Below are 72089 nucleotides of genomic sequence, written 5' to 3'. Positions count from 1 at the left end.
ACTGGTGAATGAGGCTGGCTGAAAAGCACTGGATTAACGGAGAACTCCAAAATATTAAGCCAGTAAGTCAATTTGGGCTCTGAATTCCCAGAGTTTTTGATTCATAACAAATGCAGAAAGACATTAAAGCCACCAGAGATGACATTAAACCAGAAAGGATGGCTGAGGGGAGCTTATCCTTGTGGTCAAGAGACTACATGGTCCTGCTTTTTCAGAAAAAGGATCAAACCTTTGCTGCTTCAGGTGACATCTTTGAAAGCGCCTGCCAAGTCAGTGACCTACAACATTAGCTTCTGACAATTCTTCCATTGCTTGTGACCTCAGGAGAACACTCCAGCCTAGTGTGACTCCTTTGAAGTGAACAGGGACCCCAGCTTAGTTTTTCTGGAACACAGAGCATTATTTTGGATGAAAACAACTTTTGTAAACAAAAACCAGAAGGTGCCAACTCTCACCTTGGAGTCTGGTAGCAAATGAACCTGAAAGACTTCTTCAGGGTTGAGCTTAGTGATTGGCCAAGAAAACAGTCTAAGGTTGGGAAGGTTATGTTTGAAATCATCTGGGCTTTGGGTCCGTGAGCACAAAAGGAAAACAGCCATGGGGTCATTTACTTGAAAAAGGAAAAACAACAAGGACTAAAATATAAACTGACATCACAAAAAGAAAATGAAACATAGCTATTTTGACTTCAGTAAATGAAAGATATAAATTCTCTCTACAAATCACAAATGCTTCCTCCTTTTTACTCAATTGATTTACTGTATTTGCTAATTAAATTAGAGCTTCGTCCAGGAGTGTGGCATCAGCTAGGATGCAGAGGGAAAGGCACGTTCTCTGTATTTCTTCTGGGGAAGGCACATGTTGCACACTTCAGCTTCACTGATCACAACAGTACGTGGCTGATACTTCACATTTCATATGTTGCTGATCTTTGAAAACATTGGATCAGTAACAGAAAACGAAGTCGAATATAGATTTGTCAATGTATGTGAGAGTGAACTTAAGACTTCAGAGTTTTACTGCCTGGGTTCATATTCCAGATCCTGTTAGGTGACTTGAGGGAAGTTACTTCACTTCACTGTGTCTCACTTTTCTCTTCTGTGACATGGGGAAATAAGAGCACCTGAATCAAAATATTTTGGTAGGAGTTTCAAAGAGGTGATGATTATCAAATATATAATATTTATCAATATAATCACTAATATAATTATTATTACTATTATCATCATTATTACTGTACCAAGTATTATTGAATCTAAAACACCCAGATATTTTTTCTGTATTTTCCGCTGGCCTTGAGAACATCTGGGGATGGAGCCAGATGCCTAGGGCCAGCCTTTTGTTACTAACAGCGAGACAGCTGGCTGGAGCACAGAAACCTCCAGAAAGCAGTTCCCTCAGGGGCAATCCTCTCCCCTCTCCCATACCCCTTGCCACATGTGCAGCATTCTTCTAATCTCCAAAGGCTGGTGCCGGGCCCAGCTCCTGGGCTTTATTTTGATAAATGTTTCGGGCTACAGAGTGCCAAGAAACTTGATTCCTTTGCTTTTCAAATACCAAACCTCTACCTGGAAAAGGAATGCTTAGATCAGAGCACAGAGATGAAAAGTTTTAAGTTAAATATGCAGTTCTCCCCTTAACCTATTGTCTGCTCCGTTTCTCAGCTCTGAAAAGTTGGAAGAAAAATATCTTCAGATAAAGAGTGCCGTAAATCACTAGTGAAAAGTTAAACATGATTTAGCAAATGTTCATTTTATCTTGGAAAGCAGGGTTATAATGGAACAGCCTTTATGTTTAAAGCCAACAATGTTCTTGACGGAATTATATGTATTTTAATAAAATCATTCTGCAAAGTACCATAGCTCAAATTCTTTACTGTATTTCTAAACTTTTTATACCTAGTGCTCAAAATAAGTTACATCTGGTTATTGTAAGAGAGACGAACACTATATCGTTCTTTTTCACTGGAAGGGAGAACTAATATTTCTTGAGTACCTGCTAAGTGCCATATGTTTTACTTATGTTGTACTATTTAACATAGCAAAACAGCATCATTTTACAGACCAGGAACCTGACACTCACAAAGCTCAAAAAACTTTCTGAAGTTCATAGCACTAACAAGTAGAGGAGGTAGGATTCAAACGCACGATTTCAAAGCCAAGCTCACACTTAGTACATGAGAAATCATGTGCTATCACCGTTTAATGATCAATTCTTGCTCATTTATTTGCTTACATGTTTACTGTCTATGTTCCCCTGCAATAATATAGGCTCCATGGGAACGAGGTCTTGTCCATCTTGGTCATCTCTGTATCTTCCAGTGCCTATGACAATTCCCGTTACGAGAAGAAGCTTAATAAATATTTTTGATTAAAAGATGAATGAATGAATGAATAACATATTTCCGACATGCCCAGGATGAGTCATTTGGAAGTCAAGTCAATTCTTACGTTCCTTCTTGAAATAAACAATGATGATAATAGTTCCAATATCTTGTGGCATTTTCTCATTGTGACACATGGTAGAAAAGAAATCTTTCTTTCTGTTTTGAAAATACCAGTAATTATCTTGTTAAGTCTGGGGAGTTCTGTCATTCCCTATCAGTCTGTCATGGCACCAAATCCATGTTGTTGAATCCTGAAGAATTTTCTAACTTTGTAAGGTTTATCAGAAAATTCTCCTAAAAAGATGGTTTCCAAAATTCTTTTGGAGAAGGGTGAGACTAGAAGCAGTGATTGCTGGGGTGACGTGGTGTCATGTATTGCTTTAGACTTGATGTCATGTTCCTCTCACAGGTTTCTTCCTTATTAGCTCAGTTGGTTAGAACTTGATATAATGAGGTCTAGGTCATGGGTTCAAACCCCTGGTGGAACAATTAGCTTAAGTTTGTTCCCAGGACACAGGACTAACTCTGAGCCCCTTCTAGTCCCCTTTGCTTTGGTTTTGTGCTGCAGAAAGGCCAGGAGAAATAGTCACACAAAGCAAAACAGATGTTTACTGAAAGAACAGCAGGAGAGTCATCCCTCCATAAAATCTCCAGATCTCACATTTATACTCCTTCAAAGAGTTATCTTACTGACTCAGACTTCATTAACGATTGATTTTATACATTTCCTAATTAGAGCTATAAACAGTGGAACAAATCATCTATAAACAAGCTTATAAATAACCAATTGGTTTACATAAAATTAATTTTTTTTTAAATTTATATTTTGCTGTGTTGGGTCTTCGTTGCTGCGCACGAGCTTTCTCTAGTTGCGGTGAGCGGGGGCTACTCTTTGCTGAGGTACACAGGCTTCTCATTGTGGTGGCTTCTCTTGTTGCAGAGCACGGGCTCTAGGCGCGCGGGCTTCAGTAGCTGTGGCACACACGCTCGGCAGTTGTGGCTCACGGGCTCTAGAGAGCAGGCTCAGTAGTTGTGGCACATGGGTTTAGTTGCTCCTCAGCGTGTGGGATCTTCCTGGATCAGGGATCGAACCCGTGTCCCCTGCATTGGCTGGTGGATTCTTAACCACTGCACCACCAGGGAAGTCCCAGTTTACATAAAATTAAATGTGAAAAAAACTTAAAATTTCCAATGACCAGAAATACCCCTTAGGAATAAAACTTCTACTGTAATACACTGGCTAAGAGTGCCTTAATGAGAAAATAGCTACTCAGGTTATTCTATGGGTGGATACACATTAACATAAATTGTATTCATAAACTCTCAGAAAAGTATTAGTGACGTTATAAGCAATAACAAGAAGGCACCTCATTAACTGAGAACATTTAGGTCCTGGAGGAGATCGATTCCAGGAGACACACAGCCAAGCAGTCTAATTTCAATAAAGACTTATTCAATTTAAGTCAAGAGATGAATAAGAAATTGGACCAGGGTCAGGTCCACAGAAAGATGACTCCTTCTGCTGAGAAAATGTGAGGTCTTTAAAATAACTCCAGATCACATTAGTTTGATGAACCAAATGCCGAGTATAAATATAATTATATTTCAATATAATTTGTTTTTCTTACTTGAACTTCTAGAGAATGAATGGTTCCACAATTCATCAAGTTAAAAAAGGGGGCGGGTCCAGCTAAATTCCCCTTAGCAGCATCTGAATATATCTATCCCAGGTAAGCAAGTGCTTGCAATCTCATCTCACCCAACAAGAGCATGTCTACTCCTAGATTTCATACTAGTCAGTAGCCCTGAAAACTCAGCTCTCTGTTGAGTTCAATAAAAGTAGTGAACTTGTAATTTGCCTGGCTACATTTTTATTTAAAGGGTGAGAGTGATATTCCATCTAGCTCTCTACATTCCTGAGTGGAAACTGAAAGTCCGGATGCCTCATTTTTTGAGGTTGCATCTTGGGGCAATGTCTCAAGTTGACAAAGATATCAGAAAAGTGCTAGGGGTCTCCAGGGGCATGGATGCAAAGGGCTATGTTGCATATTACCCATCTTATTTGGGCCTATCAGTGAACAGGTTTCTTGATAGCAGGGGTCTGGTTATTCAATGGGGTCAGGGACTGAACATGGGAAAATTACGGGATTAGCTCAGAACAGGGACCAGGGACGTTGAAGCTATTGTTAAGAGAGAAGCTGGGGTGATGGACTGTGTGATCCTGACTAAGCAGAGAAGTATATGAAGCCAAAGATGGTTCGCAGACTAACAGAAAAATGGAATGATCATAAACCTAGAGGTTCAGTAAAGCCAAAGAACAGATTCCATGGGACTAACTAATGAGAGAGCCGGAGATGCAATAAGGAAAGGATGTGATAAAGGAAGGAATCAGCCAGTTGAAGATCAACTCTGGACTTGAACAATTCAAGGTGCTGGTAATCCACTTTAAGATGTATCAATGGAAAGCTCCCCAACACTTGAAACAGTCAAGAAGACATGGTCATCTGGAACAGACTAAAAGGAAGTCTCTCAGGATGTTGTAGAGGGCAATCCCATGTTAAGAGGGTTAACTCCCTTTGGAAAAAGAAGCTTTTTATTTTAGACTTCAGATAACCACAATTTCCTGGAGGAGGCAAGTTATCGTATCCTTTTAGTTCCCTTCTAACTTCATGATTCTATAAACCCAGCCCAACTTGCAGCTTTTAGGTAGGGTGGGTAACTGCAAGCTGAAAACTACCTTCTCTATTAACTTTAGGCTGTCTTATGTGGAAAAAATTTTCAGTGCCTAGCCTGGCTTTGCTGCCCTTCTAGTTAAAAGAAATGCAAAAGTTTATTATAAAGTCATATCAAAATTCCAGGTTTTCTCATAAATGGCTTTACAGCTGTGGCCATCTAAAGCATGACCAGAAAAGCTTGTCTTGGTTTTAAGATAGTTGTTTTGAAAGTAGAATTGATTGGTAGTTGATTATCCATGGTTCTGAAGTCAAGATCCACATGGATAAAGAAAATTCATGTATAACCCAAAAATTCCATGCTGACGGAAACAACAAGGGAATAAAGCCACGAGATAAAATTCCCATCTCTGTCCACGTTCAATCTGTGATGGATGTGTTAATGAGCAGTGAAATGGGCAGAAGAGTCACAAGTGGGTGAATGCCTGGGTACACAAGGATGCTAGCAAATCTATAAGCTTGGATAATAGAATGAATAGAATGGCATGGTGAGAAACCCAGATTCAATGTGATTGATTAGCCACAGTTTTGCTGTTGAGAAAATTATCTTTCTTTTTAACACAACTTAGATCACAACTTAGAAAGAATGGCTTTCATCACTCAACTCAGCTATGATATTTTCTTCTGGCATCAAATCAGTCTCCTGGGGTTATAATTGTTTTGTCCCAAGGATTACTCAACTATACACACACAAAGTCTGTACAAACACAGGCAAAAAAAGTACACTTGTCACATAAATAATAAAGCCAAACATGCTAATTCTTTGCTGCCTCTGCAGTGACCCATCAAGGAACTTTTGCCAAACAGACTGGAGTCAAGTCAGTGTTACAGTTTTAAAGTGAAAAGAAACTCTAGGCATAAAAGTGTGCAGTTCCCTAGCCAACGAGGCTGATAGATAAATGTGTCTGTAAGTTTACTCCTTTTTATAGAACTCAGTGGTCTCCGAACTTTTTGAAATACCCCTATCAATTAAAAAAAAAACTGGAGGATTCATCCCCAGTAAGTGTTGGTTATATAAATATAAATTTGTGTACATATGTGATATCAGCCTACTCTAAAAATATGTTCTGGATGCAATAATGTTTAAACGCATTTAAAATGATGTGACAAACATAAATATTTATGAATGTCTTGCAAGTTTTCATACTTCCAAACTATCATTGACTAATATCCTAATATCCTAATAATATACACTTAGAGTATGATATGTTGTTAACCATAGTACAGGTAAATCCATATTGTAAAATAGTTACATTGATACTTGTGAATTTTTACTAACTTCTTGTCAGATCTTCTTAATGTGACTGACAAAAAGCTCCTAGTAGAAGGAGAAGTGTCAACTCTGCCATGCTCTTACTATTGTCTTCATCTTGCATTATTAGTTTTATCTTGCATTATTAGTTTAATCTTGCATTTGAGTTTTCCGTGCAAGATATTTTATCAGCCATTTGTTCCATAATTGTAAAGGTTAATTTAGTAAATATATAAGTGAAAATACATACATAACATAAAAATATGATCCAAAATCCACTTAAGAGGATACTTGAATTACAACGCATTGCAGTACAGTGGTAGTAATCAATCACATGAGGACACCAGTTCCAATTCTCCATGATGTGGAACTCCTACTCTTCCTACAAGATAGCTTCTACCAACTGTCAAATGGACATGCGGTAGGTGAATATCACCGTTAAATCATACATTAAAATCAGCTATACAAGCAACAAAAGAAAAAAATAGATAAACTGGGATTCATCAATATTTTAAAACTCTTGTACATTAAAGGTCACTATCAACAGAGTGAAAAGGCAGCTCACAAAACAGGAGAAAATATTTGAAAATCATGTATCTGATAAGGAATTAATATCTAGAATATATAAAAACTCCTATAACTCAACAACAAAAACAATTTGAAAATGGGCAAAGGACTTGAATGGATGTTTCTCCAAAGAAGACATAAAAATGGCCAATAAGCACATGAAAAAAATGTTCAACATCATTAATCACTAGGAGAATGCAAATCAAACTTACAATGAGATATTATTTCACACCCATTATGCTAGCTATTATTTTTTAAAAATAAAATAGTAATGTATTAGTGAGGATGTGGAGATATTAGAACATTCATGCATTGTTGGTGGTTATGTAAAATGGTTCAGTCACTGCGGAATAGTTTGATGGTTCCTCAAAAAGTGAAACATAAAATTACCATATGATCCAGCAATTCTACTTCTAGGTATATACCCAAAAGGATTGAAAACAGGGACTAAAACAGATACTTAAATGCCAGTGTTCATAGCAACATTATTCAAAATAGTCAAAAGGTAGAAACAACCCAAATGGATAAATAAATACACAAATGTGGTATACCCATGCAATGGAATATTATTCAGCCCTAAAAAGAAATGAAATTCTGATACATGCTACAACGTGGATGAGCTATGAAAACCCTATGCTAAATGAAATAAGCCAAACACAAAACGATAAATATCATATGTTTCCATTTACATGAGGTAGCTAGAAGAGGAAAATTCATAGAGACAGAAAGTAGAATAGAGGTGACCATGGGCTGAGGGGAGGGGGAAAGGGGGTTATCATTTAATGGGTACAGGTGATATGATCACCTCCCAGATGCTGTAAGGTTTATGTATGTCTTGGGATTGTCATACACATGATACCTCTAGGGCCACCACATATTGTTTTATGAGTGCACTGCACAGTGGTGCCCTAAAAAGTGTTGCCTGGTAAGCAGGTGTGTGAGTCTGAAATCGAATTTGTGCTGTGCTCCCTAAGCCATGTGCTTTGGAGGAAGGTTACATCATGCTAGAGGAAGGGGTGCACTGTTTAAATCATTTTGAAACAGTGTACAAAATTGTCACGTGTGTAATAACCAATAGTTCTTGCTATTATTACCTAAGTTCAAAACCCCAAGGCTGGAACAAATAATTTCAGGATTTCATACTAATATTCAAGTGCACCTTTCTTGGCCTATCTAGAAAAAGTTAAGTTTGCCAGTTGACGTACCATCTTGTTAGCCAAGACACTAAAAATCTGTTATATTTTGAGTGAAAAATGGTAACAAAGAATTGTTGAATGGGGCGGGGTGGGGGGGGGGGGCGGTCTTAAGGCTCCAAGATCAAACTCACACTCATTAAGTAGTTAATTCACTAAAATGTGCTGCAAATTACTTTTTGCCAAGTAAATGAAGACCAGGGGCTAAGAGGTGAAGTGAGGTCTCCAATGTCACACAGGTGATTAACGGGGAAACTAGCAAGAGAATCCACATTCCCAAGCAGCTGAGGCCCCTGCCACAGACAGTGAGTGTGATGTTCCCCAGGCTGGGGAAACAAGCATGAGAAATCCAGTCCAGGCATGGCTGGGACTGTTGGGCTCCACAGTGCAGGATGTTAGTACCCTCAGTGTAGATTAAGATGTTTATGACATCCTCATATGAAGCAGAGCAAAAAAATGAGTAAAGTAAGAAAAATGTAATGACATCACCCACCATTTTCATGCCTGTGTTCGGCTTTTCTTGAAACTTTCCACACTATCTGTATTCTGGACCTGCTAAAGGCAAGGCATACATTGTCTTATGTACATATATAATACAATGTATGCATTGTATATAGATATTTATATATTTAGTTTCCTCTCCATTTACCTAATCATACTTGTTCTAAAAAACTAATTTTATTTAGTGAATGTTCTGGAATTTCAAACGTTCCTGAAAATAAGGAAAACAAAGCCCACTTCCCTTAATAAGCTGTCTCTGGCCCTTTTTTGAAATATAACATGTAGATGTAGAAAATGAATCTGGGGAGAAGAAACAAAACTAAGCAAAAAAAAAAAAAAAATATATATATATATATATATACACACATATACATCATATATATACACACATATATATATCATATATATATATATATGATTTCCACTTGACTGATAATTCTCATTCCCTCTCCCTACTCTCTATGCATCCTCATGTGTTTATGTCATTTCTGATTTCAGGTTCCCTGAGTGAACTCCTGTAGGCTATAAGCTAAATGACTAACAAACACTGGCCAAGTTAAACCAAGATGTTACAGGTACAAGAAGGGCCTGATTTCTCTGAAGAGACGTGAAGTGAAAAATCTTCACCACTAGATTAGATTATTTCATGGCAACTGAAACCAGCCTACCCCTAATGGATCAAAAGCCATGCCTTCCCCTGCTGCCGTACACATGGATCCAGTTTGTGTGCTCTCTCCAGGAATGGTGCAGAGCTGGGAAGGTCTTCCAGAGGTCACCTTTTCCTAAGGCCTCCAGGCAGTTTTCCTCTAAAGCATTACAGATATTTTTATTCCCCAATTCTTTAAAATGCTCTGAACAACTGACAGTTAGATCTCTGATGTCTACAGGAAAAAAATGTTAGTGTCAACGAGTCTTAATTGTATTCTTAGGCAAATCTCTGTTTAAGGCAAGGATGCCCTTTAAAGTCAAATTCAGTTTTGCTTTTCTTTATTCTTGCATTTTGATAATACTTTAGGAAGCTGGTATTAACGGGAGGTCAGATCACAGGCTAAAAGAAGAATTATGTCCATTTTGAACAGAGACTTTTAGACAACGAAATGATCATTTAGTGTCTATATTAGATTCCTTCCTGAATTTAGCCCTTAGGCAATCGGTTTATTAAAGGGTTCTAAAAGCATTTGGCCTTTATGTGAATGGGAGTAAGCTCTACAGAGTTTCTAACTATAATGAAATCAGAAGGGTCATAAACCCTTGCACTGTAGACGTTAATCAAGGGCCAGTTTATCCCACAGCAGAGTAAAGTGCTGGGATAGCAGGTGTGTTTGGGGGAGGTATACGACTGCCTGGGAAGCAGCTGGACTTGGAAGCCTTTGGACTGAGAACAGAGAGATAGCAAATCTCTTGCACAGGGGCAGTTCATCCATTCCTTTGACCCCTGCGTGCCTTAACTAGACTCCTTTGTTTCTAGTAAATTCTCCCTCTACACGTAGAAAAACATGGTTTTCCTATCTTTCAAAAGAAATAAATTTGCTTCCCACTCTCTCCCCTCCCCCACACCTGGACTGGACATTATTTGTCTTGAGGCAGAAGAGGCTTCAACACAACACGTGATCATATTTAATGGTCTCCGAAATTACTTCTGTGAAATATCCACCTACTTGCCTCAGCTTGATTTACTGCATTGCCTGGAAATAACAAATGTAATTACTTTGGAATCAACATAATATGAGGCCAGATTGCCTTAACATTCCTTTTGCTTGAGAGGAACTTAATATGAATGAGAACCAGCTGTCTGTCTGTCATCATGCGCATTTGGTCAGCTTTCATAACTGATGACAGATATGGCTCTTTTGGAAAATACTTTAAAGCCACATAATTGTAATGGCCATTTTTTTCTCTGACAGCTTTAATATCTATAATGAATCATATAACGCACGTGTATCTTACCTGAAACCAAGAGATAACTTGGTGTTCTCCAGACAGTTATCTCCCCTAGAAGAGTTTCCCCCAGCCTAACGTTTTAGATTTCTTTAATAAAAGGGGTAGTATGTTCTTATTCAAGAAGAGAAAACAAATGAAGCTTGTGACTTCATAACAAAAGAAATTCCCTAGTGTAACCTGAAGCTTTGAATGGCAAGAAGGGTCTTCGGAGTATGTATGTGTGTGTTTATGTGTGTATAAAATTTGACTTAATTAGCCTTTATTTCACATCTACTAATTGCCAGACTCTCTGTCAGACAATAAAATTTTTAAAATGAACTAGCATTTTGGGGGTCTCTTACACTACCTATATTCACTTTCTTACTTTACCTTTACAACAACCCAACCTTGTGAATTAGGTATTAAGACCTGCCTCTTTGCAAAGAGAACACTAAAGTTTAGTGACACTAGTAACTTTCCCAAGGTCACAGAACTAACTAGTAATGAAGTTGAGAGTAGGATCTAGGCCTCATTGATTCAAGTCAGTAAGAAAACCATTAGTGAAAGAGTTCAGAAAAATTGGCAAATACAACTCATCATAAAAAAACTGGTAACTGTCTATATACTCGTAAATAACTAATTAGACAGTATAAAATAGAAAATTGCTCCCATTCATAACTCAGAGTAATGAGAGCATGACAGACAAATAGATCAGTGAAACTGGAGCATAACCGCATGTGTGCATATTTGATACATGACAGAGGTATAATTACAATGGAAAAAGGAAGGGCTAATAGACAAGTGGTGATTGGAAAATAAGATATTCATATGATTCCCTACTTTATACTATATAAACATTAAAAATATTTCAGGGAGATTAAAAACTTAAATGTGAACAGCAAACCTTTAAACACTTCAGAAGAAAATAAAGGAGACTAAATAATGCTGAAGTATATCCTTAAATAAAACACAGAAAAGCACAAATGACATAATGAAAGATTAATAAATTCACTGTATTAAAAATAAGGCTTTTTTTTTTTAACAACAAGATATAACACAAATAGTGAAAATACAAACCACAGACTGGGAGAAAATATTTGTAACACATGTAACTAACAAAGAATTAGCATCCAGAACATGTAAAGATTGCATAGAAATCAATAACCCAACAGAAAAACGGGCAGTTCACAAAACAGCAAATCCATTGGTCACTTAATATGTGAAAAGATTTTTAACCTTACTAGGAATAAAGGGAAATAAAATTAACAATGAGGTATCATTTCACAATTATCAAATTGGCAAATGTTTAAAGTCTGAAAATACCTATTTTTGGCCCGATGTGATACAATAGGAATTCTCATTTACTGCTGATGGAACTGGAACAGCCACTTTGGAGCACGATTTGGCATGTCTAGGAAAGGTGAAGATGCACACTGCCTAACACTTAGTAATTCTGCTCACATGTATATATCTTAGAGAAACTGTAACATGCACACAAGAAGAAATTTTAAAATGTTACTTGCAGCACTGTTCATGAAAACAAAACAATAGAAACACCAATATATTTAAATTTTAAAAGGACATATTTTGATAGATTCATAAAATATAACACTATGCAGCAGCTAAAATGAACAAACTAAATCTACCTATTTATGGCAACATGGATAAATCTCAAAAATATAACATTGACAAAAGAAATAGCTGCAAAGCATTTGTATAGTATAATACATAGAAAGTTCAAAAACATGCAAAAATATAACATTATCAAAACAACTTACAGAAATTTATGCTTTACTGAACAATGAAACATTGTTTGTATTTATATAGCAGTATAAAATCATGCATATAAAAAAAAAGATAGTGCTTCTCTCTGAAGAAGGACAGATAAGAATGAAATCAGGGGGTTTCATAAGGAAAGGCCCTTGAATTTTTTCTTCTAAAAAAATCTTAAATGAATATGGTGTTGGTAGATGATGGAAAGAAAGAAACAGAGAAAAGAGGAGGAAGGCAGGAGGGAAAGAGGTATGGATGAAAGGAAGGAAGAAAGGAAACATGAGGGCGAGGGGGAGGCAAGAAGGAAAGGAAGAAAAAATATGTAGAGAGTGTAAAACCCTAGATCAAATCATTGAGATTCTGTCTTTTAAGGGTAGAATCATTTAAACTAAAAAAAAAAAAAAAAAAAGATTAAAAGAGAAATTTCCAGATTTTTTTTTGAAACACGTAGTGAACAAATGGGGCTAGGTATGATATGATTTAATAAAATTCACTAATTTAAATCAACTAGGAGAAGGTCAATTTAAATTAAACAAATCCAGAAATTTTGAGAATTTAAAGGCATGCAATTATAAAATTTATTCTGTGCCTACAGCTATTCAAACTGATTGTAACGAACAGTTCATCTTTATGTGTGTGGCAGGTTTATGCCTTGAAATGTGAAGCAGGTTGGTCTCTGTGTACCCACTCTCCTCTTTCACTTGTACCCCAAGGGCAATTTTCCTTCCTCTCATCCAGAAACAATAATTCAAAGAAATCTATGAGCTAAGTGCCTAATCTTTTTAAAAATCTGCATGTGTATATTTCTCTTTAATATTATACTGTACATACTGTTTTTAACTATTTGTTTTACTGAACAGTGAAACACTGTATTTTTTATCAAAATGAGATCATACTCAATATTCTTTTACTTTTTCCAGTTCACATTCACTATCTTTATTTCAAAAAATGTTTATTTCACCTAATATTAGAACTTAGATTCTATGGGCATCATCAGAAAATCTACAAACAGCAAATGCTAGAGGGGTGTGGAGAAAAGGGGTCCCTCTTGCACTGTTGGTGGGAATGTAAATTGATACAGCCAGTATGGAGAACAATATGGAGATTCCTTATAAAAGTAAAAATAGAATTACCATATGACCCAGCAATCCCACTACTGGGCATATACCCAGAGAAAACCACAATTCAAAAAGACACACGCAGCCCCATGTTCATTGCAGCACTATTTACAATAGCCAGGTCATGGAAGCAACCTAAATGCCCATCGACAGACGAATGGATAAAGAAGATGTGGTACATATATACAATGGAATATTACTCAGCCATAAAAAGGAATGAAATTGGGTCATTTGTGGAGATGTGGATGGACCTAGAGACTGTCATACAGAGTGAAGTAACTCAGAAAGAGAAAAACAAATATCGTATATTAACGCATATATGTGGAATCTAGAAAAACGGTACAGATGAACTGGTTTGCAGGGCAGAAACAGAGACACAGATGTAGAGAACAAATGCATGGACACCAAGGGGAGAAAGTGGTGGGCGGTGGTGGTGAGATGAACTGGGAGATTGGGATTGACATGTATACACTAATATATATAAAATAGATAGCTAATAAGAACCTGCTGTATAAAAAATAAATAAATAAATAAAGGCAAAAAAAAAAAAAAAAGGAATTTAGATTCTGCTCATGGATCCAAATACTCCATTTAAGACTGATTTGTACAAATCATAGCCAATCCAAGCCCATACACTGCACTTAGTTGTTTTATTCCTTATGTCTCTTTTTATCTGGAACAGACCCTTTATTTTAATGACACTGAACCATTATCTTACAGGATATACCACCTTCTGAATTTGTCTGATTTCTTTTCCGTGGTAAAATTTAGCTTGTTCCTTACTTCATAACTGAGAGCTACATCGAAAGGCTCTGTGGATTTAAGTTAAGCACATGTGGCTAGACAGTATCATCAGTAATGTTACCTACTTCATTTTGCATCACCTAAGAAAACACATACAACCTGGTTGACCCACCATTAATGATACTAATATTAACCACTGGATGAGGGTGGTGATAATTTGATTTCTCTATTTAATAGTAATATTTTCTCCTTTACAACCAGAAAGTAATCTGTGTAGTGTTACTCTGGCGTTATACAAGTGTTCCTTTCATCATACACCATTGACTAAATTGGTAATTGACAATTGATAATCCTGAATTAATAATTTCATTACCGGTCTGTGTAACAAGGAATAAAACAAGCGAAAATCCCTGTTCTTGTGGAGCTTATCATCTAGTGGGCGAGAGACATCAATAAACATTAAAAATCAGAAAAATGTGTAAATCAACTATACTTCAATTTTTAAAAATTAGAAAAATATGGGGACTCCCCTGGTGGTCCAGTGGTAAATAATCCACCTTACAATGCAGGGGACACGGGTCAGGGAACTAAGATCCCACATGCCGCGGGGCAACTGAGCTCACGCGCCTCAACTATAGAGCCTGCGCGTGGCAAACCACAGAGCCCACATGCTCTGGAACCCGCGCACCACACCTACAGAGCCCGTGTGACCTGGAGCCTGAGCGCCACAACTAGAGAAGAGAAAAAAACCCCGCATGCCACAACTAGAGAGAAGCCCACGCGCCGCAACGAAAATTCCTGCGTGCCTCAAGGAATATCCCGCGTGCCGCAACTAAGACCCAATGCAGCCAAAAATAAATTAAACACATAAATAAATAAATAATCTTTAAACAACAAAAAAGAAAAATATAGTATGAAGTATGTCATGTGCTGAAAAGTGCTATAGAAATAAATATAGCTGGGAAGCGGTAAGGACCTTCCCTGATCACCCTGTGGAGAGATGACCTCACAAGCAAGTGTTGGCCTTCACATCTGATGGTCCCTCTGACCTAATATTCTCAACTCAGAATAGAGGGTTCCAGTGAGAGGATATGCCAGGTTTCTGGGGCTACTGCAACAAATTACCACAAACTTGGTGGCTTAAAACAACAGAAATTTATTCTCTCGCAGCCTCTGACCTTCTTGGTGGCTGCCGGCAATCCTTGCCTTGGAGACACCCCACTTCAATCTCTGCCTCTGTCTTCACTGGAGCTTCCCCTCTGTGTCTCAAGACTCTCTCTCCTTTTTCTTATAAGGCACCAGTCATGGGATTGAGGGCCCACCCTAAAACCAGGATGATCTCATCTCAAGATCCTTTATTTAATCACATCTACACAGACCCTGTTTCCAAATAAGGTCACATTTTCAGGTAACAGGGGACCTTATCTTATTGGTACCACTATTTGACTCAATAAAGAGGTGACAGAGTATGTTAACTATAGTCAATGCATCAACAGAGTGTAGTACAGGCTTCCTCTTTTCATTCTCACTGGCTCCAGGAATGAACATCAATATAATAAGAGTATATTAGATTGCCTATACATACATTCACACACGTATACATACTACAGTGGCTTTTAGAAACTGTTTCCGAGACAAACAGTGTTACAGAAATCAGAACTTCCTAAGGTGGAATTAAGCTAGATAGATAGGTGATAATGAATTGCAAAAAACTCCCTCTTCCTCTTGTGTTTTTCCTTTACTCTCACATGACTACCACACTCACAACACTTCTGACGCCAGAAGTGTGGGAGTTCTTCCTACACCAAGCAATTCTGTGATACCAGCTGGGTGTCCCACAATTTAACTCAATTCTGACACCGTCTACCTGGAGATAGCATCAGATTTCACAGGTTAAGGGCTCAGCCCCACGAGACAGTTCCCCACTTCAAATGCCAATCCCAAGTAGAAGGTCCCCAGGTTACTCACAGCTTTTGCCTGATGGCTACAAATCAGAGGTTCCCATTACCTCCTCCCCATTGGATTCCATTATCTGCTAGAATAGCTCACAAAACTCAGGGAAACAGTTACTAAAGAATATAACAGTTTATTAAAGAATATAACAAAGGATACATACGAATAGCCAGATGAAGAGATATATAAGGCAAGGTCTGGCAGGGTCCTGAGCACAGGAGCTTCTGTCCCTGTGGAGTTGGGGTATGTCACCCTCCTAGTATGTGGATGTGATAACCAAGCTCTCCAAACCCTATACTATTGGGATTTTATGGAGGTTTCCTCACAGAGGCATGATCAATTACTAACTCCATTTCCAGCCCCTCTCCCCTCTCTGGAGAATGGGGAGTGGGGCTGAAAATTCCAAGCTTCTGATCATGACTTGGTCTTTCTGATAACCAGCCCCCATCCAGAAGCCCACCAAGAATCACATCATTAGAACAAAAGACACTCCTATCACCCCAGGAAATTCCAAAGGATTTATGAGCTCTGTGCCAAGAATCAGGGTCAGAGACCAATGTATATATTTTCTATTATTTCATAGATGGTCTCTCCATCTCAATACAAAGATGGCAGCTGTTTAGTTGCATCATTAGCAAAGCAACGTAACATGTTAAAAGTTCTTCAAAAACACTTGTTTTGAATAATTAGTCTATTCCCCCAGCTTGTTCACACGACTACTTTATTCAATAAAACAAATTTTAGCCTGATCTGAGCCTAATTCTTATGAAATCTGAATGAATTAAGTGTGAGTTGATAAAGTGTCCTGGTGCTGAATTTACCTATCAATAAAACAAGTTGTAATATCACTTTTCTAACCTTAGAAGTAGATGTTTGATCACACAGCTGATTCTAATGACTTCTAAATAGAAGAGAGAAGTCAACTTCATCAGTTAAAAAATTAGGAAAATACTACTGAGATGCTTACCACATGTTGTTGTGTATAAAATACCAAAAAAGATAGAGATTAAAAAAAAAAAAAGATAGAGATAGGAGGACTGATTTTATACTCAGAAATTCCTTACAGTTGATGTCATAGTCTGGTTGAACTTTATATTTTGACTGTAGCATTATCTTATTTTTAAAGAAGATTAGGTAAATAATATATAAAGCTATAAATAAAAAGGGAATCTCTAAACCCCAAGGTCCTATGGAAAGGAGTCATAACTCTCTCAAACAAATGTGGTAAGTTAAAATATACATATACAGGAAACAATTACCCAAGTATTACAAAGAATCCAGTCAAAAGTTAATTCTATCCGGTTAAGTGTATGCCAAAAGCCATAATATTTTATTTTAATACAATAAAGATTATGTCAAACATCCCCAGAATCTGGACTAAAATACATAAAAATTATTTTGATAAAATACAAGCTAGGCAGCCATATTCCTTTTTGTAATTTTTCACATCAGTCACCTTGGTAAAATGCAAAGTGCCTTTAGAAAAATACAAACATCTAACATATCAGCTCTGCCACTTAACAGTCACAGGATCCAGAAAAAAAATCTCCTAAACAATGTGACCTACAGCTTCTTCAACTGAAAAACTGAATCATAGTCCCTATCTTGCAAGGTTGTTGGGAGGTTATAAACAATGTGGGTAAAATGTCTGATCCTGAACGCCTACTGTTATTCTTAGGCTGTGGTCTTTCGAAGGTAAACCTGAGAAATCATACTTAGGTGCATTTGCCTACTTCATGTAACTCTGTGTCCAAAAAAGGTGAATATTTCAATAATAATTTGTAAATTGCATTTGAACGTGGAAAGCTGGCTTTTATATACTTATTTAATTGCAATCACAGAGAAGTGTGTTGTTCACCATGTGGTAGACATGGAGATTGACACTCAGATTCCCCTTCCAGAAAGGACTCGCTGCCCAGCTGTGAGGAATGTGGGTCACTCTCGGCCTCCAGCTGTTAGGCCATCAGGGGCTGCCTCAGTCTTCCAGCTGAGGTCACACCACTTGTGGGGTAACCCCCAGCCAATGACACAGTGGTAACCAAGGGCATGCTCTTCTTGCAGCAGCCTCCAGCCAATGACTGAACAAAGCAGGGATACAAAGGTCTGGTATTTCCACCTAACGCAGCATCCCTCTAATGGGCAAGCTGTGCTCTGAGCTCCTGCTTGGCTGGCAGAGGCTTTGCCAGGTTGTCACACAGACTCACGGCACTCTCTGCCCAATCCTGCTTCTCATTCCCATTCACAGGTTCGCTCCCCAATAAATATTTTACACTTCTCACTGCCTCAGTATCTGCTTCCAGAGAACCCAATCGTGACACATAAATCTTTCAGAAATTTATGTTATTAAACAACAGTAACGACAACAAACCCGGACAGAAGAATCAATGGAAATGCAGTTCTCCACTACTTTGTCTAAAACGTCCCAGACAGGCACCTACTCTATTCTCGTTTTCTCCCCAGCTTTATTGAGATATAATTGACATATAACTTTGTGTAAGTTTAAGATGTTGATTTGAAAAATAATTATATTGCAAAATAATTACCACCAGACCTCCATCCTGTCACAGAATTACCATTTTTTTTTTGTGGTGAGAACAGTTAAGATCTATTCTCTTAGCAACTCTCAAGTGCATGATACAGTATTATTAACTGTAATCTAGTGCTGTACATTAGATCTCCAGAATTTATTCAGCTTATAACTGGAAGTTTGTACCCTTTGACCAATATCTTCCCACTTCCCCCAACCCTCAACTCCTGGTAATCACTACTCTATTCTAAATGAATAATTCAGTCTGCATTTGTAAGTGTGAAACCAATGTTAATACTTGTGAGTATTTTCTCCTGTTTGGTCTAATATGAATTTGCTTGCTACATGTTAAGCCCACTTCTCCATGTATTCACTGTGAAAATGAAGAAAAAAGCACCTATCCTGTGATTCAAGACATTTAAGCCATTCTTTCGCTATTGATTAAGATTCTCAACTTCTTTAAACATCCCTCTGAGGTCTTATTTTCCAAGCTATTAATCATTTTTATTGCTTTTCTCCGGACGTTCTCCAGACTCCCCACCCTGCATCTGTCTTCAGATGAAGAGCTTCAAACCCATAGCAGATCTCTAGTAAGAAGCTGGCTGTGGTAGAGTAGGATAGCCAAGCTCCATGGCCACAACTCCCCTGACAAGGATTAACTATGAAAACTAGCGGCACAAGCTTTCCAGTTATGTTCATCTATATTATTCTGTAACTACATAATCTGAAATATTTTATTTGTTTATATCTCACTTCATTCTGAGGAGTATTTTGGATGGTATTTAAAAGGCACCAAGGATCAGCGATACATAAGGCATGACTCCAGGAGATACACAGAACTTCGTGTTTTCCATCAGTTCCACAATAAACATTATTAAAATCTTCCTATTAAAATAAGAATGGCACTTATACACACACGTCCCTAAAAGTGATGGTGAAGGACACAATACAATGAAAAAAGACCACATCCTTTTATCTTCCTCTGTTAATCTGTTAAAATAAGTGTCACCCGCTCAGCTTGCAGTCAGTGTTCTTTGTGAGCCAGCATTCTTGGCCTCGACAATCTGGCCAGATCTGCTTTTCTAGCACATTCTCCAATAATCCCTTCCCCCACCCTCAATTCCAGTCAGACTGAACTATATGCCATTTCTCTCCAAACACTGCTGCTTTCCCTAGCTCTCCGCCTTACTTTCATTTCCTGTGTCCTCAAATGCATTTCCTCCCCATTCAAAATAACTGAAGCTGTCCAAAGCCCAATTTGGAAATTCCCTTTGCCTGGAAGTCCTTTCTAATAATGTGTCTCCTATCATATTCCTATGGCCAGGAACAGTCTTGTCTTTGTGCTTTTGACAGCTTTCTGCCAAATAGTCATCCAATAAATCATTGAATTAGCTACAAATATATGCCAGGCACTGAAGTAGGTACTGGAAATATCACTATAATCTAAATTGACCTGGTACATGTCCTCAAGAAACTTCTAGGCATGATGAAAAAAAAAAAAAAAAAGAACCACTGAAAATGCAATGACCATAGTTCCACTGAAGGCAGAGGGCTCTTGGGCTTGTGTAGGAGACACAGGAAAGGTTCCTAACTCAGACTTCAAGTACAGGGAGCCCTGATGAAGACTAATATGCAAGCATTTAGCCAGGAGAACTGGCTGGGTGGTGGTGATTGCTACGCGTAGAGGAATAGGTCATGAGAACACCAGGGGAGAGACAGCACTATAGTTTCAAAGCATCTTTGTGGGGGACATGAAGATGGGTGCGGTAGTAAACCCAGAGATGAGGCTGAGATATAAGCAGAAGCCAGGTCACAACAGGCCTTTTACACATGAGAGAGTCCAGATATTAGCCTGAAGGCAATTGCAAGCCACCGAAAGATAATCATAATTTGCATTTTCAAATGATCCTTCTGGCTTTAGCGCAGAGACTAGGTTACAAGAGAGCAGGGCAGAGAACAGAGAGATCAATTAGTAGCCTGCTGCAGTAATCCAGGCCAGTCACAAGAAGTGTATAATAGAAGGCTTATACCCTTATATTTTAAACAAGTATAATTTGCCAAATTCCAATTCAAATGCATACCTACCAGCTCTCACCCTTTCCACGAATAAAATTTTAAGTGAAACTGACAGAAAATATGCAACTCGCCATATGATCAAGGGGCCTCTGACTGCCCTGTGCCAGACTGCCTTGTCCAACATCTGGATTTTTTTTATATCTTTATTGGAGTATAATTGCTTGACAATGGTGTGTTAGTTTCTGCTGTACAGCAAAGTGAATCAGCTATAGGTATACATATATCCCCATATCCCCTCCCTCTTGAGCCTCCCTCCCACCCTCCCTATCCCACCCCTCTAGGTGGTCACAAAGCACCGAGCTGATCTCCCTGTGCTATGCGGCTGCTTCCCACCAGCCATCCATTTCAACATCTGGATTTTTAATACACCTGGTAACACTTAAGCATTGTAACCATAATTATCATGAAGAAATTCGCTGAGTTTCCAAGCATTGCAGTAGTTCATGGTTCACACGCTCAATCGATCAACAGTGCAAGCATTTTTATTCTTGCAACAGGCATAATCATGGCACTTAATTGATAAGCAGTGAGGACAGACATATAGAGAATATACGCAAGAAAACCCACGACCAAAGGAAGGTGCCATATTCTCCTCCTTACATTCCTTTGACCACGGGCAAAATCAGCAGGCACTTTACTTCTGTCCTTGTATAAAGCTGACTGAGAGATGAGAAACAGTGTAGAGCCTACTACTTGGGGAGTTTATCTCTTTGATCAGAAAATAGCACAGAACTCCCAGTATAATATAAATATGTTTTTGAATGGCAGAAAAGGAGATATGGGAAATATACCACACGATATTTCCCTAATGGTTATAGCAAATACTCCCTGCACAATTACCAGCAGGTCTCAGAGAGGATGCGTCTTCTTCACTGTGGATAACACAGTGTTACGGTAAAGAACTGGGGATCGTTTTAACGGCTGCCATAGCAACTAACTAATTAATATCAAAAAGAAGAACCATAAATAAACCATTCTGAAAAAGGTAATTCTTCTAGGTAAATGTCCTCTGTTATCTAATTCACCTAAAATTAAGTAATTCAACTCAGTTATCTAAGCACACATTTCTTTTAAAACAGATTTACAATCATTTTGTCTTAAACTACACATCAAGAAACTATATTGCTCATGTCAATGTTCTGTGGATTCTTAACGTAGCTGTTATTATTTGGTTCTGTTTAGTCTTAATAGATGAGGTATTTGGTTGTCTCTGCTTACAAAACCATCTGGGCCATATGTATTGTGTCACTGTCCTACAAGAAAATATTTGAGCCCAATTTGTCTTCCTATTTGTCTATGAGCTAAAGTGGTTCAAAATTTACAGTCTGTGGATTATCTTGACCATATTTTGCCCAGAGCCTCCAGTTAGGCATGTCTCCTTGTCTGGCTCCTAACTTTCATAAAGAGGTGACGGTTTTCCCTCGTGTCAGAGATTTTGCTCAGCTAACAGACAGAGGATAAGCTATAAGGTAACAGACGAGATCAAATTGCAAACCCCTGCTACTTGCCGAGGCTAATAACCTTGAATTCTTTGTTCCTCAGCAGAAGATTGAAGAATATGCAATCCATCTATTCCTTTAGCTATTCAAAAATCTTTACCAGATTAAGCCCGATAAACAAATTATGTAATAGGATAGCGTCATATCGGTTCCTAGTTAAATTTGTTTTTTCTGGACGTGCATTAACTATCTCTCATCAGCATATACTGAGGAACAACATGAAAAATAACCCTGTAAAACTCAGCACTGTATTTGCTCTCAGGATGATGTGAAATAAATACATTGTCTCTTATACCACCCATAACCTCTTTAAGAGGACCCATAGGATAAATTTTTCATAGGTCTTAGTGCTGGAAGGAACTGTGTTTCCCCCCAGGCAATTGGATTTGTTTTTCTTTTATGAAACAGGGACCTGGTAATATTCCTGTCTTGGTGTAGGTTGCTAGACAGCTTTTAGCCAAATCTGGTGGCTCACAGATTCACATTAAATTACTCTGTGCATTTTTTTTTCTTATTACAAAAGGAAAAACATAGTTATTGAGAAAAAACTGAAACTTCTGATAAGAAAAAAAAACATTACTTGTACTCTCACTACTCCAAGATGGTCACTATCACTTTGTTACATGTCTTAAAATTTTATTTCTATGTGCATGTCTTTTATTCCTTCTTACAAAAATGGAATAATACCACATACCACTTTGTAACACGCTCTTTTACTTAATAATATATTGTGAACAAAATTTTTATTATTAAATGTTCTTCTACAACATTTTAATTGACTGTTGAGAATAAACATCCGTAGATGTACCAACATCTATTCAACCATTACCGTATACTAGTTGAATAGTTATGCTCTTTCCATGTATATATTATAAATATGTTCTGATGAATATCTTCATAACAATGTCTTTACAATAATCTTTTACAATAACCTCTATTTTCTTAAGAATAAATTTCTACAATTAAAATGATTGGGTTGGGCTTCCCTGGTGGTGCAGTGGTTGAGAGTCTGCCTGCCAATGCAGGGGACATGGGTTCGAGTCCTGGTCTGGGAGGATCCCACATGCCGCGGAGCAACTGGGCCCGTGAGCCACAACTACTGAGCCTGCGCGTCTGGAGCCTGTGCTCCGCAACAAGAGAGGCTGCGACAGTGAGAGGCCCGCGCACCACGATGAAGAGTGGCCCCCACTTGCCGCAACTAGAGAGGGCCCTCGCACAGAAACGAAGACCAAACACAGCCAAAAATAAAAATTAATTAATTAATTAATTAATTTTTTAAAAAAATGATTGGGTCAAAATCCAGAAAAATTATAAGGTTATTGTTAGGAATTAAGAAATTGCTCTTTGACAAGTAGGTAAATAAATTGAATCACTTAAAAAAAAAGAAAAAAGAAAGAAAGAAATTGCTCTTTGGAAAGCCTGTGCTAGTTTTGGTCCAACCAGCAGTTTTGTTAAATGACAGATTATGTCAATTACAGATGTTTGTCTATATTGTTTAACAATTCACACACATGTGCACACACAGCACACACACAGACATTCACAGAAACAGATCCTCTGTGATTGCTGCTGGGCCTAATTTAACAGATACGGATGGGGTAGCCACCAGTTTACCATTGACTCCTGAGACTGGCCCCCCAGGGATGGGCCCAGTTTTCATGTCTCTGTTCAATGATCCTGCCCAAAGCTATTTAAGCTAAGGGTGGACATTTGACCCAAGTTAGGCCATTTTACTGTTTCTCTTTGTGAAATTTCACAAGAAAAGAGGAGACAAAGAAACTGGAAATTATTAGGCTTAACCCATTAATTGAAGGCCCCAGTGAGAATATTCACAAATTCCTGCTGTTGCAATTCTAAGAGCTACAATGACCTTTACCTTTCTGAGATACAGTTTTCATCAATATCAGCTCAGGTTAAACTGGCCAATGAACAATGATTAAAATAGTAATAAAACTAACATTTATTAGATGCTTACAATGAAACAAGCGACATTCTAAGAGCTTTATCTTATTAATTCGCTCAGTCTCTATAACAATCTTGTGAGGCTGACAATATAGATATTTGATTTTAAAGATAAGAAAACTGAAGCAAAGAGTAGGTAAGTGATTTGCCCATTTGCCCAAGGTCAGGTAGCTCATATGTGGCAGGGTTGCAATTTTGAGCCGGAAGAGTCTGGTTGCAAAGCCCACGTTCTTACTTATTCCACTGCGGTGGCCACCACTCCTCGGGAAGTCCCGGAAACCTCATGTCACCACACGCAGGGCCATGTTGTCACCACCATTGGAGTGGGCAGTACACAGACACATCTTGTTAATCCAAGCCTACTTGTGACCCCAGAGATCAGCAAACTGGATTTGGGGAGGCTTCTTGACAGATTCAGCTGTGGGTCACCTGAGGAACATCACCTGGAACAGGAAGGTGCCTCCTGCTCCACCACACAAGTCTATATCCTCGCTCTGTGGCTAAACAGAAGCTGAATGTGGTTGCTTTTACCTGGAATCTTACAGTATATTTACTGTCACTGATCCAGGAGGGGTGTGATTCAGACCTCAAGGTTGGTATTTTATTATTGTTGTGGTTGTTGTTGTTATTATTATTATATCAGAAGATCCATTCAGTCCTCACCTGGAAAGCAAGAGCTTGGAAGAGAGTCAGAAAGACATCACCAAGCCAAGGTGCAAAAAATAGGTCATCCTACACAATTACAACTTGTAATATTACCAGGTTTAAAACATACTTATTGAGTTGACAGGAAATAAGGTATCAGATTGTTGTTTCTACTTGCATACCTTGTACTGTGATTATTTTAATTATTGAGATCTTTTGAGACGCTTTCAGGAGCAAACTTGACATTCCTGGATGGAGACTACACAGGGATAGACTGGGCTGTGACGATGATTTCTCTAATAATGACTTCCTATGATAGGTCCACACTGACTTGATTAAAAATATTGTCAAACTAGGAATCAGAAAACCAGAATGTCTCTAATTTTACAACCCCTCTCCAATTTTAGAGTTGCTACTTCCCCTCAAATCCCTTACAAATAGTCTGGGAGTCCCCAGACAGTGGTCTTACTTCTCCACAGCATCAGCTTGCTTGATATCATTACCTTGGTATCAGCTGCCCTGCTGATGTCCACTGATGGCACCACTGCTGCTGCAGACACCAGCTAAAGGTGCCTGTGCCACAGCTAATCCCCACCAAGCCTGTACAGCGGCCACCAGTGCCTGCTCTCCCAGCACTCTGAAGAGAATCCTGTTTCCTGTTCCTGCAGGAGCTGCCAGCACCAGAGCCACTACTCCCTGGAACACCCACTGGCCCTCAGAGTGAAGGTACACAGGCCTCTTGGATTAGTTACTTCCCACATTGCAGCTACCTCAGCCTGAGAATAATGTACCGGGTGGCATCCAAGGTTACCTTCCTTTTCACTCTTGGACCATCATCTTTGAACCAGTTTTGTTCACCCCATTTGTCTTCCTCCAGGGTGTATTCTTCCCTGGAGACTCATGATCTCTCATGTAAAGAGACACCCCCTCTACCAGACATTCCCGACACATCTGAATACATGGGTAAACACTGATTAGGCCCAGACTGGGATTCTTTCTATTATATCTATTATCATTATTGTTATTATCCTATCATTATCATCATTATGTTAATGATGATGATGATGATGATGATGATGATGAACTGGGGTCCATTAGTGACACTTACCATATATCAGACCATATTTTGAGGGAAAATTAGAAGCACTCACTTCTTCTATCTCATTCATCCAATATAAAAACATTTCTAAAAGATCTCCACTACTTAATAAGCCTAGTACAGCACTTTTCTTCTTTAAAATAAACCTAATTGATGTTACTATACTACGTACTCTAGTACATAATTGACGTACTAGGAAAAAGATATGTGTAGGAAGCCTACCACTGACTTTTTCTTCTTGCTCACACATAACTGACTTTGCATATTAGAAGAGTAAGAGGAAAAGAAGCTTCAGAACGTCCTCTCTGTAGGATATCTGGCTTAGGAGGCCTGGGTTCTAAATACACCTCATCCTTTAACTCACTGCGTGCATTTGGAAAAAGCTCAGAACGACTCCAGGTCTCAGGTTCCTTATTAATAAAACAATAATAATGAAGATTGTTTTGAGAAACAAAAGTGACTACTTAACAAATAATAATTTTCATTCTATCTTTCATTATTCCCCAAGAATTGTTAAGAACATTATATTAAATGTCAGTTTCAGAAAGTTGCTGTCAAGGTTACGAGTACGTGACTGGCAGATGAATATATCAACTGAGAGAGAGAGAGATAAATATTAACAAGATTTTTAAAGGGAAAGCTCAAAACGTCTCCTCACCAGTGTGGTGCTGATAAAGAAAACTTCGATACGGCAATGAGCAAAATATTTTTCCCTCTCTATCTGGATATCTATGTATCTACCTACCTATCTAGCCAGCCAGCCAGCCAGTTATCTATCTTAGTTCGCTGTGTATTCCTCACAACCACACAACCACAGTCACCTTGAATGCATGACTAGGGGGCGGTAACTAAAGCTACAAGAGCAGTAGAAATAAGTGAGAGACATCAACAAAGGAAAGTCACTGTCCTGTTTTTCCTCTTCACCTCGCCTATCTGTCCCAGCTCTGCTCTAACTCCTATAGATGCTTATATATCACAGACAAGATTCTCCTGACAGCAATAATTACCAGGATGAAACATTTTAATTTAGTTTAGATACTATTTTAAAGGAATTGGGAAATTTGATATTTGTCCAAGGCAACCGGTTCTTTTTCTTTTAAAACTTCGTATACTAAGAAGAATATGCTAGGCACTACGTTTAGAACTGCGGAGGAAAAAAAAAAAACAGATGGATCAGATATAGATTCTTCTCTCAAAAAATTAATACTTGAGAAGGTACTGGAGAATAGGATTTACACATCTGTAAGAATGCATATATAGGGGGGGAACTATCACTACATAACAAATTACTCCCAAACTTAGTAGCTTAAAATAACAAACCTTTATTATCTCACAGTTTCTGTGGATCAAGAATTTGGGGAGTGGCTTGCAGCAAATAAATTCCTCCTAAAAGGGGTTGGAGGACGGGTGGGGAGTTTTGTCTTGCTCAAGCTGAGCACCGGAAACTTAGTAGTTAAAAAAAAAAAAAAAAAAAAGAATTTGGGAGTGGCTTAGCTGGGTAGTTCTGACCCAGGGTCTCTCATGAGGCTGAAGTCAGGATGTCAGCTGGGGCTACAGTCATCTGAAAGCTTGACTAGGGGGCAAGATTTGCTTCCATGACGGCTCACTCACATGGCTGATAGCAGGAAGCCTCATTTCCTTGACAGAGGGGACTCTCGTAGAGCTGCCTGAGCATCCTTACAATACAGGGGCTCCTCTCCCCAGAGCAAGTGATCTGAGAAAAGGAAAGGTGGAGGCTGCAATGTCCTTTATGGCCTCCCTTGGGCAGTCACACACCATCATTTCTAAAATGTCCTGTTGGTTTCACAGGTCAGCTGTATTTAATGTGGGAGGAGACTACATACAGGCATAAACACCAGGAGGCAGGGACCACTGGAGGCCATCCTGGAGGTTGGGAGTCTGGAGTCTCCCTAGTCTCATGAACCTGCAGGTCAAGATCACATGGATATTTCAGACTTCACCGGCTCTTGCCCCACTCACTGACTAAACATTTCAAACTCTTAAAGTCTCCTTTCTTCCTCAGCATTTCTGGGAGTTCCTAGAGAGACTGCCACACTGCCACGTGGCGCCATACTCCTGCCTAGGGTTGCGGCTGCATTGCTCCACCAGGCATTGCCAATGAGGAAATGGAGCCCTCAGTGCCAACCAGGAAGCATTTGTTTCAAAATCAAGGGGTATCCTCTCTACTCAGAATCTTTCTTACTGGGTCAAAGCCATCACTCTTGACTCCTTCTCTTCCAGAAGACTCCTCAACCCTCATGCAAATAGACCTGTCTCACCATTCACCAGGCAGGCCCAGATATGTCTGTATTCCACTTGGAGTCAGCATTTCTACCCTAGGCTACCCATTATGACCTGATGTATTTATAGGAATAAAACAGAAAGTTTAAAATGCCATAAGATGGAAGAACATTTTGATACATTTCCTGAGTCTCAGTCCAAGACGTTATCTTTTTACTAGGTAAATTTCCATCACCACTACTCTTGTGATTAGGTCAAATGAAGTCCAAAGTCCAGCCCATCAATCACTGGTTGCTAACCTGTAGTGATAAACCCCGTAGCAACACACGGGTGGATGAGCAAACAGGTCAACAGCCACTTTAGTTTAATGACTACAGAAATGCAGCCTAGATTTAACCCAGAAGCTGGCTCTGAACACTCTAATTCAAGGGAAGGCCAAAAGTAAAGTTTAAGGGCTACTGCATTAAACTCATCTTTATTTTTATTCTCTCCCCCTACCCACTATGAAAAAAACTATATTTTTAGTCATCTACTTAGGTATTCCTCAATAAAGCCTGAACTTGAGCAGAAAGATGGAGTGAACTGCATGGAACATTACCCTGACACCAGAGCCCTTAACAGAAAGAGTCCCACATTGGTCCTTCTGTCCCTGATCAAAAGCTCATTTGCCTTAAGTCAGAGTTTCTGTCACCACAGAAGCCAGAAAACATCCAGAATAGAAGTAAAATGGCTCCACATGTTCATTTATAAAAGAAGGAATAAATTATACAGTAGACTTCCAAGGCAGACAATTATAAACGAGGCAGGTTCCCATCTGATTTTTAAAAATTTACATAGTAGAAATTCTCATTGATGGGACTAGTTGAGAATGTGAATTCATGCATTCAGAATTGGAAAGTGTGAATATTCAGCATTATCATGGCAGAAGTCTAGCTTTGCTTGGCAAGGCTTTTTCATAGCAATAATAAAAGTAAATTGTGCTACTAAGACTTTCAGTCAGAAATGTTTCAATCCATCCCATGGTCTAAGGATCACATCAAACTATTAACTCCCTGGGAACAGATGTGGGATGTATTCCTTTTCCATCGCTGTCATAACAAATCACCACAAATTTAGCAGCTTAACACAACACCCATTTTATTACCTCACAGTTCTGTAGGTCAAAGTCCAGTTACAGTCTGACTCAGCTGGTTCCCCTGGTTAGAATTAACACAAGACCGATATCAAGGTGTTGGCAGGCCTGAATTATTTTCTGGAGACTCTGGGATGAATACACTTCCAAGCTCATTCAAGTTGTTGGCTCGACTCAATCGCTTACAGTTGTAGGACTGAGGCACCCATTTCTTTGCTGGCTGATAGCCAGGAACTGGTATTAGCTCCTAGAGATCTCTCTCTGGTCCTCCTTAAACAGTAACCTTCCCCATCATCCAATCAGTTGACTTCCCTTCTGCCCACAGATGGAAGAAAGCTCTGCTTTTAAGGGTTCATGTGATTACATTGGGCCCACCTGGATAATCCAGGGTACTCTCCCTATCTTAAAGTCAGCTGAATAGTGACCTCAATTACATTTGGAAAGGCTCTTTGCAAATAAGGTAACATATTCACTGGTGTGACATCAGAGAGTAAAGGTCACGGGGCTAAAACTTCATCTATCCCATGGGGGAAGAATGTGGAGGGGGAATGTTCCCTTTGTAATAAATACTTCTCTATTGCTCAGACTTTTCTCCTTACCTCAAGCAAAGGTTAGTTTTGTCATCTTATAAGCTTTCTTTTAAAAACATTTAACAATCATCTATTTTCAAGAGCACTCAATTTTTTCAGACTCCCTCATTCACAAATAATATAAATTGCATTCTTATCTGATAGCTGTCATTGTTTGGCCTAGTCTGATTTAAGATGGGAACTTGAAAGTTAAAAATTACATCTGTGAAGGTTTTTCCAAAGAAATTTCTTTTCCCAAAGGTATATCACTGGAATCACTTACAGAATTGAAAATATATCTCCAAGTGTGATCAAACATGATTTATGAAAGAAAAAAGTGTTATGTAACTAATTAAACAATCAAGATTTTAAAACATGCCTATGTACTCTCAGCACTAAGCACTGTGAGAAGCACAGAAGAGAGAAATGGTCCCCATGGCACGTGAAATCTCATTGGGAAGACAAAGATAAGAAACACAAGATAATAACAGCATACTCTCCCGTGTTATGTACAATTTGTACCTTTGGAGGTCAGAAAAAGAGACTGTCACTGACAAGGGGGGGATGTGTCCTAAGGGAGGGGGAACTTGAGCTTGGCAGTAATGTTCTGTCTTTTTGAACCCTATCCATCTACTCCTCCTTCCCAAATAGAAAGTCTGGTTTGAGCCTAGCAACCTAAATCCCAAGGGAGGGAGCAGCTGCTGGGTCACTGTGTTCCAACCTCCTCTTATCACACTAGTGCAAATTCTTCAGGGCTCTGACACAGACAGCTGCAGAGGCAATCCATGCAAATTACAATGGACTTTGCTATCCCAGGTCAAAAAAATCAGAAGTTATCATAATAAACTTAATTCCTGTTCCACGTGTTATTTAGCACTTGGGGATAAAATGGAAATATGCAGGATTAGGAGCAGCAGCTAAAATGGTCCACAGCCAAATATTATAATTCTATCATACTCTACTATAACCTTTAAAATACCATCACTTTGGCCTTCAGCTCTCCTAAATTGACATAGGACTTTGGCAGTGCATAAAAGTTGTTACTGCCCTGCTTTTCTTTTCACAACATAATTAGAATTCCCTCACTTCCTGGGAATATTTATCCATCAGTTTAAAATAATTTCCCCAGAATGTTAAAAGACTGCCTCAGACAATGTCCATCTCTCCTCACTAGTTATCAAACAGATAATTTGACTTGGATTAAAAACACTGTTTATCATGACCCATCCCAGAAGACGGTATCAGCCGAAGTCATATACATCAATGCATGCTGTTCTCAACCCTGTTACATTTGCCAAAATTCTGAATAAATTTAGTAACATTACACAGAGTGCCTCTTAGACAAGGCTATCTGTGCCGCTCAAGGAGGCTGGAAGCTGAAACCAAAACATGTTGGATGTTTAGTCCTGTCAGAGTATTATTATTAATAACAACACTCTGATTACATTAATAAATAATAAAATATTTTCTCTTTTTATAGCCCTCTGCAGTTTAGAATACTCCATGCACTTTACATAATAATATGCAGCACAGCAGTTGTATTTTCTAGCGGCTGCCTGGCATAGTGGAAAGAGCATTAGTTTTGAAGTCAGACATTAACTGGGCTCAAAAGTAACCTAAGTCCTTTACCAGCTATGAGACAGTGGGCTACGTTCTCTGAGCCTTACTTTCTCATTAGTAATATGGGACTAGAAATATTTATTTCTCAGGTTAATATTACTGAACTGAAGAACTGAAATAAATTAATATATAGAGCAAGAATTTAATAAGTGATACTGTGATTTCCCTATTATAGGATAAGGACACTGAAACTCAAGTATCGAATTATTTATCCAAAATTTTACAACAAATAAATGGAGGATTCTAGGGCAGAATTTAGATTGTTTTGGGTACCCCTGGTTAAATGAGGTGCATACCATACATACATGTGTTCTCTCACATGCCAGGGAAGTAAATAGGAGGGAGAGATGGGCAGATTGAAATCTGGTGTCAATATCCATTTCCTTACTCCCAGCATCAGGAAAACTGCATAATCACTTACACATAGAATTTCTACAAGGAGCCATGAACCAGGATGTAGTCAAGGGGCTGATCTTCGAGGCCATTCCATAGCTAGACAAAACACTTTCAGTACAGGACTCTTTCTTAAGTAACTAAGATGGTTCAGAGAATCATCTCAAGGCAAAGAACCACAAGCATCCTTCCCAAGCGGCAAAATTAACTCCCCTCCACAAATGGGTCCCCTCCTGGGACCAGATGTGAGAAAAAAAAATCAGGAAATCAGGGAGAAAAAGAAGCTACTTAGAGACCTAATGTAAGCTCTTTTTCAGGAACTGTGAAGCATGCAATGCCATCATAATGTAAAATGCATTAAACTGTCAGAATGAAGATCCTGTCTTCAATCATGTGAAGTCCCTCAAGATTTCCATGGTAAATTTTGCATTAAGAAATCTCCTGACCCTTCACCACCACCCCCCAAAAAAGTTGCCTTAGAAAGGAGAACAAGTTGAAATATTTTAATAAAATGTGTGATTCATGAACATACACCAAGTAAAACTGTGAAACATTTTGTTAGTTAATAGATTTAAACCCAAAATTCCATGGGTATGCCAAAAGTATTTCCATAAGTAATCCCATAAGTAGTATTAATTAAACATTATTTTGCTTAATTCAAAAAATCAATCTAAAGTCTAGTGACTAGGTGTTGATAATCAATCGTTAGGATTTTCCTCTTTCAGGCCCAGTGTTGAGTTATTGGGTAAAATTGATCATTCAAGAAGGCTATGCAAATATCCTTAGGAATAGATACAAGTCTCAATCAGATATTTTGGAATTTGATAAATATATTTTTACCTTTGAGGCTGAAAAGGCACTGATAACCACTGTTTAGAAAGTTCTAATTTTAGATCTCACGGCATTTTAAAATCTAGAGACTCTTCCTTTATTAGTAAATGATTTACAGATAAAAAGCAGATGTTCTGCCTTCATAGACACAATGAAAACAACTGAGTAATGTCTTCTTCTCCTTTTCTTCCCTTCCTCTTCTTTGTAGTCTTTTCTAGTCCAGGAGCATGATTATGAGAACTTGAGACCTAAAAATTAAACTGAAATCTCAGGTTTCATGAACTTGAATTCCCACACTCCCTCCTGCCTCTGGTTTCCAGTCCTCTTAAAGGGCTCTATCTTCTACGGATGATGACAGAAAAATCACTCATAATTGCTGAGCCACAGGGAACCATATTGAAGGATCCAAACAGATCCTTTGTCAACTATAGGGAATCCCAAGAATATTGGGTTCAATAACCATTTTTCAAACTTTATAGATTTTGCATTCATAATCAATACACAATGTCTAGATTTTGTCTCATGTCTACAAAGTATCCCCCGTCCTTTATTAATTAGAGCTTATTTTAAAAGATGGAAAAAAAAACACCTGTTGTCTAGAACCTAAAGAAAATCTGAAAAGACTAAAAGAAAATTATACATGTATTTATTGAGAAGTAAACCATTCAGTCTTAAATATTTCAATAGATTTTTGTTAGAATCAAGAGGTAATTAATTAGGAGTTTTGAGTTTTGCCTAAATGCCTGGCAATATAACTTATATTTATAGAAAAATATACTGTATCATCTTCTGAAGTCAACAAGCCTAATTATTTAGGGTATTGTTGAAAAAACAAGAATAACTACAAGAACAGGAATCATATTAATGAGCATAAAAAAGATATTCATAGTTTGCAAGTCAAATAAATTGTCTGCAGTCCATAAATGGAAATATATTAAATTTTTTTAAATTTTGAGCATGTTTGAAAACAGTAAAAGCCTGTGTAAGTGAAGTCTTATAACCCCAATAATTAAAGCAATTAAAGGTCCAGATGTGTTAATTAAAGTGGGCCCCAGGGCGAAACGCTCTATCTCCTCATCCCCTAAGATCGCTCCTGAAGCACCTCTGTTATTCAAATGGTTTGGGACATGGTTCTGTTATGTCCACATCACTTAGCAGCATTCAAATCTGGATAAGATTTCAGTTAGTGAATTTCTGCTACCACTGTTTTGTTTGTTTGTTTGTTTCCCTTAATCTCTCCTAAACTGACTGATTCAGGATCTGGCAATGCAAAAAGATTGTTGCTGCCTTGCTGTTCTTTTCCCACCATAACTGTTTTTAAATCGTGCAGTAGAGTCACTTAATCTAATCTTTCTGGCCCTCAGTTTCATTTGTGGTTTCTAGATAATTTCAGAGTTTACTTCTATTTTTTTTTTTGAATTTTATTTATTTTTTATACAGCAGGTTCTTATTAGTCATCCATTTTATACACATCAGTGTATACATGTCAATCCCAATCGCCCAAGTCATCACACCCCCACCCCCACCCCCCCATCTCTTTCCCCCCTCGGTGTCCATATGTTTGTTCTCTACATCTGTGTCTCAATTTCTGCCCTGCAAACCGGTTCATCTGTACCATTTTCTAGGTTCCACATATATGCATTAATATACGATATTTTTCTCTTTCTGACTTACTTTACTCTGTATGACAGTCTCTAGATCCATCCACGTCTCTACAAATGACCCAATTTAGCTCCTTTTTATGGCTGAGTAATATTCCATTGTATATATGTACCACAACTTCTTTATCCATTCCTCTGTCGATGGGCATTTAGGTTGCTTCCACGACCTGGCTACTGTAAATAGTGCTGCAATGAACATGGGGGTGCATGTGTCTTTTTGAATTATGGTTTTCTCTGGGTATATGCCCAGTAGTGGGATTGCTGGGTCATATGGTAATTCTATTTTTAGTTTTTAAAGGAACCTCCATACTGTTCTCCATAGTGGCTGTATCAATTTACATTCCCACCAACAGTGCAAGAGGGTTCCCTTTTCTCCATACCCTCTCCAGCATTTGTTGTTTGCAGATGTTCTGATGATGCCCATTCTATCTGGTGTGAGGTGATACCTCATTGTAGTTTTGATTTGCATTTCTCTAATAATTAGTGATGTTGAGCAGCTTTTCATGTGCTTCGTGGCCGTCTGTATGTCTTCTTCGGAGAAATGTCTATTTAGGTCTTCTGCCCATTTTTGGATTGGGTTGTTTGTTTTTTTAATATTGAGCTGCATGAGCTGTTTATATATTTTGGAGATTAATCTAATCTTTCTGGCCCTCAGTTTCATTTGTGGTTTCTAGATAATTTCAGAGTTTACTTCTAAAAGTCAGATTTTATTCTTGAAGTCCAAGTTTTCCTTCCTGTCTCTTACTTCAAAGACATATATAATGTTTTAAGAAACTCAACACTAATAGAATTGTACTATTTTTAGTGTAGGCCCACAAAACTGATGACTCTTACAACTAAGTTGCTATTAGACCAGATAATGACCCACTCCAATATATTGAATATACATATATTGAATATATATATACATATATGTATATGTATATATATATATATATATCCTGGTTTAGGAACTTGGATGGTGCTAATATCCTCTAGCCTTGATTGAGAAGCCCAAACAGAAAGGTAGGAAGAAAGTGTCTCCCTAAGTATACTGATTTTAAATAACACCTTGAACTTTTTAAAAAATGTATTCATGCCATCAGAGTGAAAATTATGCTGATATTTATGTTTCAAATACCTGTCTACAAATACTCCACAAGCAAACAATGGCTGTTTCCCTATGCCAGAAGAGTACATCAAAGCCACTGAAAGAGGTAGCACTGCCTCCCTATTTCCCCACTCCAACCTGAATGATGCTTCCCTTAAACCTAAAGCAAGGTGAGTCAGGTGGGGATGTACTCACGAGGAACGTGATCAATCTTAATATACCAAAAAGTGGTCATTTCAAACCTTTGTCTGGGTATTTGTGTAGCCTTCAATGTAATGGACTTGGTTTCTCGTACATTTCTTAAGGAGGAGATTCAAGGGCCTAACCTGGACCTGGAGGATGAAAAAATCCAGGGTCAGGGAGAAATCACTCCTGAATCTGACAGGCATAATTCAGGAATCTGTGCAGATTAGATTTTTTGCTTCATGGAATACTTTTCTGCTTACCACGGACCCAAACACTACTGTTTTTGAGAATTAATATTTGCTTGAGGAGTCAGTAATTTTATGCAGACTCATTCTATTCAATAGTTGCTGACTGGATGACCAAGAAGAATTCTTATTGTCATTTCCCTCCGGCATAGATATTAGAAGGGAACCAGACTGGGAGCTTCTAAATCCACTTGATGTTTCTACTGAACCAAGATTGCCAAGGCTCATCTTAGACTTTCCTGCCAAGCCTGCTCAGATCCCAGTAACTGGATGTTACTGAAGACTTGAAATCTCAAAGGTTAGGGATGTGGACTGCTGGGAACTACTGGGTCCTGCTACCAGATGAGGAAAAGAGAAGGATCCAGGGCAACATTGAGCCTAACAGTAAGCAAAGATACATCCTGTAGAGTTTTTAAGAAGGAGGCATTCTTCCTTATAAGAAGGTGGACATACAATCAAGGAGCAAGATAGGAACTGGGGTGTCTGCTTGAGACAACACGCAGAAAGCATTTAAATGCCTGTATGGTTTTCCCTTGGATGATAGAAACTCTCATTTGAGGCACATAATTAAAAATTTTCTCTTCCTATGATGTAGTTCCTTTTAGTTTTCCCAACATGTTAATCAGGTTGTATACACCTATACAGCATGCATTTGGGAGGGTGAAAAACTAAGGAACAGGACGGGAAAAGGAACTATGGTCTGGCTTGGATCACCCTTCTACTGATGCTTATGCAGAGGGAGGGACTTGCTGAGAGGACTGTAGTCCAAGAGTCCAAGACAGTGATCAAGAGCAAAGCAAATGGAGGACAACAGTGGAACTGGGACCAGCTAGGTAGAACTGGCCTTGAAGAAGCAGATACAGCAGATGACTCAAGAGGTAAACTGAAATGAACTCTCTTTTTCCCAAATACGTGAGAGAAGGCACCATTAAAGAGAGAAACTGACATATGGAATTGCAGAAGCTTAGACATTGGGCAGGTTGGGGTTGGGAACCTTGAGGTAGAAGGCTTTGTACCTCCCATGAGCAATCAAATGAAATTTCTACCCCAGCTTTTTAACACATATTCTAAGGTCACAGCTGTACAAAAATACCACAAAACAGAATGTGTCCTTTGGGAATAGAGAAGGAATTGCTAGTTTATTAATGAAAAATTAAACTTTCTTTGTTATAGGTTTCTTGGAGGCTGACCAAGTGATTTCATCTAGGTGTATAGGCGAGAAAACATGAATAACAGCAGAAAAATTCATTTTACCAAGGCAGCCTTTATAACCTAAACACATATATTAGGTTTGGAAAATGACCAACTGCTATAACCTTATTTAGCATGCAGACCACATCTAAGTTGGAAAGATATGATTGCAAACCCTATAGAAAGCTTTGGGTTATTCTCCCCTCCAGTTTGGCAAAAAATAGTAGGAATAAGTCTTCCTACTTATAGGCACCATAATTATGAATTATGCCCTGATGACCACAGGATGAAATCAAACAAGTGCCTCACTCACAGACCCCCAGACATTCCCCTCTGTATCTGCCTGAAGACCAGCTCCAATAACATATGCATTTGTTTGAAATTGTCCTTGGAGCCTGACTTCCGCTACTTTTCACCAAGCTATCCAAAATGAATTACGTGGTCTAAATGGATCTTGAATCCTTTAAGGACAAATGCACCATATGAATACAAACACAGCATAGAGCTAGGAGAAAATTCTATTGGGTTAAGGGATAATGCAAATCCTGCAATAAGAAGAGAGAAGCAGAAGAGCCATGGGCATTGCCGTCAGAAGAAACCACAGAGGACTCCAGGGGGAGGTTGAAGGTGGCGACACAACACCTTGCAGAGCCGCTACCCTGACTGCCACACAGAGGCCACATGTGTTCTGCACACCTAAGCATTCCAGAGGTGAGATTGGTGAAACGCACAAGATTAATGAAATCAGGCTCAAAAGAAACTTTGGGCTTCTTCAAAGATGAGTTATTTACAAGTGCCCAGCTATTATCATCCTCAGAGAAGGACAGAAAACTGTTGACATTTTTTTAATGTTAAAAAAGCATAGGGAAAGGGAAAATCTAGGAGGAATTGTTGTATAGGATGATTATCATGAGATTATAAAAATAAATGAGCTCTAGCATCTGAAATCACCTAATGTAGCAAAGACACAGCTCACAAAGATGTGTTTCCTCTTCCTTCTGAACATACAGCTAACCTACATCTCCCGGCCTCCCAAGAGTTGGGTGCAACCATTTTCTGAGTTCTGGTCAAAAAATGTGAGCAGATGTGATATATGTCACTTGCAAGCCTGCCCCACAGAAACCCCCATGTGCTTCATGCTCTTTTCTCTTTTACCGGCTAGATGCAGTTGATGATGAAGCCCTATAGATCCTTGCTTCTCAGAGTCTGGTCCATGAATCAGCAGCATTGGCATCACTTGGCACTTGTTAGAATGCAAACTCTTAGGTGCCATCCCAGGCCTCCTGAAACAGAATCTGCATTTAACAAGCTCCCCGAGTGATACATGTACGCATTCAAGTTTGAAACACAAGAGTCTAGACTGGAAAATGGTACATCTGCAAGATGAAAAGAGCATGAACCCCTGAATTGTCACATGGAGGAAAGTCACAGACTGACTAGAAATATCTGCCTTGCATTCACGAAAGACTGGGAGATAAACTATGTATGAACCACTGTTTTTTGTTTTTTTTTTTTGCTTCTATTTTTTAACACAGATGAGCTTACTCTGACAAATACAACAAAACACAGCTACTCCTAAACCATCTTGAGCCTGCGTTCTGTCCTTTTGAAACTTAGAATATCAACAAAACCTTTAGAAGCAGCTTGAACTAACCAAGAGGCTATTTTATCACATGACAAATCTCTGCATGGCTTCAAACGTAGGGTGCTCCGGGGTTTTTTATACTAGTAGATGAGTTGTGTAAAATAAAGGTAGAATTTTTCAACCTCCACCTATTTCCAGGTCAAGATTTCCTTCCTTCCATTTTTCCATAATGTTATCAAGTCCTTTTTAAAAGGGCCAGTGTCGGCTTCAGCATCCCTGCTGGCTTTGAGCATTTATCATTTTAAGAATGAAATCATTCTTCCTGGCATATTATGAGCCCTTTTTGTCGGGTAGTTAACTAAACTGGCACCAGTTAACTGTGATCTAAACTCTATATTGACAGATCTGGCAACAGACTGACATTCCTTGCACTAATTTTGGCTGTCCAATCTGAAAAAAAAATATGTTTGAAATATGATTTATCTTAAGCTGACAGCAATCTTCATCAGGGTGCCAGCCATTGACAGAGTAAGAGAAAGGACCCAGCATAAAATCCTAGCTGAATATACTTTCAAGGCAGGAAGGAAGAATTTAGAGCCCCTGGTCCTCAAAGTCATAATTTAATTTAACAACCAAGGCTGGAAGGAAAACCAATGTTTCTTACTAAGCCTCACCATCAACATTCTATTTTTCTCTGATACCACATTTGTCTTACCTTGTAAAGCCCAGGATTACCATCCTCAAGTCTTATAATAATACCTGACACACACCAACTATTCCTGCAGCTCAGTAGAAACCCTGAAATGCAATTATAGGAAAAGATCTAATAAACCAAAGATTAGCAACAGAAATGTGAGCACCGTTAACTGGTTTTGGAGGGGAGTTGGTTGGGGCGGGGAGAGGCTGATATGAAAGCCAGAAACTAACCAGCTGAAGGAATAATGACACAGAAGGAACTGACAAAATTGGTAAGATCCATCAGCATAATCATGGTGCATTAATGACAGTATCTGGGTAGCAGCAGAATCATTTGACCATTAGACCCTGAATTGTTACATCTCTCTTTTCCCAATGAAAATGAGATGCCGAAATACTTTCAGACATTAACAAGAAGCTGTATGGAACCATATTAATATTTCTTAGACCAATCACACTTTATTAACAACCCAAACTCTGTGTTTTTAGAGTATGCCAACATTATATATAAATACATTAATATGTTGCTATTCACTGTCATCTTTTACTTTTGGTACAGTTTGATAAGAGGTGCGTATTTGTGTGTATAAATACTAATGATGAGCAAGATAAAATAGCCCTGGGTTCTGTGCTTAAATCCTTGTATTGGGATTTACGGCAAATAAACGAGGTGGAGTGGGGAGGGAAAGGAGTATATATTGCCTAGAAGCTAAAATTATTTCCTAGCGCCATCAAGCCAGAGTGAATAAAGTTCTCCTGGGGAAATACTGTTCATTCAAATGGGCTGCATTGGACACTACGGCACCATTAAGTGCATACCAAGTAATCATTTACCAAACAGTTAACCTCTGATGCTAAAAAAAAAAAAAGCTTCAGCCTCTTTATCTCTATTTACATTTTTGTTAGCCAAGATGCAAATGTAGGAATAAAAGCACATAAAAGATAAGACACAAACTCATATACGGTAGGCACCAAGTCAATGTGCTACTGACTCGTTGTTCTCTGCCCTTGGTCCACCTTACTCATTACTTCACGCCACCTACCACCACTGCCCAGCCCATGGGGGTTCATGAGACTCTATTGGTACTTCCAAGGCCTCTCCTCCCAGGCAGCTCTAACTCTCTGCTTCTTCCCTCACCTTCTCTCCTCCATTAAACAAATTTTTCATGTGACCCATTTCTCTCCCTCCTCTTGAAATTGGTTAACCCATGCTTAGTTGTCAGACTTCCTTTAGTGTTTAAAATCAGGTAACATTCATGTAACAGAAACCTCCTGTGTCTTGACCACCTCCTCAAAAGTGACTGATAGAAGAATTTAGATATTGTGATAAAGCTGGGAAAGTGATGGGGGAGGGGGAATGCTGAAGGTATAGTTTTGAGTAGACAAGCCTCTCAGCAATTTTCAGATGGCTTGATGAAAGTGGCTGCTTTTCCTGCAAGTGTGTAAGACTGTCTTCACCACCAAGAAAACTTCTATGACTTGAAAAGGCAAGACAAGGGAAGATAAGGCAAAACAAGATAAGTCAAGGGACGGGAAGGGGAGAGAGCAATGGCAGATATAAGCCAGGCACTGTGAAAAGTGACATTATATATTTATTTAATCTCAAATCCCTACATGATGCCCCTCACCCTCAATTTTATAGGTGACGTTTCTGAGGTTTAGAGGCATGAAGTAACTTAGCCAAGGTCACAAAGTGGCAGAGTCAAGATTTAAAACCATCTGTCTTGGTCCCAAGTTCATTCATTTCCCTTGGCCCAGTCTGCCCTAGGCACAGCATATTCTGACCCATCATTCTGTCAGATAAGAGGAAGGGCTCATTTCTTTCTTTTGTCATAAAGGAAATTTTGCTGAGGTCTCACTCTTGGACACAAAACCTTCCCAAGTATTACCTGTCATAATGCATCTGAACTCTTATCACTGCTTTTCCCCACTGTCCAATGCAGAGCACCCAAGTGCTAAAAGGGTTTCTTGACCTATCATCTGCTTTCCTCTTGACTAATGTCAATATTTCAAACTTTGCCCCCTTTAGAAAAACAAGGATTCTCTGTCTGCAGTACATTCAAGATGGAGCTGATAAACAGGTGGAATTCTCTTTACAGAGGAACAAGAGAAATATACTGGGGAAACTCTCTGAGTGAAGCTGCAGGTCATTAGTAGCATGACATGCAAGAATTCACATTGAACCTGGCCTCCTCTGACATTAATGCAAATCCTCACCCTGGCCCTGGGGGCTGAGGAGTTGAGAAAGGGAGCGATGTGACGTGATGGATACTGGCAGCTTTGCACTGGGGATGTGAGGAGGGGGAAGGGGGCAGCAAATACAGCCTGTGGGCTCATTCTCCCCACCCCGAAACCCCCTGTTCTGTGCTAGGAAAGGATCTAGGCCTACATACGAAACAAAGTGGCTTTGTTTTGTCATCGTGCTTATCTGTCACATCCAACAAGACTGTACACTTAAGGCAGCAGATAAGCTCGAGAAAAATACCTCAGAGCAACCAGGTTGAAGGAGAGGCAGCGCCACGCAGTAGAAGGATGATAAGGCTGACAGGCAGGTCTTTGTCATCCAAGTGAGACTGTGCACGTGACTGAGATAAAGGAAATGAACACCATCAACTCTAAAGACTGGTCTGAGCCCTCCCCTCTTGTATTGCTCGAGACAATGAGATACTAGGGGCTAATTATGAGTTAATATCCATCTCCCCACACCCTTGTGGAAGCATCTGGAGGCATTTCTCTTGCCAGTGATTCTGACTGTTGACTCTCTCCTGCTTCACAACCTCAGCCAAGCCCAGGAAAGCCTTAGTTCATGAGGGATTAAAATGAGCTCCTTATGAGACGCAAGTGCCGCACTAAGTGCTTCTCGTTCCATTGCTGCAGAAACTGCATAATAATTATCATTGTCTCCACTTTAGAGATGAGAATATTGAGGCTCAGGCATACTAAGTGAGCAGCCCAAGGCCAGCAGCAAGTTTGATTTGAGAGTTGAATCTAGATATTCTGACCCCAAGCCAACTGCTCTGATCCTGTGAACCTCGGTTTCTGCTTCTACAAATTCCCCTCAACACACAGACAGACAGACAGACACACACACACACACACACACACACACACACAAACACACAAACACAAACACAGAGTGCAGATGGGGTATAACTGAAAGCATGAGGCAGAAGAAGTATGTTTGGGGAATGCAGTGAAGGCCTGTTCCTAGTTCTACCGAAGGAAAAAAAAATGTACAGGGACATAGGAGTTTGCTTCAAATCTGGCAAAATCAAGTTCAAGTTCCAGTGCTAGATCCCAGCTTCTGCTAAGGAAGAGATGGAGCCAAGAGACAGCCGTGGGCAGCTTTGCATCTGAGAATAAAATAAGCTGCTGGGCCCTCCGTGGTATGGAAGATTCCGGAGGAAAAATCTCTCCCTGGGACCTTGCTCATGTTCTGTAGCTGTGTTCTGAGCCAACCCAGTAGATAGAGATATGCTGGAAAGAACAGAAGGACTGATGGAGCCACCTGGTTGGATATTTGTCAGGAATATCGTAGAGAGGATTCTAATATCAAATTAATTAAATTAAACTACATAACCTTTGAAATGTCTCGTCAACCCTAGGATTCCAGGAGAAGAAACATGCCTTTGTGTTCTTATATAACTTCGCACATTGGGAGGAGGAAATGATAAGAACAACAAGAGTGGTAATAACAGGTATTCATGGGGCTCTCACCATGTGCCAGGTGCTCCTATCGCTGATCATTCGATGCTATAACCCAGCACCATACGGACAAAAACAATGGCAAGAGGTAGAACAAGGATGCAACAAATTAATTAACGGAGTACGAATTTAATTTGAGTGGAGTCCAAGGGGAATTGTAATTCATTATGGCAGGTTGCACAAGACTTGTCTTGCCCTTCAACAATGCAAAGAAAGCATTAGACAAAGGAAGCTTCACAAGGCCACCCCATCACTGCCAGTGGCCCTGGCAGTCTCCATATCCACAGGCCTGCAGGAGAAAACGCAGTGGAACTGTGTAAAAGATGATGCTTCTGACACTGATCCTGACATGAAAGACAGGTGTGACCTTTTCTAACTCTCAGAGCCCACAGTGACAATCAGAGCAGTAATCACTACTCGTGAAAACACGACGATCACACGTACTTTCTCCCTTCACTGCTTACGCCACAGAATTTGATGCTATCCTAGCATTTGACTACTTGCCCTCCTCGGACTCTTCTCCAAGTAGCTCCCCAACTAAATCACAAGTTCTTCAAGGGCAAAGCCCTGGTCCTTTTCTGTGCACCTCAATAGTAGTTAGTTCAATGATAAATACACTGTAAGTGCTCAGTAAAATACGCATGGAATGGAGTGGAAAATCAACCCTGATGTGGAATCAGCAGCCACTTCCACCCAGTGTGTGTGTGCACACTGTCCCTTGTTGGGACGGCAGCTGTGATGTGTGATCCCCACTTTGGTCTGCTGTCTCCTGAAGTCTCCCCTAGCCCCGGTGGGTGCCCACTGGATGCAGTCCTCATGCTCTGCTTCAACAGACCCTTGCAGTTCTCTTCAGGCTTCTCTGTTTGTTGCCCACCCCTTGTGACTTTTGAGGGTCCTGTTTTTCTGAGGGGGGTCCTTTTAATTGTTAGTCAATCTTTTGCAAATGCTTCAGTCCTATAGAATTGTACTATAGTAGCTTTCCCAGGATTCTCAAACTTCAGCAAACCTAACAATTCCCAGGGTCCACCCTTAGATGTTTGTTCTGGAATAGGATCAGGAATCTACAGTTTCAATAAACCCCAACAGATGATGTCTGATGCAGGTGGTCCATGAACCACCCTTTGAGAAACACTGACTCTCTCTCAAAGGAATTATAAGATAGGACCTTAGTTGTATGATTAATTATTATCATGATTCCCAAGAACCAGAATTCTGAATGTGCTTCACCTCTGGGGTCCTGGAATCACTGCTAGGTGAAAATCCTCAGGTGTATCAACCAGAGGATTTTCTGAGAGAAAACACAAGAAAGAAGCCTGGGTTCAGTCAGAAAGCTGTCCATGTGCTTAGATACCAGACTGAGAGGGAATGAAGCCAGAGAATCAATGGGAAAGCAACTGCTTTAGGAGGAGACAAGGTCAGAAGACAGGTCTCAGGTCACAATGAAGGAGTGTCACAGTTCTTGACAGCACAGAGGGACAATGAGTTGTCCACGTGTTACTTTGGCTGAAGCCCCCAGCCTCTAACTTAGCCTCACTAAGTTAAAGTTTAAGTTAGTTAGCCTCACTAACTTAAAGCTGCAATGCTTACCAGTGCTTACATGTAGTATGAGGGAGATCTTTAAGCAAAAGTTGTGAAGTAAGTTAGGACAGTTTTCTATATATTTCCCCTTTACTTTGGTTATCTTTATCCCTATTTTATTCTACAACCTTCCACTCACCTGCTTAATAAGGTATCCAATGGCTTCAGACTCTTTCTTTCCTTTCTACCATCTGAACCTACTTTCCAAAAAGTATATGTACATTTAAGGTTAAGGAGTTCATACAGCTTAAAATATTACCTCTCCCACAATTATTTATCTCTTAATATGAATAGATTAAAGTTATCTATACCAAGTAATGTAATTGCAAACCATCAACCATTTATGAGAAATGTAATTTTGCAAGCAATAAGAATTTCTAGTACTTCTTTGCACAGATATGAGACTGACATTGCTAAGAAAATTTCATGAGGCATTTGAAACCATTTAAGCTGAGTTTTAAGCTGGCCTAGAAGTCAAGCAAAGAGCAGCCATGGACAAGGCTGGTTGCATGATTTATTGTGAGAGTATCCCCTTCTCCTTGGCTCCCTTGGTACCCAAGTCTGCATTTATCTAACATTTCTCACACCATCTGTACTGAGCTTTTGTTTCAGTTTCGCCCCTCCCCTCAACCAGACTGTGAACAACTCACAAAAACAATCCAAGTCTGAGAGGCTGGCCTGTAAGACATCCCTTGATTGTATCCCCCTCAACAACAATAGTTTGGCATCCATCCACATACAAAAGTGACTTGTGGGAGCTGTGGGATCCCGGTAGGATATTATGAAACCCCCGTGCAGTCCAAGAAAGAGGAAAGCCATTTTGAGAAAACAGGCTGCACCCAGGAGGCTGATTTGCTGACCAGGGTCCTGGCTATAGACCCAGAAATGGCTCCATACCCCCAAGGACTTGGCTACAACCCATTTGGCTTTGGTTCTATCATCAGCACCATACATCAAGGCCCCAGGAATCTTGCCAATCTGTGCATCAGGTAATAAGCAAACAGACCCTGTGGACCCTAAGTGCCTGTAAGCTACCTCCGGCCCCTCTCCGCCATGGCCTGGGGGCCCCTGGAGAATAATAACTTAGACAATCACCACCAGACAAGCGAGCCTTTGTGGAAGTCCAGAAACCTAGGGGGAAAGTTTCTGCACACTGTAGGAGCAAAAAATTCCAAGACTGGACCCCTGGAAGAGGGCAAGAGGAAGAGCTTACCTTTACCCACATCACCCCTCCCCCAAGGCAGCACAGCCCAGTACAAGAGAGCCCTTCTCAGCCCATGATTTTTCCCGCCAGAGAAAGTCAGATGTGTGAGTGAGCCTCCAGCTTCCCCAGCTGTGCAGGAGGCTGCCAAAGATCCCCATTTCTCTCTCACCTCATCCAGAGTAGTGAGTTGCGAGCTGCTTGACTGGGGTGGGGGGGTTGAGCAGCTGGGAGAACAGCAGCCAGGGCTCAGAAGAGATCCTCCTAATGGTATTTTCGACTCCATCAAGAGGCCTGCCCCCAAGCCACTGGGGACTCCTCACCTGTAGATCCCCCCCAGCTGGTCCACAAGCAACCCCAGCACTCCATGCCCTCACCCACACACACCCCCACCTCACAGCTGGCTCCCTGTGTGTTCTCCCAATGGCAGTTAGTGTGAGCTTTTACAGATAGCTAGTGAGCACACACAGAAAGCTGGTCCAAATCTGTGGGTCCGGGAGAGACCACAGACTTGAGCATTCAGCACCACCCTAGGAAAAGGACATGAGAAGATGTCAACATTCAGCCTGGCTTTGCAGGATCAGAAGAAAGCAAACAAGTTTAGGAATTCTGCCATAAGAGAGAGCATGAAGTGTAGTGCAGGGATATCCATAGAGAGGGTCTGAGAAAGTCTCAGAATCCCTAGAAGGGCTGATAGAAGGTATTTCTCTCCCAAAGTCAGGCAGTGAAACTGAAGGAGATGACTGCTACTTCAAATGTGAAGACAGCAACACAAGACTTCAAGAACATGAAAAATCAAGGAAACATGCCACCACCAAAAGAACACACTGTTTCATAGTAACCGATTCCAACAACATGAAAATCTGTGATTTACCTGATAAAGAGTTCAAAATAGCTGTTTGAACAAAGCTCAATGAGCTACAAGAAAACATAGAAAGACAACTCAGTGAAATCTGGAAAACAATACATGAACAAAATGAGAAGTTTAGCAAAGAGATAAAAACCATAAAAAAGAAGCAAACAAATTCTCGAGTTGAAGAATACAATGAATGAAATTTTTAAAACGCAATAGAGTGTCAACAGCAGAATACATCAGCAGAAGAAGGAATCTGTGAAGTAGAAGACAGGAACACTTTGAAATTATCCAGTCAGAGGAGAACAAAGAAAAAGAGTGAAAAAGAGTAAAGAAAGCCTACATGAACCATGGTATATTAGTAAAAGAAAAATCTGCAAATTATTGGTGTTCTGGAAAGAGAAAAGAGGGAGAAGGGGGAAGAAAGCTTATTTAAAGAAATAATAGCTAAGAACTTCCCAAATCAGGGGAGAAATCTGGACATCAAAGTTCATGGAGTTAATAGATCACCCCAAAATTTCAATCCAAAACAATCTTTTCCAAGACACATTATAATAAAACTGTCTAAAACCAAAGACAAAGGAAGAATTCTAAAAGCAGCAAGAGAAAAAAAAAAAATCTCTCATACAGGGAAACCTTCATAAGGCTATCAGTGGATTTCTCAGCAGAAACCTTTCAGGCCAAAAAGAGGGGGATGATATATTTAAAGTGCTAAAAGGAAAAAAACTTCACAAAACCCTGTGAACCAAGAATACTTCACACATCAAAGTTGTCCTTCAGAAATGAAGGTGAGATAATACTCAGTCTATTCAGGATTATATCAAAGTCAAATGCAACGATATTCTTTGAATATATTGAGCATACCATAGATTTCATATTATGATATGGCCTAAAAAAATTTTTTTTAAATGCCGTGGCCACCAATAATCATAGAGCCATCAATTCAAAGTAGTATATCCTTTAAGCACTTGCATCAATTATCTGGAGTATTCTAAGGATACAGGTGCCTAGGCCTCCCTCCAGACTTGAATCAGAAGGTACACTTCATAAGCCCACCAGAAATTCTTATGCACCAAAGGAAGACAAAAATGAGAGCCATTGATACAACAGATGTTGAACAACACATTGGGGACTGTTTACTTGAAGGCATTATGTAGAACGAGGACTGGTGATTTAGAAGGGATTCGGTGTCAGAAAATCAAAAGAATTCTCTAACTGCTGAGAATTACTTAACATAACCTCATAACCTGCCAATGGTGTACATGACTTCCTGGGAAGCCTTTAAGAAGCTGTGGTCAATAATCCATGATGATTTTGCAAAAACATTAAGAGACACAAAACTCCTTGATTGTGATGGACATAATCATAAAATGCTTTGAAGAGTTCTCTGCTCCATCTCACAGTGCTGCCACCTACAGCCCTGCTCTGTTTACTTGGAACATGGGAATTTACAGGCAATATCCATTTTGATACATCTGCATTTGTTTGTGTTAGATTTAGGAACCTTGCACCACAACCATATCTAAACAGTCAGCATTGAAATTTATCCCCTCCGGCAAATAACTAGGCAGAAAAGAAGAATGTAAATGACTAAGGATGAACCGAATGAAGCAAATGTCCAGAGAAGGTGGGTAAATATGACTAGCTGAATTTCTGCCTTTTAGCTTGCCAACCTCCAGCATCAATATTGTTGATGGAGCATTATATGAGTGTAAACTGGCCATTTCTATTCAGGCTTACTCAAACTAGAACTGACTGCACTCTGACTGGAATTCTCTTCTCCTACTCCTTCTCATGGCTACTGCTTTAACTAAAAAAGTTTCCATCTTTCTTCCCACCCACTCCCTCCTATGTTTCATCTCCTTCAAGCATATAGCTCACTGTATTTTCCAAAGATGGACGGACCTGCTCTTCTGCAATGTGACTTTGCCACTCACCTACTAAGAGACAGAATCTATTTCTCAACCCCCTCTTGAGTTTCGGTGGGCACTGAGATTGATTTGACCAATCGAATACATCAAAAATGTCCTTGTACCACTGCCAGGATCACCCTTAACTATTCTAACTTTGTGATTCTTTGGAAGCCAGACACAATGTAAAAGTATGACTACCATGAGACAACCATTTTGTGAGAAATCTGTTAAAGTAACCAGATTGGGCCCAAGATGGAGTCACTCATGCTAAGCCCCATCCTGGAGGATGAGACCCCACATGGCGAGAGAAAGATGCCAAGACCACCAAGACACTAGTCGTGTGAGTACAGAAGTCGTGTTGGAAGTAAACCCTCCGTGCCCAGCTATCTCAGTTGATGCCATGTGGATCAGAGATGCCTGCCCAGCCAAAACCCACCCCATTCCTAACCCTGGAAATCAAGAACAAAACAAACAGTTGTTTTAAGGCACTAAGTTTTGGGTGATATATTATAGAGTGAAGGAGAGCAGAATATGCCATCCCAGAATATGCCTCTTTGGCATAAAGATTATTTTGAGATGATTATTTTTGAGAAACAGCAGTGTAGAAGCTCTGAAAATAAGATAGAAGTTAAGCTTTTTAAGGGAAAGTTACATTTATAAAGGAAATTTCCATCTGTAAGAGTCTCCTTCTCTGTAGCAGGAAGAGACGGATGACTCTAAATCACAAGAGAATCCTGCCAGTGGAAAGGTGTCCACTTAAACCTGTATAACAAACCTTACCCTTATTTACAGTACTTTTCCTGGTAACCTCCCATAACTGGCCTCCCCTCTCCCCCAACTGGTCTCTTTTATCTTTAGCTGAATATGGTATTTAAGCTGGTGGTCGGGGCTCAATTTCCCTGGGTCTTTCCCGAGTATATGGGAGATACATGTTAATAAATTATTTGCTTTTCTCTTGTTAATCTGTCTTTTATTATGGAGGTCTCAGCCAAGAACTCAGTATGGTTAGAGGGAAAAATACTTTTCCTCTCTTAAAACAGTAATAGATAACTGGAATAAAACACTTAACCTTTAAATTACTTATTTATTGTCAATCTTCATCCACTAGAATATAAGCTCCAATCAAGCCATGGCCTTTTCTCTTATTCATCACTGTGTGCACAGTGCCTGGAATAAAGTAGGTGTTCAATAAATATTTGTTATATTATTATTAAATGCCTTTTCTCCCTGGAGACTCTGAAGACTCGCTTAATAATGTACTCTGGCTAATATTCTGCTTGTGCCGGTTCTTCTTTCATTTTTATTAAAGGCATTCATCTTTTTGAGGAAATACATGTCATGCAAAGTCCAGAAAACATACTGGCAATGCAGCATCATCACACTGATCAATTGCAATTTTCAAGAGCAGAACCAAGAGAAGCATTTCCTTCGGGGCCCCCAGCATTTAATTTTCAGTATAGTTCCTAAGCTCCCACCCGTGTCACAAAATTTTAAAAAAATTAAAAATAAAAATAAAAAATTTTAAAAAACCAGTATTTCCTCTCTGATCACTGCAATGGCTGATGTGCAGCCATACAAAGGAAGCGAACTTCATGTATTAACTGGAGAGAGAGAGAGTATGGCTTTCAAGGATAAGGGACTATATCAGAAACAACCAGCAAGAGCTTAGGTTCAGGTTTTATTATATTTTCAAGGTCCTCACAGTCCTTCACTGATTGAGTATTTGATTATCCCAGCATAGTATGATTTTCTCCATTGAAAGGCTGATATTGAAGTCTGTTCATTTCTTCCTTTATATACAATAAAAACCCTAAGAACCCCAGTGGTTTTACATCTTCTAGCATAAGTGTTAAAAGCCATCCTAAATGTTTGCAAACTTGCAGTTGGAACCTTTCCTTTAGCATATATATGCACCAAATATGTTTTTTTCAAAAACAATTTCTCTGTTTCTGTAAGCAGCCCATAGCAATAGACTCCTTTTGTTTGTCTACAAAGTAGCTAAGAACCTTAGATGGCAAGCATACCATTGCTTTGCCAAAGAAAAGCAAAATCTGTTTCTTCCCAAATATCAGGAGTTCATTTTCCCCAGTACAGCGTGGCAAGCAGTCACAGACTTAGGGATGCGCTGTCCCATGTTCTGCACAGATGTCGTGGGTAGATGAATGTACATGTCTTATATACAGCCATTAGCCCTAGGATAATGGCAGCAAGAATGTTAGCAAGCCTTTGTTTGCCCTTCTCTGTTTTATAAGTTTTCTTCATGCTTCTCCTTTCCCTTACAGAGCATTGTAAACACATTTGGCACTTGGGGTTCTGTCAAGGCTTTTTTCAGATTTTTCCTTATATAGATGCTATTCATCTATTCTCACAATCCTCTGTAAAATTTGCAGCATTCTGGTACTTAATATTTACTTTTTAAGGTGTACAGGATACCCACTAATGGAAATTCACATTGTTAGCAGGTTACAATTTCCTACCTCAATATTTGGTAACAGTATTTGTGAGTTTTTTTAGCTCCATGTCTCAGTTTTAAAACATACCATCCTTAATACAGGGTGCAAACCATCATATATATTAAATGAGTCAAATTGCACCTTCCGCCAATATCAGCATGATACCAGCCTTCCCACCACACCTACCATGAGCAGCACTGGCAACCTAAACAATCCTCCCTAGCTCCCAGCTTGGGGGCAAAGAGAGATTCCTGTGGTTGTGCTCAAGTAGGATGAAACTATTAAAGAGTAAAATACCGGAGCTGTTTCTGATTGTAGAAAGATGATGGGCTCATTAGCAAGAGATTCTGACATTGACTTTGGTCAAAATTTTGAAAAGTCCTCTTTTCCTCCTCTAAAGTAATATCATCACATGATGGTTTTTAAGATGATGGAGAAAACACAGGAACAAAGCAAGGCTAAGAATCCATTAGAGTCAGTAGTGAGCTCATTTTTTGGTAATAACCAACGATCCAGGATCTGTCTACAGGCTTGCTCCCTTTGATAGCAGAACTTGACATCTACATTTCTGTAACATAGGGGGCCAGTTTTCAGCTTTTATGTGAAAGTTACAGAAGTTCCACAAAAAGAGGCAAAATTAAAATTGCTGAATAAGAGAGGCAACCATCCTGCTAAACCTTGTACTCTGAGTAAAGATACAGATAGCTGCAGAGCTGAGGACAGAAGAATAAGAACTTCCAGGGAGACTTAACAAGCATCAGGGATTTTATAGGAGGTTTTGCAGGGGAGCAGAGATTCCTGACTCAAGAACAAGACACCATCAGCTTAAACATGGAAGAGAAAAGCCTTAATCCTTCTACAGTGTGATCCCTAGAACCTAAAAATTTAAGAAAACCAGACTAGTTCAGAAGAGAAATCATTCCCTTACCTACACTGATTACATAGTTTTACCAATTTCTATTAATGGGACATTGGAAATTAATATCACACCTCCACTTGTTATCATTCAAAGTTTATGCAGTATAACAACATAATTCTCATTCCATTAAATGGGTTCATTACTTCTCAGCCAATCCTTCTGATTATCTTCATAAAGTCATAACTTTTTAAAACCCTCTAGATATCTCATGTCCAAGGTGAGAAGGCTAGGTAAATAATACTTCCTTGACATTGCTGTCCTTACAAAGAGTATTTATTTCTACCAAGAACCTGCTACATGGCACTTGCTATACTGACACCGGTTTGAGCCACAGGTGCCATTTTAGCTCACACAACTCTACAAAAGAACAAAGATCATAGATTGCAAATTATTGTCCATTCCTCTTTCAATGCACAAGTCTAACTGAAGCACTCTCTGTCTACCCATCAAGTGCACAGAGACAGATTCCACCTAGTGTTTCATAGGCTCAAATGCATCCCAATTATACTCCTCTGAGTCTAGCTCCATGTTGGGATTATCCAGATATAGGCATGACAAAGGTACCGTGATGTATTACATGCAAAGAAAATTTAACATGTTATGGTCCTAGTTGTTCCATTAACCAGCTGGATTATGTTGGGCAAAACTCCCAGGTGTCTTGAATTAGTTGCTCTCTACAACCTCTTATAAGTAACAGACTCTATTTCAGTTCTGACTAATGCAAAGCCACCCATGGAAATTTAAACTTTTCACATTGAAATCTTGATTTAGAGCAGAACAAAATTCCAGGAAACCAAACAACACTTTCTGAGGCTAACCTGTGATGTATACTGACTCCACTCTGTAAAGAAGAATGTTTTCTCTATTAATTAATTAACAGACGTGGACTTGAAACACAAGTACACATTAGATCACTCTAGGCAATGGTCTATCATCACGTACAGTAAGGAATAAAAGAAGTAAAGACAGGGTGACCATAACTCTTGGTGGTTTTTAAAAGACCCCTAACAATTCACTATAAAAAGCATGAGAGCTGCTTAAACTTTCGTCTGATAGTTGCAAGCAGATATAAAAAATGTTCTCCAGTCTTATGTACTAGAGGGGTCTGTAAAATTTCTTTTTAACTAGACCACATGACAATTAAAATCTTTCCCAAAAGAAAAATGAATGGAAAATACAACAAAATATGATACCTACTAAATCTTGTTTCTTACCCTGCTAAATCTTTAGCTCATGTTCTGTTCTCAAATAAGTCTGGAAACCTAGAAGGTGGTCAGGCCTATGTCCAGTGGTTTATGAAGGCAGACAGCAATATCCTACCCAGGAAATCTGTCTATGGCCTAAGAGACGTGCAATTGATCTGGCCTGCCTGGGGGATGTATTTCCAACCTGCCCCTCAGTATATGGGATTTGAGTGAACAGTATATGGGACACTGACCTTCAGAAGTATAAACATACATTCGTCTCATGTGGACTAACTCTACAAAATGTGATGAATCCTGTGCATTAATGATGTGGAAAGTCTATAAACCCACAGAGGACATTTTGTGCTTTGTGTATCTTTTCTCCCTTTCTGTGCTTCTCGGTGTGGAAATTGTTTCTAATAACTTGAAACAACTCAAGACAAGCCCTTCAGCCTGACCACAAGCCAAGCTTATCTTGATGTAGGCTGAGCTTCTCTGTCTGCCAGGACCATCCCACATGTCAATTAAGGAAAGCTACTTATTACGAGGTTTTTTTGTCCTTATCTATCTTGTGTGGAGGCCAATCTCTTCAGGTAACTGAAGCAGGTTCTGTCATCTCTGAAGACTTAAGAGCTGCTAAGAAGTTGCCTCTCCCCACCTCCTGGCTCTGAATTTTCCTGGTGTCAATCACCAGCTTTTCTTCAAGATCATGCTTCAGATCCAGCTCCTCCATGTCATTCCATCCTTAATCCCATCTAGGATCAATTCTATTTCTTTAAGAATGAGTGAGATTTCATTTCTCTGAAATGATTTAGGTACCAAATGGACTTGATGGCAGAGGAGCCAATGTTCCTGATAGGCTGCCTTCCTTCTTCCATTTTCTATGACTCTCCCTGAAGGCCAAGGTCTGTGAGCTCCAACGGACTTGTGAATTCTTTGGGAAGATCTAGCCACAGACTGTACTCTATATAATAAATGTCTTTGTGTCCTAAAAACCAATTATCAGATCACTCTTCAGGGTTTTTTCTTCAAGTTAAATAGCCCAAATACTTTGTATTCACTTTTCCCTGTCCTATTTTCTTCTGCTTTCTTTTAAGTCTTCTTATATCCTGTTATTTTACAGTGTGGATTCTACAAGTCAGATACACTTTGGCACTAAGTGAAACTGAGATTAATCTGTCACTTCCAAATATTTATAATTTCTGCATATCACATGCACATCATACTATATAAACAGTATCATTCTTACTTTGTTAACCCCAGGAGAAATTTGCCAAGGCCAGGAAAACCCATAGTCCATTGTGACTTTTCATTTCTTTCTTGCTATGCTTAGTCATCATCCTTCAGGTCATTGTATATGGGCTTTCTGTCCCATTACATGTTGGAAAATGCCACACTCATTCTCACAGTGTCCTTGTCAATATGAACAGGGAGTGGGTGGCCACTGACCTGAGACTTGGTATATTATCAAGGACATAGAGTATCACAGGTAACTCTTGCAAGATGTTACTGTCTGTGATTCTGTGATTTCAATAATCTAAAGGGTGATTTTATTAGAAAGGCTAAGGGCTTTCACATTTATGACCTCTTTCGTTCTCATAGCCTCACTTTGATGTAGGTTGAGCAAGGCAATATATTATCATCAACTTTTTACAAATGCAAAAATTGAGGCTCAGAGCAATTAGTGATTTGCTTACTGTCTACTAGTAGAAACGCAAGTCACAATAAGAACTCAGAATTTACAATTCTTTAGGAATCATCATTCTATACCAGGGTTTTCAAAATTTTGTTCAGTGGGAGCTCTAAGGGCTTCTGGGAGCTCGCTCAGAGACCTACCACAAGGGAAAGAGGAGGCCAAGTGGCCGGTGCTTTATGCCCCAGCCCCTGCTTTGATCAAGGCTGTTCTACATGCATCTATTTTATCAGTTGGGTTTCTGTTCAATCTTTAGTTTAAAAGATTTCTGCTTAGAAGTATATGCATTATTTTAAAAAGAACATGAAGGTAGGGGCTTCCCTGGTGGCGCAGTGGTTAAGAATCCATCTGCCAATGCAGGGGACACGGGTTCGAGCCCTGGTCTGGGAAGATCCCACAAGCTGCGGAGCAACTAAGCCCGTGCGCCACAACTACTGAGCCTGCACTCTAGAGCCCGTGAGCCGCAACTACTGATCCCACGTGCCACAACTACTGAAGCTCACGTGCCTAGAGCCCCGTGGTCTGCAACAAGAGAGGCCACCACAATAAGAAGCCCACGCATCACAACGAAGAGTAGCCCCCACTCGCCGCAACTAGAGAAAGCCTGAGTGCAGCAACAAAGACCAAGTGCAGCCAAAAATAAATAAATAAAATAAATAATTTTTAAAAAGAAGAAAGAAAATCCACCACAGGATTGCCTTTACACCTGTGTCAAAAATAAATTAAAAAAAAAAAAGCCAACATGAAGGTAGTAGGGGCCATGAAGGATGAATGGATCCAAAGAAGAAAAAATAAGCTAAGACATGAGTGATTAGGGATCACCGAACGTTCAACTAGCGCCCGCTCAAGTTTCTGTCTGGCAGCAGCCCTGCTCATCAATAGGTGATCCCTCCTCACAGAATAATAAAGGTGCAGCAGACACTGTTCCTACACTTAATGAATGTGACATCCTCTGAGAAAATGGGACAGCTACATACAAAAATGCACAGACACATATGACACGATTATGCTAACATATACAAGACAATAATGGTTCAGAAAGCTCTAGTGCTGGCATGATGCTGCAGCAGCCACAGCAAAACCCCATCCACCTCGCTCACTCTGCCACTGTCAGTTGTGTCACTCCTCACAAGGGACAGAGCATTTTAAAGAGAGGACTCTGCCAAGGGAAAAGGCAAGGCTGAAGAGAAGGAAGTGATTGTTCATGGTTCAGGGTGAGTCTTCAGTGAAGGAGACAGTTTAGAATGGGAGAGCTCCCCTTGATGGTTCATGTCTGTCCACACAGGTACACACGCATCCCTTAGCACATGACCGCCACACCTGAGAGCCAGGAAGATCTCTGGTGAAGCAATGGAGCTTAAGCTGTAGAGCCACTTACATGCATGGACCCCCTCCAAGGCCCTGGGAGAGATGCTAGCAATGTGTTTTTGTAAAATTTGCCAAAAGTGACGTTTTCTGTTTTGGGGTTGTTTTTTTTTAGCCACAATTGTTTTGGCGATTGGATCTTTCCATTTGGACTTCATCATACTTCCCTCATGTCAGGTGGCACTGGAGTGGCTATGGGCTTTTGTCACATCCAGCTAAGAGGAAGTTGAGTTGAGAAACATTTAATTTGGTTTAATGGGATATGTTTATGTGGCTCACAATTGTTTCTTTATATAGTAAGTTTATTCCTGGCTATCCCATTCTAGGAATGGCTTCCAGAAGTACTTGTATCGCCCTCTGAGGCAAACTATAAGAGCCCAGTCTAGAGGTCATATTAAGATATGGTTGTTCATACAGCACCAAACACTTAGAAGTATGTGGGAAATAGAGAAAAAAACAAGTCTTGAATTGTATAGAACCAAAAGCTAGTCTGTAGAAAATTTTTCCAATCATCATATAGGCAAAATTTTAAGTAGAGGATTCATTTACCATCCTCATCAAAACAGAAGCTCTCACCTATTGGGAAAGACTCAATAATGCTGAGTGTATAACTGTAGGTGAACCATATTTTTTTCTGGGAATTATGTGAAATTGAATTTGTCAGCAGTCCTATGTATGTCTGAAGGGCACAGTCTTGGATTAGTACTACACAGTAGTACATTTATGTATGGTCATACTTAAGCATCCCAACTATCAAACTATCAAACAAATTTTAATCAACCATGTTAAAGGAAACACTGAATTATCTTCATATCCCCTCCATAGAAAATATTACAAAATCAGTTCACATGAAAAAGCAATCAAAAACTAATCAGCCAAATGTAAACAAATTGTACTGTAAAGACGTGTCAGGCAGTTATAATTTAAAATATGATGATGTTTTTCTGGATATAATTATACTTGTAGTTATTTGTCAGTTTTTAATTATAATTTGCTTAATTACTCTTCTCATTCCAAGTAAATACCATCTTTGATTCTCATTATGTATTCTTTTAATCTTCTATTATTTCTTAAAGGGTTCCAAAATTGTATAAGCTTCTGGCCTACAAATCCTAGATTTTCTCATGGGAGTGACATTTGAGGTAAATTATGCTGGGAAGATTTTGTACCTCAAAGCTATTCAATATAAACTTCATAAACACAGTAAAGATTAAATATTATTATTTTCTTCCGTGTCTAAACTTTCTATCTGCTTGAGAACTCTCCTTCTACACAGCACTTAGAGCAAAACTGAAAGAGTCTTCATGATTTATACTATTGTCTTCTTCTTCTAGAAAAAGATGAATCATGGTTCTAATTTTTATTTTTATCACCACTCTTTGTTCAGCCTCACAAACGATTTAAAAAGCACAATCATTCTTGCAAAAAATTCAGAATCATTGCCAAATGAAAATGATTCATTCTTCACCAAAAAAGAAAAAAACAATGCATTATGAACAATAAAACCTCTGTAAGCATGAAAGTCATGAATCCATTTCTCAAAAATCTATTTTGCCAGACTATTCATGCCTTTAATTTAAGGAAGTAGTAGTCATATATTTTAAGTTTTCACATGCATATCATTTACTAAATTTACATCAAATATAATATAATGTATCTCCAACATAGTATCTAAGTATGAAAGTCAGTATTTTAATATAATTGCCCATTTATATTAAAAGCCTCTTATAAAAATCTTTCCCCTTCTGAAATATCTTTTTTCCCAATGAGAATAATAGTCATAATTACAGAGTAGTAACACATGACAGATAATGTTCCAATTTTAGAAAATTAGCTCTTTCTTAGCCTTGCAATGAAACCCTTTTTATCTGACTTTGGTATCGGTGCCGTATAGAATGAGGGTATTATTTGGCTTTTCAGGGTAAAGAGACACCTAGTAAAGAATTCACTAAGACAAAATTGTTATATTAGCTAACACTGACGGTACTCAAAGAAAAACAAGATAACTAAAGAAAATGGTTTTGTTCAACGTGAAGCAGCTTTTTAAAATCACACTTTAAGCCATTACTTAAATTAAAATCAAGTTTTATAGTCACAGCACATTGAATTTTTTCTTCTGGTAAATCTGGATGTCCAATGAGCTATTTCAAAATATTTCTTGACATTGTGTAAGTCTAGTAGTATATCCAGTCTGTTCATCGAATGGTTTAAAATTTAGTCTCCAACTCCTCAAACCAGGTTATCTAGAATATTTGAATGTCAATAATAATATAGTGAAACCAGCCCTGGCCAGTGTGTCTATGCCCAGGCTACCACTGCACAACCTCTTACTAAGCCTCAATTTGTCTGTAAAGTAGGAAGTGGGCAGGGTTGGTTAAACAAGGGTGGTTATTTTATGTTATTTTATTTTTTAAGGACTTATTTATTTTTAGTAACTCTCCATCACCGTGAATAAATCCATATTCTCTTTAATTCTCACAATAACCTTGGGAAGTAGTTATTATTTTCTCCATTTTGAAAATGAGGAAACTGAGTCTCAGAGAAAGGGAAGAAAACCAGTAGAAAACTTCCATTTATTAAGACTGATAGAGACTTTGCTTGTTATTGCAGTTACTCCTTTACAAACAACTCAGTCAGATCTTAACCCTACTGAATAGGGAACTTGGTCTCAGCAAGGCAAAGTCACATTGCTATGAAGTGGCAAATTGGGCTTTGAATCAACATTGCCTTGACTACAAGCCTTGGGGTCTTTCTCACTACGGGGCTGCTTCCACTTTTTTTTCTTTATTGTGGTAAGAACACTTAAAATGAGATCTGCCTTCTTAACAAACTTTTAAGTGCACAACACAGTATTATGAACTGTAGGCATATTGTTATACAGAGGATCTCTAAAACCTATCATCTTGCATGACTGAAACCTCTACCCACTGAGCAGTTGTTACCCATTTCCCTCCTCCCAGCCCTTGATACCTACTATTCTACTCTCTGTTTCCATGAGTTTGACTATTTTGGATACCTCATACAAATGGAAACAGGCAGTATTTGTCCTTCTGTGACTGGCTTATTTCACTTAGCATAAAGTCCACAATGTTCATCCATGTTACCACAAATGGCAGGATTTCCTTCTTCTTTAAGGCTGAATAATATTCCATTGTATGTATATACCACATTTTCTTTGTCCATTCATCTGTTGATAGCTATTTAGGTTGTTTCCATATCTTAACTATTGTGAAAATGCTGCAGTGAACATGCGAGTGCAGACAGCTCTTCAAGATTCTGGTTTCAATCACTTTGGATATATACCAAGAAGTAGGATTGCTGGATTTTATGGCAGTTCTATTTTTAATTTTCTGAGGAACCTCTATACTGTTTTCCACAGTGGCTGCACGATTTTACATTCCCATTGACAGTACACAAGTATTCTTCACATTGACAGCCATACTTGCTTTTTGGGTTTTTTTGATAGTAGCCATCCTGACAAGTATGAGGTGATATCTCATTGTGGTTTTGATTTTCATTTCCCCTGATAATTAGTGACGTTGAGCATCTTTCAAATATCTGTTGGTCATTTATATGTCTTCTTTAGAGAAATGTGTATTAAAGTCCTTTGCTCACTTTTTAATTGGGTTATTTGGTTTTTAACCATTAAGTTGTAGGAATTCCTTATATATCTTGGATATTAATCCCTTATCAAATATATGGTTTGCAAATATTTTCTCCCATTATATGGGTGTCTTTTCACTCTATGGATTATTTCCTTTGCTGTGTAGAAGCTTCTTCATTTGCTGTCATCCCACTGTCTACTTTTGTTTTTGTTGCCAGTGCTTTTGGAATTATACCCAAAAAACCATTACCAAGGGCTTCCCTGGTGGCGCAGTGGTTGGGAGTCTGCCTGCCAATGCAGGGGACACGGGTTTGAGCCCTGGTCTGGGAAGATCCCACATGCTGTGGAGCAGCTGGGCCCCTGAGCCACAATTGCTGAGCCTGCGCGCCTGGAGCCTGTGCTCCGCAACGGGGGAGGCCACGATGATGAGAGGCCCGCGCACCGCGATGAAGAGTGGCCCCCGCTTGCCACAACTGGAGAGAGCCCTCGCACAGAAACGAAGACCCAACACAGCCATAAATAAATAAATAAATAAATAAAATAAACCCAAGTTTAAAAAAAAAAAAAAAAAGTAAGCTGAAATAAAAAAAAAAAAAAAAAAAAACCATTACCAAGACCAATGTCATGAAGCTTTTTCACTATGTTTTCTTCTAGGAATTTTACAGTTTTGGGTCTTACATTTAAATCTTTAATCCATTTTGAGTTGATTTTTGTGTATGGTGAAAGGTAAGGGACCAATTTCATTCTTTTGCATGTGTATATCCAGTTTTTCCAGTACCATCTGTTGAAGAGACTATCTTTTCCCCATTGTGTATTCTTGGCACCCTTGTCAAAGATCAGTTGACCATATATACATGGGTTTATTTCTGGGCTCTCTATTCCACATTTTTTCATGATAAAAACTCTCAATAGCTTAGGTATAGAAGTTATCTTTAGAGGTATAAAATTCAAATATGAAAAGTCCACAGCAAACATCATACTCATTGGAAAAAACTGAAAGCTTTTCCTATAAGATGAGGAACAAAGGCAAGGATGCCCACTCTTGCTACTCCTATTCAACACAGTACTGAAATCCTAGCCAGAGCAATTAGGCAAGAAAAAGAAATAGAAGATATTCAGATAGGAAAGGAAGAAGTAAATTCATCTCTGTTTGCAGATAACATGATCTTATATGTAGAAAACTCTAAAGATGCCAAATAAAACTGTTAGAACTAATAAATAAATTCAATAAAGTTGCAGGATACAAAATCAACATTCAAAACTCAGTTGCATTTTTATATACTAAAAATGAACTATCCAAAGAGGAACTAAAAGACAATTCCATTTCTAATAGAAACAAAAGAATAAAATACTTTGGAATAAACACTTAACAAAGGAGGTGAAAGACTTGTACAATGAGAACTACAAGACATTGAAAAAGACAAATAAATGGAAAGACACCCAGTGTTCATGTATTGGAAGACTTAATATTGTTAAAGTGTCTATACTATCCAAAGCCATCCACAGATTCAATGCAACCCCTAAAAAACCCAATGGTATTTTTCACAGAACTAGAGAAGGCAATCCTGAAATTCATATGGAGGCATGGAAGACCCTAAGTAGCCAAAGCAATATTAAGAAAGAAGAACAAAACTGGAGTCATCACACTGATTTCAAAATATATCACAAAGTTCCACTAACTAAAACAATATGGTACTGGCATAATAACATCTTCTCGAATCAATTTTTCTCTCAGCTCTCTTCCAGTTAGATAAATGGACCAATGAAAGTGAGTGGATTGCCTAACCACCAAAGATATTTCAATGTTCCCCCCCCAAAAAAGCTCCAATTTGACTTGTGAGGATATGTTTACCAGAGCATTTCCATCAGCCCAAAAGCGGGTTGGGAGAAAGAAAATTATTAATAGGCCTCAACTGCATTCAAGCTCTGGTGGCCCAGAGAAATCATGAATATCATTTTGGAGCCAGGACTTCATAAGAATAATTAATTTTTAACAATATCACTACTGCAAGTCTTAAAGGAATGTTTTTTAACACATAAACCTGGATAAAATGGAAAGTGAGTGCATATCAACATCAAAATGCTCTAATTAGCAGTCTCACTGAATGAACTGTTTCAGCCATACTAGAAATTACATCAGTTCCTTTATCAAGAAATCTTCCAACGACTTTTCCAGGAAATAGTCTTGCTTAACAAAGCAAGATATGCAATGTCTTTTTTCCAATATCAAGCGGATTCAGTGGCAGCCCCAAATCATGGACGAGAAACCGGCCCAGTCCACTTCGTAGACCAATATCTAAACAGCCCAAACAACCTTAGCCTGCCACATTCTCTTCTCTGGGCAGAAGAACTGGATTAAGTTCCACTATCAACAGTTTACTAAAAAATGAACAACCGAGTGTCTGAAAATTAGCCAAAAGGACCATTAAAAAGAACTGACAGGTATATTATTGGCCCCAAGAATAAAAACATAAAGTAAGCCAAAAAGAATACTTGAAATATGAGCAGCTTAGAGAGAGACTTGTTATGCCAGACCTATGACAAAGGTACAAGCGAAAAAACCTGAATATTCTACTTATAATCTAAGCATGGGGATTTATCAAAACCAGACACACTTTTGACTACTGAGATTAGTTTGAATGATTAAATATTCCCTCTTCTTTGGGAGCAGAGAGTAGCTTTTGTTTCACTATGGCATGAAATGTAATGTAACAAGGACTTAATTAAGTGGAGAATGTCATCCCTCCCAGATGAATCTGCGTTATGGGAGTACATAAAGGGTTTTGTCACTTGTCACTCTCTTGTAGTCTATGGGCAAATTCCTGAAGTATTAATTTACCCTTAGTTGCATGAATGAATCAGCAAGTTGAAAGCCCTGTCTTAAGATGGAGAAATAAAATTCTACATTTTTGTGCCTATTTGATTATAATATCTTACCAAGAGCACCTGCCACAGCATGTGTTTGACAATAACAAAGTACCCAGGTTTGCTCTTTGTATTTTTCCTGTTAGTTTCAGCTGCTCCCTAAGCCATAAAACCAGAAATAAATCAGTTTAAAAGATAAGCTTGAGGTTCTGAAACAGAAGAGAAAGGAACCAATGAGATTGTGAAGCAAAGAGATATAGAGGACAAAGCAAGCAATCAAAAGCTGAATCCAAGAGGAAACGAGGGTTTGGGGAGCCTTTCATTTCTAGATAACCAACTCAATCTGTCAATGATATGTCCCTGTTATGCTGTTGCTAGAAACTGCCACCATCTGACAGATACCTGGTGGATGCTAAAATTCTGTTGTCTGATCTACTTCTGGGGAAAATCTGAGCCAACCTTTCCTTCTCACCTCTAGCATACAGTCGTCTTTTCCCAGAGTTCCCTTAGCAGATCGGATATCTGGACTCAAGGAAAAACTGCCACAGATATAATGTATAACCACCCTCATCATATACGAAATGTGTTCTTTCCTCTAGAGGGCTGATATATTCTATTACAACCTTCTTACTCCCCTAAGATTGTATCAAAAATGTCTGTCTCCTTGACAAAGGCAGACCATGTGGGTTCCCGTTTATCTCTCTTCTTACTCAAATTGATTTCTACTCCCTAAAATGGAATGCATTTTACATGACCCCTAGGGCTGTTGTAGAAAATAAGACCACAACACAGAATCTAAACTAAGACCTGGTTGATTTACCAAAACCTACTGTTCTAGTTCCTTTTTTTTAACATCTTTATTGGAGTATAATTGCTTTACAATGGTGTGTTACTTTCTGCTGTATAACAAAGTGAATCAGCTATATGTATACATATATTCCCATATCCCCTCCCTCTTGCTTCGCCCTCCCACCCTACCTATCCCACCCCTATAGGTGGTCAAAAAGCAACGAGCTGATCTCCCTGTGCTATGCAGCTGCTTCCCACTAGCTATTTTACATTTGGTAGTGTATATATGTCACTGCTACTCTCTTTTTGCCCCAGCTTACCCTTTCCCCTCTCCATGTCCTCAAGTCCATTCTCTATGTCTACGTCTTTATCCCTTTCCTGTCCCTAGGTTCACCAGAACCCATTTTTTTTTAGATTCCATACTCTATCTGACTTACTTCACTCTGTATGACAGACTCTAGGTCCATCCACCTCACTACAAATAACTCAATTTCGTTTCTTTTTATGGCTGAGTAATATTCCATTGTATGTATGTGCCACATCTTCTTTATCCATTCATCTGTCGATGGACACTTAGGTTGCTTCCATGTCCTGGCTATTGTAAATAGTGCTGTAATGAACATTGTGGTACATGACTCTTTTTGAATTATGGTTTTCTCAGGGTATATGCCCAGTAGTGGGATTGCTGGGTCGTATGGTAGTTCTATTTTTAGTTTTTTAAGGAACCTCCATACTGTTCCCCATAGTGGCTGTATCAATTTACATTCCCACCAACCGTGCAAGAGGGTTCCCTTTTCTCCACACCCTCTCCAGCATTTATTGTTTGTAGATTTTTTGATGATGGTCATTCTGACCGGTGTGAGGTGATACCTCATTGTGGTTTTGATTTCCATTCCTCTAATGATTAGTGATGTTGAGCATCCTTTCATGTGTTTGTTGGCAATCTGTATATCTTCTCGGGAGAACTCTCTATTTAGGTCTTCTGCCCATTTTAGGATTGGGTCGTTTGTTTTTTTGGTATTGAGCTGCATGAGCTGCTTGTATATTTTGGAGATTAATCCTTTGTCATTTACTTCATTTGTAAATATTTTCTCCCATTGTGAGGGTTGTCTTTTTGTCTTGTTCATGGTTTCCTTTGCTGTGCAAAAGCTTTTGAGTTTAAGTTCCATTTGTTTGTTTTTGTTTTTATTTCCATTTCTCTAGGAGGTGGGTCAAAAAGGATCTTGCTGTGATTTATATCAAAGAGTGTTCTGCCTATGTGTTTCTCCAAGAGTTTTACAGTTTCTGGCCTTACATTTAGGTCTTTAATCCATTTTGAGTTTATTTTTTTGTATGGTGTTAGGAAGTGTTCTAATTTCATTCTTTTGCATGTAGCTGTCCAGTTTTCCCAGCACCACGTATTGAAGAGGATGTCTTTTCTCCATTGTATATTCTTGCCTCCTTTATCAAAGATAAGGTGACCATATGTGCATGGGTTTATCTCTGGGCTTTCTATCCTGTTCCATTGATCTATATTTCTATTTTCGTGCCAGTACCATACTGTCTTGATTACTGTAGCTTTGTAGTATAGTCTAAAGTCAGGGAGCCTGATTGCTCCAGCTCTGTTTTTCTTTCTCAAGATTGCTTTGGCTATTCGGGGTCTTTTGTGTTTCCATACAAATTGTGAACTTTTTTGTTCCAGTTCTGTGAAAAATGCCATTGGTAGTTTGATAGGGATTGCACTGAATCTGTAGATTGCTTTGGGTAGTATAGTCATTTTCACAGTGTTGATGCTTCCAATCCAAGGACATGGTATATCCTCCATCTGTTTGTATCATCTTTAATTTCTTTCATCAGTGTCTTATAGTTTTCTGCATATAGGTCTTTTGTCTCCTTAGGTAGGTTTACTCCTAGGTATTTTATTCTTTTTGTTGCAATGGTAAATGGGAGTGTTTTCTTAACTTCTCCTTCAGATTTTTCGTTGTTAGTGTATAGGAATGCAAGAGATTTCTGTGCATTGATTTGTATCCTGCTACTTTACCAAATTCATTGATTAGCTCTAGTAGTGTTCTGGTAGCATCTTTAGGATTCTCTATGTATAGTATCATGTCATCTGCAAACAGTGACAGCTTTACTTCTTCTTTTCCGATTTGGACTCCTTTTACTTCTTTTTCTTCTCTGATTGCTGTGGCTAAAACTTCCAAAACTATGTTGCATAATAGTGGTGAGAGTGGGCAACCTTGTTTTGTTCCTGATCTTACTGGAAACGGTTTCAGTTTTTCACCATTGAGTATGATGCTTGCTGTGGGTCTGTCATATATGGCCTTTATTATGTTGAGGTATGTTCCATCTATGCCTACTTTCTGGAGGGTTTTTATCATAAATGGGTGTTGAATTTTGTCGAAAGCTTTTTCTGCATCTATTGAGATGATCATATGGTTTTTATCCTGTAATTTGTTAATACAGTGTATCACATTGATTGATTTGCATAGATTGAAGAATCCTTGCATCTCTGGGATAAACCCCACTTGATCATGGTGTATGATTCTTTTAATGTGCTGTTGGATTCTGTGTGCTAGTATTTTGTTGAGGAGTTTTGCATCTATGTTTATCAGTGATATTGGCCTGTAGTTTTCTTTTTTTGTGCCATCTTTGTCTCGTTTTGGTATCAGGGTGATGGTGGTCTCATAGAATGAGTTTGGGAGTGTTCCTCCCTCTGCTATATTTTTTAAGACTTTTAGAAGGATAGGTGTTAGCTCTTCTCTAAATGTTTGATAGAATTTGCTTGTGAAGCCATCTGGTCCTGGGCTTTTGTTTGTTGGAAGATTTTTAATCACAGTTTCAATTTCAATGCTTGTGACTGGTCTGTTTATATTTTCTATTTCTTCCTGGTTCAGTCTCAGAAGGTTGTGCTTTTCTAAGAATTTGTCCATTTCTTCCAGGTTGTCCACTTTACTGGTATAGAGTTGCTTGTAGTAATCTCTCATGATCCTTTGTATTTCTGCAGTGTCAGTTGTTACTTCTCCTTTTTCATTTCTAATTCTGTTGATTTGAGTCTTCTCCACTTTTTTTTTGATGAGTCTGGCCAATGGTTTATCAATTTTGTTTAGCTACTCAAAAGACCAGCTTTTAGTTTTATTGATCTTTGCTATTGTTTCCTTCATTCTTTTTCATGTATTTCTGATCTGATCTTTATGATTTCTTTCCTTCTACTAACTTTGAGTTATTTTTTTTTCTTTCTCTAATTGCTTTAGGTGTAAGGTTAGGTTGTTTATTTGAGATTTTTCTTATTTCTTGAGGTAGGATTGTATTGCTATAAATTTCCCTCTTGGAACTGCTTTTGCTGTATCCCATAGGTTTTGGGTCATTGTGTTTTCACTGTCATTTGTTTCTAGGTATTTTTTGATTTCCTCTTTGATTTCTTCAGTGATATCTTGGTTATTTAGTAGTGTATTCTTTAGCCTCCATGTGTTTGTATTTTTTACAGGTTTTTTTTCTGTAATTGATATCTAGTCTCATAGCATTGTAGTCGGAAAAGATACTTGTTACGATTTCAATTTTCTTAAATTTGATGAGGCTTGATTTGTGACCCAAGATATGATCTATACTGGTGAATGTTCCATGCACACTTGAGAAGGAAGCGTATTCTGTTGTTTTTGGATGGAATGTCCTATAAATATCAATTAAGTCCATCTTGTCTTATGTGTCATTTTAAGCTTGTGTTTTCTTATTTATTTTCATTTTGGATGATCTGTACATTGGTGAAAGTGAGGTGTTAAAATCCCCTACTATTATTGTGTTACTGTTGATTTCCCCCTTTTTTTTAACTTATTTTATTTATGGCTGTGTTGGGTCTTAGTTTCTGTGCGAGGGCTTTCTCCAGCTGCGGCAAGTGGGGGCCACCCTTCATCGCGGTGCGTGGGCCTTTCACCATCGCAGCCCCTCCCACTGCGCAGCACAGGCTCCAGACGCGCAGGCTCAGCAATTGTGGCTGACGGGCCCAGCCGCTCCGCGGCATGCGGGATCTTCCCAGACCAGGGCTCGAACCCATGTCCCCTGCATTGGCAGGCAGATTCTCAACCACTGCGCCACCAGGGAAGCCCTGATTTCCCCTTTTATGGCTGTTAGCATTTGCCTTATGTATTGAGGTTCTAGTTCCTTTAACACAGCAAAACTATAGGTTTTCTCTTATACATAGCCACAATCTATGACCCTCTTACATAGGTACGTTACAACACTCAAGGAATGTGGAAGGGAGAATTCTGTGATAATCAGAGAGGGGAAAATATAGAGCATTAAAAGAGGGTTACAGTTGATGTTATCAAACTTTTACTTGAAAGGCTCTTCCAAAAGCGTCTGTAATTCTCCAGTAAAGTGTCAGCGGTCTGTTAGTTTTCTTCCTCTAATAGGTTATATTACCTGATGACATGCCTATTAGGGCAGCTGATTTCTTCATCAACACTCACCAGTAGACACTGAATGCCACTGAATGACTGATATCAGTGAAACACTCCAGAACTCAAAGCCACCCCAGAGCTCACAGCCCTTAGGATCCCAGGACTGAACCTTGCTAGACACTGAGGTCCGCAACTCAGCATGTCAACGACGTTTGAATGTTCTTCTCCCTTCCCAGTCTCACTCAGCTGGTGGGCTATCATTCTTATAAATCCAAAGACATGGGTTCAACGTATGCACTGCTATATTTAAAATGGATAACCAACAAGGACCTACTGTATAGCACAGGGAACTCTGCTCAATGTCATGTGGCAGCTTGGATGGGAGGGGAGCTTGGGGGAGAATGGATACATGTATATGTATGGCTGAGTCACTTTGCTGTGTACCTGAAACTAGCACAACATTGTTAACTTGCTGTACTCAAATATAAAATAAAATGTGTAATTAAAAAAAAAAGAGACATGGGTTCAATTTAGCCCTAAGCCAAGTAAATGGCTTTGCCCTGTTCCAAGAGTGTAAAGTGACTCCTTAACCCACAGCCTTCATGCAATTATCCAGTCCAGGTCCAAGTGGGGATGGACATCAGTCCAACTGTGTCTCACTTCTGTAAGGAAACTAAGAACACCCACTCCTCCTGAGGTATGTCAGCTTGCACTTTCTGAGAAGAACAAGGACTCCATATCTTTTTATTGAATGAAGGCCTTATTCAGGAGATGTGGAGAAAAAGTAATGTTATCCAACAGGACTGCCAGGGGTAGGTGTTATGTTCATGTTGAGAGGAGCATACTGGGGTCCAGCCTGTCTTGCATATCACCCTCAAATCTGTCACATTTTGGATTCAAAACAAAGATTTGCAGTGACAATGATGAGTTGTCTCTACAATACCCAGGAAAGTCAGCTTACTGGTCTTCCTACCACCATGCGTCAGAATCAGAGGAGAGTGGCTGGCTGTGTAGGAACCTTGCTGTGCCAAGATGGTACTACCTATATAGGAAAAACATACTCCTGTGTGTTTATCCTTTACTATTCACACAGAACACTTCACTTCTGACACTTCTGGTCACCAAATGGGTGGGGGTTTTTTCCACACCAATCAATTCTCTGCAACACCAGCTGGGTGTCCTCCAATTTCACTCAATTCCGACACTATCTACCTGGAGACAGCATCAGATCCCACAGGTTAAGGGTTCAGTCCCACAAGCTGCTACCCTCCACTGCAGATGCCAATCTCCAGTCATAGGTTCTCATCTGTACTTCTGACCAACTGCCTGTAAGTAGGGGCTCCCATGATGCTCTCCTTGGATTTGATAATTTGCTAGAATGTCTCACAGAACTCAGGGAAACAATTACATTTACTGGTTTATTATACAAGGATATGATGAAGGATACACATGAACACTCAGAAGGAAGAGATGCCTAGGGCAGGGTATGGGGGAAGTGGTGCAGAACTTCCATGCCCTCACCAGAAGCATGCTATCCTCCCAGTACCTCCATGTATTCAACAACCCAGAAGCTAACCAAACCCCATACTTTCAGGATCTGTATGGAGGCTTCAACACATAGACAAGATCAATCATTAACTCGGTCTCCAGTCCCTCTCCCCTTCCCGGCGGTGGGACTGAATGTTCCAAGCTTCTAGTCATGGTTTGTTCTTTCTGATGACCAGCCCCCATCCGGGAGTTATACACAAGCCACTCAGAGTCACCTCATTAGAACAAAGGATGCTCCTGTCACCCAGGAAATTCCAAGGGGTTTAGGAGCTCTGTGTCAGGAACTGGGTCAAAGACCAAATAGAACAAAAGGTGTTCCTATCACCCTGGAAATTACAAGGGTTAGAGGAGAGCTACACCAGGAATTAGGAGCAGAGATAAACAGATAGATGAATAGATAGATAGATAGATAGATAGATAGATAGATAGATAGATAGATAGATAGATAGACAGACAGACAGACAGACAGACAGACAGACAGACAGATAGATAGATAGATAGATGATCGACAGACAGATAGAGATACATAAATAGATACACAGATTTTGCTATTATTTCACACTGCCCATCTGTCCCTTCTTCTCTAGGAGGTCTTCTTGTTCCCAGGTTTCTCACAGTCCAAGAACACTGAAATTGATCCCAAAAGATAGTAAATGCCAGAACCTCCTGGGTTTTTCTGTTTTGTCACTTAATAATTCACAGCATTATCCATTTCATCATCCCCATCAGTGAGCATTCACAAACCTCCTCGGCTTCCCAATACTCCTCCCTGAACCCCTGTGCTGCTTGTTTTATTTTTGAACATCCAAAGGGTTTAACTGTGTTACTATAACTAAGAGGAAAGAGTAAATTAATCAAAATTGTTACCTCACATATTGTTGTCTTGACTCTAAACAGCATTTACTCCATTCTGCCTTAAGATGTTCGTGTCAACTGTGGTAGAACTAAAAAGGGCATCACCTCAGGTTCTAAGCTTTGTGAATAATTGAAAACTATGTTAAAGGAGATGATAAAGAAGGAGAGGGCTTGCCATCTTCGCACTTTGCTGTGACTGGGAACTATCACTGTAGTGAGTCTTCCATGTTTGACACATGAAAATGTTTGACTTCTTACCAGAGGAGGATTACATGTATGGTCTTCACTATCAAAACTCATCTTACCAACCAAAACAAGAGGCAGTTTCAGAGAACCATTCTCTTATCCTAGTATTGTTTGTTTCTCTTCTTCCATTAATTTTTTAATCTTCATTCTTTTTAGACCAATTACTGATGTACAAATGAACGTTCTTTTAACTTAGGAGTTGCTTTGTCTGCTTCTAAAAGGTATGAAGGGATTTATCATAAAGCTGCCAGGATCTATATTTTAACTTAACATATTTCCTTAGTGTGTTGTTGTACCTGATACACTTCCAGCCCTAGAAATTTCTCTGTCAGATTAAGTGACATTTCATGACTGGATAAGACATCACTCCACCCCCCGCAATGCTAATCTACCCCCATAAATGAAAGCAACTGCTTTCACAGCCGAAGCCAACACCAAGTCTAACAGGAAATGCCTGAGAATGCTTAGTCTGTCAGGTGGCAATAGCTAGGGCTCATTAGGGAGGCTCTGGTTCCAGTTTTGCCATGGTAACCTCTAAAGATACATATCTAGTATGTTAGTGACATGCTGACATCACAGTCTGCTCCTTGAAAGAGGAACAAACAGAGGCGAGACTCCCTGATTTTCATGTGAGGTTAAAATGATGCCATGTATGGGGACTGCAGAGAGAGAAAGCTGTTTTTACATGGGTTAAACCGCTGTCCAAGATAAGGACAGTGAATATGTTACTGTTTTGCATCTTCTTTTTTCAGAAGAAATGTGATCTGCTATAGACTAAAAAAAAAAGCCTTTTTTACAGATAAAAAAAAGTCTATCGGTATCTAACAACAACCAAAAATCTCATTTATTTTTTTAAGCTTCCAACCAATACTTTACCTCTTGTGAAAAATAAACTACAGAATACTGTTTATTTGTAATTATGCCACAAAGTTTACATCTTTTTTATCTTAATCATAATTCTTCCTTTCCTTAAGCACTGGAACAACAACGGATTATTACTTTAGCAGGATACTGCAATGAGGGAATACTATTTTTGTGGGATACTGCAATGATGACTGGACAGGGCATTCAGGTTCTTTCAAAACTGTTGGATTCCACTTCGGTACCCCTGAAGACAGAATGGGAACAGAGAAGATGGAGCATACAGGGAGTTAGTGATGATTTTTGAGAGTCACCCTCTCTGTGCTACTCTTTGAGCTGGAAGGAGAAATGTGGAGAGTAGCAAGCAAGTCAGAGAGACAGTAGAGTTGGCAGGAAAGAAGGGGATTATGCTCATCAGAGCCTGATGTGAAAGATTTCCTGTTAAACTTGACCTCTGAATCTTTCAGGTGCGCTTCTAGCTCTGGGAAAAGGGGAGAGAGACTGCACAGCCGAACTGAGAAGGTCCCTGTGGCCTGGGTGCTGTCTTCAGGCCTACCCAAATTGGGACCAGATCTCTTTCTTTTTTATCATGATGAGACAGAAATTGCAGGACACTAGGAGACACAAACTGGCTGAAAATGTCTCCTCTCACTTTATTCCCCTTTAAATGAAGCACCAAGTCACATCTACACAT

This window comes from Eschrichtius robustus, chromosome 5, assembly GCF_028021215.1.
Source record: "Eschrichtius robustus isolate mEscRob2 chromosome 5, mEscRob2.pri, whole genome shotgun sequence".
NCBI lineage: Eukaryota > Metazoa > Chordata > Mammalia > Artiodactyla > Eschrichtiidae > Eschrichtius > Eschrichtius robustus.
This window is presented reverse-complemented; position numbering follows the sequence as displayed.